Raw genomic sequence first — 72,089 nt, forward strand, 5'->3', positions numbered from 1 at the left:
AACTCCAAAAATCCAAAACTCCAAAACTCAAAAACTCCAAAACTCCAAAAATCCAAAAATCCAAAACTCAAAAATCCAAAACTTAAAAACTCGAAACTCCAAAAATCCGAAACTCAAAAATTTCAAAACTCCAAAACTCTAAAACTCTAAAACTCCAAAACTCCAACACTCCGAAACTCTGACACTCCAAAACTACAAAACTACAAAATTCCGAAACTCCAAGACCCCGAATCTCCAAAACGCCGAAACTCCAAATCTCCGAAACTCCAAAACTCCAAAAATATGAAACTCAAAAATTTCAAAACTCCAAAACTCTAAAACTCCAAAACTCCGAAAGTCCGAAACTCCAAAACTCAAAAATTCCGAAACTCCACAACCCTGAACCTCCAAAACTCTGAAACTCCAAAACTCCGAAACTCCAAAACTCCAAAACTCCACAACCCCGAATCTCCGCAACTCCGAAACTCCAAAAATCCATACCTCCAAAAATTAAAAATTCTAAAACTCGAAAACTCCAATAATTCGAAACTCCGTAACTCCGAAACTCCAAAACTCCAAAACTACGAAATTCTGGAACAAAAAAACCCTGAACCTCCAAAACTCTGAAACTCCAAATCTCCGAAACTCCAAAACTCCGAAACTGCAAAACTCCAAAACTCCGAAACTCCAAAACTCCGAAACTCCAAATCTCCAAAACTCCGAAACTCCAAAACTCCGAATCTCCAAAACTCCGAAAATCCAAAACTCCAAAAATCCAAAACTTGAAAACTCCAAAACTGTAAAAATGCGAAACACCAAAATTCCGAAACTCCACAACCCCAAATCTCCAAAACTGCGAAACTCCCAAACTCAAAAACTCTTAAACTCCGAACCTCCCAAACTCCAAAACTCCACAACCCGAATCTCCACAACTCCGAAACTCCAAAAATCCATACCTCCAAAAATTAAAAATTCTAAAACGCGAGAACTCCAATAATTCGAAACTCCGAAACTCCAAAACTCCAAAACTACAAAATTATGGAACAACAAAACCCTGAATCTCCAAAAATCCATACCTCCAAAACTCCAAAAATTCAAAACTCCGAAACTCCAAAACTCCAAAAGTGCAAAAATCCAAAACTCCAAAACTCAAAAACTCCAAAACTCCAAAAATCCAAAAATCCAAAACTCAAAAATCCAAAACTCCAAAACTCCAACACTCCGAAACTCCGACACTCCAAAACTCCAAAACTACAAAACTACAAAATTCCGAAACTCCAAGACCCCGAATCTCCAAAACGCCGAAACTCCAAATCTCCGAAACTCCAAAACTGCAAAACTCCAAAACTCCGAAACTCCAAAACTCAAAAATTCCGAAACTCCACAACCCCAAAGTCAAAAACTCCGAAACTCCAAAACTCCGAAACTCGGAAACTCCAAAACTCTAAACCTCCAAAACTCCAAAACTCCACAACTCCGAATCTCCAACACTCCGAAACTCCAAAAATCCATACCTCCAAAAATCAAAAATTCTAAAACTCCAAAACTCCAATAATTCGAAACTCCGAAACTCCAAAACTCAAAAACTTAAAAACTCAAAAACTCCAATACTTCAAAACTCCAATACTCCAAAACTCCAAAACTACAAAATTCTGGAACAAAACCCCGAATCTCCAAAAATCCATACCTCCAAAACTCCAAAAATCCAAAACTCCAAAACTCAAAAACTCCAAAACTCCAAAAATCCAAAACACCAAAACTCAGAAACTCCAAAACTCCAAAAATCCAAAACACCAAAACTCCAATGCTGCAAAAATCCGAAACTCAAAAATTTCAAAACTCCAAAACTCTAAAACTAAAATTCGAAATTTCCAACACTCCGAAACTCCGACACTCCAAAACTCCAAAACTACACAACTACAGAATTCCGAAACTCCAACACACCGAATCTCCAAAACGCCGAAACTCCAAATCTCCGAAACTCCAAAACTCCAAAAATCAGAACCTCCGAAAATTCGAAACTCCAAAACTCCAAAACTTCAAAACTCCAAAACTCAAAAATTCCGAAACTCCACAACCCTGAACCTCCAAAACTCTGGAACTCCAAATCTCCGGAACTCCAAAACTCTGAAAATTCGAAACTAAAAAACTCCAAAACTCTGAAACTCCGAAACTCCGAAACTCCAAAACTCAAAAATTCCGAAACTCCACAACCCTGAATATCCAAAACTCCGAAACTCCAAAACTGAATCTCCAAAATTCCGAAAATCCAAAAACTCCAAAAATCCAAAACTTGAAAACTCCAAAACTGTAAAAATGCGAAACACCAAAATTCCGAAACTCCACAACCCCGAATCTCCAAAACTGCGAAACTCCCAAACTCAAAAACTCTTAAACTCCGAACCTCCAAAACTCCAAAACTCCACAACCCCGAATCTCCACAACTCCGAAACTCCAAAAATCCATACCTCCAAAAATTAAAAATTCTAAAACTCGAAAACTCCAATAATTCGAAACTCCGAAACTCCGAAACTCCAAAACTAAAAATTCTGGAACAACAAAACCCTGAATCTCCAAAAATCCATACCTCCAAAACTCCAAAAATCCAAAACTCCAAAACTCAAAAACTCCAAAACTCCAAAAATCCAAAAATCCAAAACTCAAAAATCCAAAACTTAAAAACTCGAAACTCCAAAAATCCGAAACTCAAAAATTTGAAAACTCCAAAACTCTAAAACTCTAAAACTCCAAAACTCCAACACTCCGAAACTCTGACACTCCAAAACTACAAAACTACAAAATTCCGAAACTCCAAGACCCCGAATCTCCAAAACGCCGAAACTCCAAATCTCCAAAACTCCAAAACTCCAAAAATATGAAACTCAAAAATTTCAAAACTCCAAAACTCTAAAACACTAAAACTCCAAAACTCCGAAAGTCCGAAACTCCAAAACTCAAAAATTCCGAAACTCCACAACCCTGAACCTCCAAAACTCTGAAACTCCAAAACTCCGAAACTCCAAAACTCCAAAACTCCACAACCCCGAATCTCCGCAACTCCGAAACTCCAAAAATCCATACCTCCAAAAATTAAAAATTCTAAAACTCGAAAACTCCAATAATTCGAAACTCCGTAACTCCGAAACTCCAAAACTCCAAAACTACAAAATTCTGGAACAAAAAAACCCTGAACCTCCAAAACTCTGAAACTCCAAATCTCCGAAACTCCAAAACTCCGAAACTGCAAAACTCCAAAACTCCGAAACTCCAAAACTCCGAAACTCCAAATCTCCAAAACTCCGAAACTCCAAAACTCCGAATCTCCAAAACTCCGAAAATCCAAAACTCCAAAAATCCAAAACTTGAAAACTCCAAAACTGTAAAAATGCGAAACACCAAAATTCCGAAACTCCACAACCCCAAATCTCCAAAACTGCGAAACTCCCAAACTCAAAAACTCTTAAACTCCGAACCTCCCAAACTCCAAAACTCCACAACCCGAATCTCCACAACTCCGAAACTCCAAAAATCCATACCTCCAAAAATTAAAAATTCTAAAACGCGAGAACTCCAATAATTCGAAACTCCGAAACTCCAAAACTCCAAAACTACAAAATTATGGAACAACAAAACCCTGAATCTCCAAAAATCCATACCTCCAAAACTCCAAAAATTCAAAACTCCGAAACTCCAAAACTCCAAAAGTGCAAAAATCCAAAACTCCAAAACTCAAAAACTCCAAAACTCCAAAAATCCAAAAATCCAAAACTCAAAAATCCAAAACTCCAAAACTCCAACACTCCGAAACTCCGACACTCCAAAACTCCAAAACTACAAAACTACAAAATTCCGAAACTCCAAGACCCCGAATCTCCAAAACGCCGAAACTCCAAATCTCCGAAACTCCAAAACTCCAAAACTGCAAAACTCCAAAACTCCAAAACTCAAAAATTCCGAAACTCCACAACCCCAAAGTCAAAAACTCCGAAACTCCAAAACTCCGAAACTCGGAAACTCCAAAACTCTAAACCTCCAAAACTCCAAAACTCCACAACTCCGAATCTCCAACACTCCGAAACTTCAAAAATCCATACCTCCAAAAATCAAAAATTCTAAAACTCCAAAACTCCAATAATTCGAAACTCCGAAACTCCAAAACTCAAAAACTTAAAAACTCAAAAACTCCAATACTTCAAAACTCCAATACTCCAAAACTCCAAAACTACAAAATTCTGGAACAAAACCCCGAATCTCCAAAAATCCATACCTCCAAAACTCCAAAAATCCAAAACTCCGAAACTCCAAAACTCCAAAAGTGCAAAAATCCAAAACTCCAAAACTCAAAAACTCCAAAACTCCAAAAATCCAAAACACCAAAACTCAGAAACTCCAAAACTCCAAAAATCCAAAACACCAAAACTCCAATGCTGCAAAAATCCGAAACTCAAAAATTTCAAAACTCCGAAACTCCGAAACTCCAAAACTCAAAAATTCCGAGACTCCACAACCCTGAACCTCCAAAACTCCGAAACTCCAAATCTCCGAAACTCCAAAACTCCAAAAATCCGAAACTCTGAAAATTCGAAACTGCAAAACTCCAAAACTCCGAAACTCCAAATCTCCAAAACTCCGAAACTCCAAAACTCCGAATCTCCAAAACTCCGAAAATCCAAAACTTGAAATCTCCAAAACTGTAAAAATGCGAAACACCAAAATTCCGAAACTCCACAACCCCGAATCTCCAAAACTGCGAAACTCCGAAACTCAAAAACTCTTAAACTCCGAACCTCCAAAACTCCAAATCTCCACAACACCGAATCTCCACAACTCCGAAACTCCAAAAATCCATACCTCCAAAAATTAAAAATTCTAAAACTCGAAAATTCCAATAATTCGAAACTCCGAAACTCCGAAACTCCAAAACTCCAAAACTACAAAATTCTGGAACAACAAAACCCTGAATCTCCAAAAATCCATACCTCCAAAACTCCAAAACTCCGAAACTCCAAAACTCCAAAAGTGCAAAAATCCAAAACTCCAAAACTCAAAAACTCCAAAACTCCAAAAATCCAAAAATCCAAAACTTAAAAACTCCAAACTCCAAAAATCCGAAACTCAACAATTTCAAAACTCCAAAACTCTACAACTCTAAAACTCCAAAAGTCCAACACTCCGAAACTCCGACACTCCAAAACTACAAAACTACAAAATTCCGAAACTCCAAGACCCCGAATCTCAAAAACGCCGAAACTCCAAATCTCCGAAACTCCAAAACTCCAAAAATCCGAAACTCTGAAAATTCGGAACTCCAAAACTCCAAAACTGCAATACTCCAAAACTCCGAAACTCCGAAACTCCAAAACTCAAAAATTCCGAAACTCCACTACCCCGAATCTCCACAACTCCGAAACTCCAAAACTCCGAAACTCCAAATCTCCAAAACTCCGAAACTCCAAAACTCCGAATCTCCAAAACTCCGAAAATCCAAAACTCCAAAAATCCAAAACTTGAAAACTCCAAAACTGTAAAAATGTGAAACACCAAAATTCCGAAACTCCACAACCCCGAATCTCCAAAGCTGCGAAACTCCGAAACTCAAAAACTCAAACTCCGAACCTCCAAAACTCCAAAACTCCACAACCCCGAATCTCCACAACTCCGAAACTCCAAAAATCCACACCTCCAAAAATTAAAAATTCTAAAACTCGAAAACACCAATAATTCGAAACTCCGAAACTCTGAAACTCCAAAACTACAAAATTCTGGAACAACAAAACCCTGAATCTCCAAAAATCCATACCTCCAAAACTCCAAAAATCCAAAACTCCGAAACTCCAAAACTCAAAAGTGCAAAAATCCAAAACTCCAAAACTCAAAAACTCCAAAAATCCAAAAATCCAAAACATAAAAACTCCAAACTCCAAAAATCCGAAACTCAACAATTTCAAAACTCCAAAACTCTAAAACTCTAAAACTCCAAAACTCCAACACTCCGAAACTCTGACACTCCAAAACTCCAAAACTCAAAAATTCCGAAACTCCAAGACCCCGAATCTCCAAAACGCCGAAACTCCAAATCTCCGAAACTCCAAAACTCCAAAAATCAGAACCTCCGAAAATTCGAAACTCCAAAACTCCAAAACTTCAAAACTCCAAAACTCAAAAATTCCGAAACTCCACAACCCTGAACCTCCAAAACTCTGGAACTCCAAATCTCCGGAACTCCAAAACTCTGAAAATCCGAAACTAAAAAACTCCAAAACTCTGAAACTCCGAAACTCCGAAACTCCAAAACTCAAAAATTCCGAAACTCCACAACCCTGAATATCCAAAACTCCGAAACTCCAAAACTGAATCTCCAAAATTCCGAAAATCCAAAAACTCCAAAAATCCAAAACTTGAAATCTCCAAAACTGTAAAAATGCGAAACACCAAAATTCCGAAACTCCACAACCCCGAATCTCCAAAACTGCGAAACTCCCAAACTCAAAAACTCTTAAACTCCGAACCTCCAAAACTCCAAAACTCCACAACCCCGAATCTCCACAACTCCGAAACTCCAAAAATCCATACCTCCAAAAATTAAAAATTCTAAAACTCGAAAACTCCAATAATTCGAAACTCCGAAACTCCGAAACTCCAAAACTACAAAATTATGGAACAACAAAACCCTGAATCTCCAAAAATCCATACCTCCAAAACTCCAAAAATTCAAAACTCCGAAACTCCAAAACTCCAAAAGTGCAAAAATCCAAAACTCTGAAAATTCGAAACTCAAACCTCCAAAACGTCAATACTCCAAAACTCCGAAACTCCAAATCTCAAAAATTCCGAAACTCCACAACCCTGAACCTCCAAAACTCTGGAACTCCAAATCTCCGGAACTCCAAAACTCCAAAAATCCGAAACTCTGAAAATTCGAAACTCCAAAACTCCAAAACTCCAAAACTCCGAAACTGCAAAACTCAAAAATTCCAAAACTCCACAACCCTGAATCTCCAAAACTCCGAAACTCCAAAACTCTGAATCTCCAAAACTCCGAAAATCCAAAACTCCAAAAATCCAAAACTTGAAAACTCCAAAACTGTAAAAATGCGAAACACCAAAATTCCGAAACTCCACAACCCCGAATCTCCAAAACTGCGAAACTCCAAAAATCCATACCTCCAAAAATTAAATATTCTAAAACTCGAAAACTCCAATAATTCGAAACTCCGAAACTCCGAAACTCCAAAACTACAAAACTCTGGAACAACAAAACCCTGAATCTCCAAAAATCCATACCTCCAAAACTCCAAAAATCCAAAAATCCAAAACTCAAAAATCAAAAACTTAAAAACTCCAAACTCCAAAAATCCGAAACTCAAAAATTTAAAAACTCACAAACTCTAAAACTCTAAAACTCCAAAACTCCAACACTCCGAAACTCCGACACTCCAAAACTCCAAAACTACAAAACTACAAAATTCCGAAACTCCAAGACCCCGAATCTCGAAAACGCCGAAACTCCAAATCTCCGAAACTCCAAAACTCCAAAACTGCAAAACTCCAAAACTCCGAAACTCCGAAACTCCAAAACTCAAAAATTCCGAAACTCCACAACCCTGAACCTCCAAAACTCTGAAACTCCAAAACTCCGAAACTCCAAAACTCCAAAACTCCAAAAGTGCAAAAATCCAAAACTCAAAAACTCCAAAACTCCAACACTCCAAAACTCCGACACTCCAAAACTACAAAACTACAAAATTCCGAAACTCCAAGATTCCGAATCTCCAAAACACCAAAACTCCAAATCTCCGAAACTCCAAAACTCCAAAAATCCGAAACTCCGAAACTCCAAAACTCAAAAATTCCAAAACTCCACAACCCTGAACCTCGAAAACTCTGAAACTTCAAAACTCCGAAACTCCAAAACTCCAAAAATCCGAAAGTCTGAAAATTCGAAACTCCAAACCTCCAAAACTCCAAAACTGCAATACTCCAAAACTCCGAAACTCCGAAACTCCACAACCCTGAACCTCCAAAACTCTGAAACTCCAAAACTCCGAAACTCCGAAACTCCAAAACTCCAAAAGTGCAAAAATTCAAAACTCAAGAACTCAAAAACTCCAAAGCTCCAAAACTCCAACACTCCAAAACTCCGACACTCCAAAACTACAAAACTACAAAATTCCGAAACTCCAAGATACCGAATCTCCGAAACTCCAAAACTCCAAAAATCCGAAACTGAAAATTCGGAACTTCAAAACTCCAAAACTGAAATACTCCAAAACTCCGAAACACCAAAACACCAAAACTCAAAAAGTGCAAAAATCCAAAACTCAAAAACTCAAAAACTCCAAAGCTTCAAAACTCCAACACTCCAAAACTCTGACACTCCAAAACTACAAAACTACAAAATTCCGGAACTCCAAGATTCCGAATCTCCAAAACGCCAAAACTCCATATCTCCGAAACTCCAAAACTCCAAAAATCCGAAACTCTGAAAATTCGAAACTCCAAATCTCCAAAACTGGAATACTCCAAAACTCCGAAACTCCGAAACTCCAAAACTCAAAAATTCCGAAACTCCACAACCCTGAACCTCCAAAACTCTGGAACTCCAAAACTGAAAATTCGAAACTAAAAAACTCCAAAACTCTGAAACTCCGAAACTCCGAAACTCCAAAACTCAAAAATTCCGAAACTCCACAACCCTGAATATCCAAAACTCCGAAACTCCAAAACTGAATCTCCAAAATTCCGAAAATCCAAAAACTCCAAAAATCCAAAACTTGAAAACTCCAAAACTGTAAAAATGCGAAACACCAAAATTCCGAAACTCCACAACCCCGAATCTCCAAAACTGCGAAACTCCCAAACTCAAAAACTCTTAAACTCCGAACCTCCAAAACTCCACAACCCCGAATCTCCACAACTCCGAAACTCCAAAAATCCATACCTCCAAAAATTAAAAATTCTAAAACTCGAAAACTCCAATAATTCGAAACTCCGAAACTCCGAAACTCCAAAACTACAAAATTATGGAACAACAAAACCCTGAATCTCCAAAAATCCATACCTCCAAAACTCCAAAAATTCAAAACTCCGAAACTCCAAAACTCCAAAAGTGCAAAAATCCAAAACTCAAAAACTCAAAAACTCCAAAACTCCAAAAATCCAAAACTCAAAAATCCAAAACTCCAAAACTCTAAAACTCCAAAACTCCAACACTCCGAAACTCCGACACTCCAAAACTCCAAAACTACAAAACTACAAAATTCCGAAACTCCAAGACCCCGAATCTCCAAAACGCCGAAACTCCAAATCTCCGAAACTCCAAAACTCCGAAACTCCAAAACTCCAAAACTCCAAAAGTGCAAAAATCCAAAACTCAAAAACTCCAAAACTCCAACACTCCAAAACTCCGACACTCCAAAACTACAAAACTACAAAATTTCGAAACTCCAAGATTCCGAATCTCCAAAACGCCAAAACTCCAAATCTCTGGAACTCTAAAACTCCAAAAATCCGAAACTCTGAAAATTCGAAACTCCAAAACTCCAAAACTCCGAAACTGCAAAACTCAAAAATTCCAAAACTCCACAACCCTGAATCTCCAAAACTCCGAAACTCCAAAACTCTGAATCTCCAAAACTCCGAAAATCCAAAACTCCAAAAATCCAAAACTTGAAAACTCCAAAACTGTAAAAATGCGAAACACCAAAATTCCGAAACTCCACAACCCCGAATCTCCAAAACTGCGAAACTCCAAAAATCCATACCTCCAAAAATTAAATATTCTGAAACTCGAAAACTCCAATAATTCGAAACTCCGAAACTCCGAAACTCCAAAACTACAAAATTCTGGAACAACAAAACCCTGAATCTCCAAAAATCCATACCTCCAAAACTCCAAAAATCCAAAACTCCGAAACTCCAAAACTCCAAAAGTGCAAAAATCCAAAACTCAAAAACTCAAAAACTCAAAAACTCCAAAAATCCAAAAATCCATAACTCAAAAATCCAAAACTTAAAAACTCCAAACTCCAAAAATCCGAAACTCAAAAATTTCAAAACTCACAAAATCTAAAACTCTAAAACTCCAAAACTCAAACACCGAAACTCCGACACTCCAAAACTCCAAAACTACAAAACTACAAAATTCCGAAACTCCAAGACCCCGAATCTCCAAAACGCCGAAACTCCAAATCTCCGAAACTCCAAAACTCCAAAAATATGAAACTCAAAAATTTCAAAACTCCAAAACTCTAAAACTCTAAAACTCCAAAACTCCGAAACTCCGAAACTCCAAAACTCAAAAATTCCGAAACTCCACAACCCTGAACCTCCAAAACTCCGAAGCTCCAAAACTCCAAAACTCCACAACCCCGAATCTCCACAACTCCGAAACTCCAAAAATCCATACCTCCAAAAATTAAAAATTCTAAAACTCGAAAACTCCAATAATTCGAAACTCCGAAACTCCGAAACTCCAAAACTACAAAATTATGGAACAAAACCCTGAATCTCCAAAAATCCATACCTCCAAAACTCCAAAAATTCAAAACTCCGAAACTCCAAAACTCCAAAAGTGCAAAAATCCAAAACTCGAAAACTCAAAAACTCCAAAACTCCAAAAATCCAAAAATCCAAAACTCAAAAATCCAAAACTCCAAAACTCTAAAACTCTAAAACTCCAAAACTCCAACACTCCGAAACTCCGATACTCCAAAACTCCAAAACTACAAAACTACAAAATTCCGAAACTCCAAGACCCCGAATCTCCAAAACGCCGAAACTCCAAATCTCCGAAACTCCAAAACTCCAAAACTGCAAAACTCCAAAACTCCGAAACTCCGAAACTCCAAAACTCAAAAAATCCGAAACTCCACAACCCTGAACCTCCAAAACTCTGAAACTCCAAAACTCCGAAACTCCAAAACTCCAAAAGTGCAAATATCCAAAACTCAAAAACTCCAAAACTCCAACACCAAAACTCCGACACTCCAAAACTACAAAACTACAAAATTCCGAAACTCCAAGATTCCGAATCTCCAAAACGCCAAAACTCCAAATCTCCGAAACTCCAAAACTCCAAAAATCCGAAACTCCGAAACTCCAAAACTCAAAAATTCCAAAACTCCACAACCCTGAACCTCGAAAACTCTGAAACTTCAAAACTCCGAAACTCCAAAACTCCAAAAATCCGAAAGTCTGAAAATTCGAAACTCCAAACCTCCAAAACTCCAAAACTGCAATACTCCAAAACTCCGAAACTCCGAAACTCCACAACCCTGAACCTCCAAAACTCTGAAACTCCAAAACTCCGAAACTCCGAAACTCCGAAACTCCAAAACTTCAAAAGTGCAAAAATTCAAAACTCAAAAACTCAAAAACTCCAAAGCTCCAAAACTCCAACACTCCAAAACTCCGACACTCCAAAACTACAAAACTACAAAATTCCGAAACTCCAAGATACCGAATCTCCGAAACTCCAAAACTCCAAAAATCCGAAACTGAAAATTCGAAACTTCAGAACTCCAAAACTGAAATACTCCAAAACTCCGAAACTCCGAAACTCCAAAACACCAAAACTCAAAAAGTGCAAAAATCCAAAACTCAAAAACTCAAAAACTCAAAAACTCCAAAGCTTCAAAACTCCAACACTCCAAAACTCTGACACTCCAAAACTACAAAACTACAAAATTCCGGAACTCCAAGATTCCGAATCTCCAAAACGCCAAAACTCCATATCTCCGAAACTCCAAAACTCCAAAAATCCGAAACTCTGAAAATTCGAAACTCCAAATCTCCAAAACTGCAATACTCCAAAACTCCGAAACTCCGAAACTCCAAAACTCAAAAATTCCGAAACTCCACAACCCTGAACCTCCAAAACTCTGGAACTCCAAATCTCCGGAACTCCAAAACTCTGAAAATTCGAAACTAAAAAACTCCAAAACTCTGAAACTCCGAAACTCCGAAACTCCAAAACTCAAAAATTCCGAAACTCCACAACCCTGAATATCCAAAACTCCGAAACTCCAAAACTGAATCTCCAAAATTCCGAAAATCCAAAAACTCCAAAAATCCAAAACTTGAAAACTCCAAAACTGTAAAAATGCGAAACACCAAAATTCCGAAACTCGACAACCCCGAATCTCCAAAACTGCGAAACTGCCAAACTCAAAAACTCTTAAACTCCGAACCTCCAAAACTCCAAAACTCCACAACCCCGAATCTCCACAACTCCGAAACTCCAAAAATCCATACCTCCAAAAATTAAAAATTCTAAAACTCGAAAACTCCAATAATTCGAAACTCCGAAACTCCGAAACTCCAAAACTACAAAATAATGGAACAACAAAACCCTGAATCTCCAAAAATCCATACCTCCAAAACTCCAAAAATTCAAAACTCCGAAACTCCAAAACTCCAAAACTCCAAAAGTGCAAAAATCCAAAACTCAAAAACTCAAAAACTCCAAAACTCCAAAAATCCAAAACTCAAAAATCCAAAACTCCAAAACTCTAAAACTCCAAAACTCCAACACTCCGAAACTCCGACACTCCAAAACTCCAAAACTACAAAACTACAAAATTCCGAAACTCCAAGACCCCGAATCTCCAAAACGCCGAAACTCCAAATCTCCGAAACTCCAAAACTCCGAAACTCCAAAACTCCAAAACTCCAAAAGTGCAAAAATCCAAAACTCAAAAACTCCAAAACTCCAACACTCCAAAACTCCGACACTCCAAAACTACAAAACTACAAAATTTCGAAACTCCAAGATTCCGAATCTCCAAAACGCCAAAACTCCAAATCTCTGGAACTCTAAAACTCCAAAAATCCGAAACTCTGAAAATTCGAAACTCCAAAACTCCAAAACTCCGAAACTGCAAAACTCAAAAATTCCAAAACTCCACAACCCTGAATCTCCAAAACTCCGAAACTCCAAAACTCTGAATCTCCAAAACTCCGAAAATCCAAAACTCCAAAAATCCAAAACTTGAAAACTCCAAAACTGTAAAAATGCGAAACACCAAAATTCCGAAACTCCACAACCCCGAATCTCCAAAACTGCGAAACTCCAAAAATCCATACCTCCAAAAATTAAATATTCTGAAACTCGAAAACTCCAATAATTCGAAACTCCGAAACTCCGAAACTCCAAAACTACAAAATTCTGGAACAACAAAACCCTGAATCTCCAAAAATCCATACCTCCAAAACTCCAAAAATCCAAAACTCCGAAACTCCAAAACTCCAAAAGTGCAAAAATCCAAAACTCAAAAACTCAAAAACTCAAAAACTCCAAAAATCCAAAAATCCATAACTCAAAAATCCAAAACTTAAAAACTCCAAACTCCAAAAATCCGAAACTCAAAAATTTCAAAACTCACAAAATCTAAAACTCTAAAACTCCAAAACTCCAACACCGAAACTCCGACACTCCAAAACTCCAAAACTACAAAACTACAAAATTCCGAAACTCCAAGACCCCGAATCTCCAAAACGCCGAAACTCCAAATCTCCGAAACTCCAAAACTCCAAAAATATGAAACTCAAAAATTTCAAAACTCCAAAACTCTAAAACTCTAAAACTCCAAAACTCCGAAACTCCGAAACTCCAAAACTCAAAAATTCCGAAACTCCACAACCCTGAACCTCCAAAACTCCGAAGCTCCAAAACTCCAAAACTCCACAACCCCGAATCTCCACAACTCCGAAACTCCAAAAATCCATACCTCCAAAAATTAAAAATTCTAAAACTCGAAAACTCCAATAATTCGAAACTCCGAAACTCCGAAACTCCAAAACTACAAAATTATGGAACAAAACCCTGAATCTCCAAAAATCCATACCTCCAAAACTCCAAAAATTCAAAACTCCGAAACTCCAAAACTCCAAAAGTGCAAAAATCCAAAACTCGAAAACTCAAAAACTCCAAAACTCCAAAAATCCAAAAATCCAAAACTCAAAAATCCAAAACTCCAAAACTCTAAAACTCTAAAACTCCAAAACTCCAACACTCCGAAACTCCGATACTCCAAAACTCCAAAACTACAAAACTACAAAATTCCGAAACTCCAAGACCCCGAATCTCCAAAACGCCGAAACTCCAAATCTCCGAAACTCCAAAACTCCAAAACTGCAAAACTCCAAAACTCCGAAACTCCGAAACTCCAAAACTCAAAAAATCCGAAACTCCACAACCCTGAACCTCCAAAACTCTGAAACTCCAAAACTCCGAAACTCCAAAACTCCAAAAGTGCAAATATCCAAAACTCAAAAACTCCAAAACTCCAACACCAAAACTCCGACACTCCAAAACTACAAAACTACAAAATTCCGAAACTCCAAGATTCCGAATCTCCAAAACGCCAAAACTCCAAATCTCCGAAACTCCAAAACTCCAAAAATCCGAAACTCCGAAACTCCAAAACTCAAAAATTCCAAAACTCCACAACCCTGAACCTCGAAAACTCTGAAACTTCAAAACTCCGAAACTCCAAAACTCCAAAAATCCGAAAGTCTGAAAATTCGAAACTCCAAACCTCCAAAACTCCAAAACTGCAATACTCCAAAACTCCGAAACTCCGAAACTCCACAACCCTGAACCTCCAAAACTCTGAAACTCCAAAACTCCGAAACTCCGAAACTCCGAAACTCCAAAACTTCAAAAGTGCAAAAATTCAAAACTCAAAAACTCAAAAACTCCAAAGCTCCAAAACTCCAACACTCCAAAACTCCGACACTCCAAAACTACAAAACTACAAAATTCCGAAACTCCAAGATACCGAATCTCCGAAACTCCAAAACTCCAAAAATCCGAAACTGAAAATTCGAAACTTCAGAACTCCAAAACTGAAATACTCCAAAACTCCGAAACTCCGAAACTCCAAAACACCAAAACTCAAAAAGTGCAAAAATCCAAAACTCAAAAACTCAAAAACTCAAAAACTCCAAAGCTTCAAAACTCCAACACTCCAAAACTCTGACACTCCAAAACTACAAAACTACAAAATTCCGGAACTCCAAGATTCCGAATCTCCAAAACGCCAAAACTCCATATCTCCGAAACTCCAAAACTCCAAAAATCCGAAACTCTGAAAATTCGAAACTCCAAATCTCCAAAACTGCAATACTCCAAAACTCCGAAACTCCGAAACTCCAAAACTCAAAAATTCCGAAACTCCACAACCCTGAACCTCCAAAACTCTGGAACTCCAAATCTCCGGAACTCCAAAACTCTGAAAATTCGAAACTAAAAAACTCCAAAACTCTGAAACTCCGAAACTCCGAAACTCCAAAACTCAAAAATTCCGAAACTCCACAACCCTGAATATCCAAAACTCCGAAACTCCAAAACTGAATCTCCAAAATTCCGAAAATCCAAAAACTCCAAAAATCCAAAACTTGAAAACTCCAAAACTGTAAAAATGCGAAACACCAAAATTCCGAAACTCGACAACCCCGAATCTCCAAAACTGCGAAACTGCCAAACTCAAAAACTCTTAAACTCCGAACCTCCAAAACTCCAAAACTCCACAACCCCGAATCTCCACAACTCCGAAACTCCAAAAATCCATACCTCCAAAAATTAAAAATTCTAAAACTCGAAAACTCCAATAATTCGAAACTCCGAAACTCCGAAACTCCAAAACTACAAAATAATGGAACAACAAAACCCTGAATCTCCAAAAATCCATACCTCCAAAACTCCAAAAATTCAAAACTCCGAAACTCCAAAACTCCAAAAGTGCAAAAATCCAAAACTCCAAAACTCAAAAACTCCAAAACTCCAAAAATCCAAAACTCAAAAATCCAAAACTCCAAAACTCTAAAACTCCAAAACTCCAACACTCCGAAACTCCGACACTCCAAAACTCCAAAACTACAAAACTACAAAATTCCGAAACTCCAAGACCCCGAATCTCCAAAACGCCGAAACTCCAAATCTCCGAAACTCCAAAACTCCAAAACTGCAAAACTCCAAAACTCCGAAACTCCGAAACTCCAAAACTCAAAAATTCCGAAACTCCACAACCCTGAACCTCCAAAACTCTGAAACTCCAAAACTCCGAAACTCCAAAACTCCAAAACTCCAAGAGTGCAAAAATCCAAAACTCAAAAACTCCAAAACTCCAACACTCCAAAACTCCGACACTCCAAAACTACAAAACTACAAAATTTCGAAACTCCAAGATTCCGAATCTCCAAAACGCCAAAACTCCAAATCTCCGGAACTCCAAAACTCCAAAAATCCGAAACTCTGAAAATTCGAAACTCCAAAACTCCAAAACTCCGAAACTGCAAAACTCAAAAATTCCAAAACTCCACAACCCTGAATCTCCAAAACTCCGAAACTCCAAAACTCTGAATCTCCAAAACTCCGAAAATCCAAAACTCCAAAAATCCAAAACTTGAAAACTCCAAAACTGTAAAAATGCGAAACACCAAAATTCCGAAACTCCACAACCCCGAATCTCCAAAACTGCGAAACTCCAAAAATCCATACCTCCAAAAATTAAATATTCTAAAACTCGAAAACTCCAATAATTCGAAACTCCGAAACTCCGAAACTCCAAAACTAAAAATTCTGGAACAACAAAACCCTGAATCTCCAAAAATCCATACCTCCAAAACTCCAAAAATCCAAAACTCCAAAACTCAAAAACTCCAAAACTCCAAAAATCCAAAAATCCAAAACTCAAAAATCCAAAACTTAAAAACTCGAAACTCCAAAAATCCGAAACTCAAAAATTTCAAAACTCCAAAACTCTAAAACTCTAAAACTCCAAAACTCCAACACTCCGAAACTCTGACACTCCAAAACTACAAAACTACAAAATTCCGAAACTCCAAGACCCCGAATCTCCAAAACGCCGAAACTCCAAATCTCCGAAACTCCAAAACTCCAAAAATATGAAACTCAAAAATTTCAAAACTCCAAAACTCTAAAACTCTAAAACTCCAAAACTCCGAAAGTCCGAAACTCCAAAACTCAAAAATTCCGGAACTCCACAACCCTGAACCTCCAAAACTCTGAAACTCCAAAACTCCGAAACTCCAAAACTCCAAAACTCCACAACCCCGAATCTCTGCAACTCCGAAACTCCAAAAATCCATACCTCCAAAAATTAAAAATTCTAAAACTAGAAAACTCCAAAAATTCGAAACTCCGTAACTCCGAAACTCCAAAACTCCAAAACTACGAAATTCTGGAACAAAAAAACCCTGAACCTCCAAAACTCTGAAACTCCAAATCTCCGAAACTCCAAAACTCCGAAACTGCAAAACTCCAAAACTCCGAAACTCCAAAACTCCGAAACTCCAAATCTCCAAAACTCCGAAACTCCAAAACTCCGAATCTCCAAAACTCCGAAAATCCAAAACTCCAAAAATCCAAAACTTGAAAACTCCAAAACTGTAAAAATGCGAAACACCAAAATTCCGAAACTCCACAACCCCAAATCTCCAAAACTACGAAACTCCCAAACTCAAAAACTCTTAAACTCCGAACCTCCCAAACTCCAAAACTCCACAACCCGAATCTCCACAACTCCGAAACTCCAAAAATCCATACCTCCAAAAATTAAAAATTCTAAAACGCGAGAACTCCAATAATTCGAAACTCCGAAACTCCAAAACTCCAAAACTACAAAATTATGGAACAACAAAACCCTGAATCTCCAAAAATCCATACCTCCAAAACTCCAAAAATTCAAAACTCCGAAACTCCAAAACTCCAAAAGTGCAAAAATCCAAAACTCCAAAACTCAAAAACTCCAAAACTCCAAAAATCCAAAAATCCAAAACTCAAAAATCCAAAACTCCAAAACTCCAACACTCCGAAACTCCGACACTCCAAAACTCCAAAACTACAAAACTACAAAATTCCGAAACTCCAAGACCCCGAATCTCCAAAACGCCGAAACTCCAAATCTCCGAAACTCCAAAACTCCAAAACTGCAAAACTCCAAAACTCCGAAACTCCAAAACTCAAAAATTCCGAAACTCCACAACCCCAAAGTCAAAAACTCCGAAACTCCAAAACTCCGAAACTCGGAAACTCCAAAACTCTAAACCTCCAAAACTCCAAAACTCCACAACTCCGAATCTCCAACACTCCGAAACTCCAAAAATCCATACCTCCAAAAATCAAAAATTCTAAAACTCCAAAACTCCAATAATTCGAAACTCCGAAACTCCAACACCCCGAATCTCCAAAACGCCGAAACTCCAAATCTCCGAAACTCCAAAACTCCAAAAATCAGAACCTCCGAAAATTCGAAACTCCAAAACTCCAAAACTTCAAAACTCCAAAACTCAAACATTCCGAAACTCCACAATCTGAACCTCCAAAACTCTGGAACTCCAAATCTCCGGAACTCCAAAACTCTGAAAATTCGAAACTAAAAAACTCCAAAACTCTGAAACTCCGAAACTCCGAAACTCCAAAACTCAAAAATTCCGAAACTCCACAACCCTGAATATCCAAAACTCCGAAACTCCAAAACTGAATCTCCAAAATTCCGAAAATCCAAAAACTCCAAAAATCCAAAACTTGAAAACTCCAAAACTGTAAAAATGCGAAACACCAAAATTCCGAAACTCCACAACCCCGAATCTCCAAAACTGCGAAACTCCCAAACTCAAAAACTCTTAAACTCCGAACCTCCAAAACTCCAAAACTCCACAACCCCGAATCTCCACAACTCCGAAACTCCAAAAATCCATACCTCCAAAAATTAAAAATTCTAAAACTCGAAAACTCCCATAATTCGAAACTCCGAAACTCCGAAACTCCAAAACTACAAAATTATGGAACAACAAAACCCTGAATCTCCAAAAATCCATACCTCCAAAACTCCAAAAATTCAAAACTCCGAAACTCCAAAACTCCAAAAGTGCGAAAATCCAAAACTCCAAAACTCAAAAACTCCAAAACTCCAAAAATCCAAAACTCAAAAATCCAAAACTCCAAAACTCTAAAACTCCAAAACTCCAACACTCCGAAACTCCGACACTCCAAAACTCCAAAACTACAAAACTACAAAATTCCGAAACTCCAAGACCCCGAATCTCCAAAACGCCGAATCTCCAAATCTCCGAAACTCCAAAACTCCAAAACTGCAAAACTCCAAAACTCCGAAACTCCGAAACTCCAAAACTCAAAAATTCCGAAACTCCACAACCCTGAACCTCCAAAACTCTGAAACTCCAAAACTCCGACACTCCAAAACTACAAAACTACAAAATTTCGAAACTCCAAGATTCCGAATCTCCAAAACGCCAAAACTCCAAATCTCCGGAACTCCAAAACTCCAAAAATCCGAAACTCTGAAAATTCGAAACTCCAAAACTCCAAAACTCCGAAACTGCAAAACTCAAAAATTCCAAAACTCCACAACCCTGAATCTCCAAAACTCCGAAACTCCAAAACTCTGAATCTCCAAAACTCCGAAAATCCAAAACTCCAAAAATCCAAAACTTGAAAACTCCAAAACTGTAAAAATGCGAAACACCAAAATTCCGAAACTCCACAACCCCGAATCTCCAAAACTGCGAAACTCCAAAAATCCATACCTCCAAAAATTAAATATTCTGAAACTCGAAAACTCCAATAATTCGAAACTCCGAAACTCCGAAACTCCAAAACTACAAAATTCTGGAACAACAAAACCCTGAATCTCCAAAAATCCATACCTCCAAAACTCCAAAAATCCAGAACTCCGAAACTCCAAAACTCCAAAAGTGCAAAAATCCAAAACTCAAAAACTCAAAAACTCAAAAACTCCAAAAATCCAAAAATCCATAACTCAAAAATCCAAAACTTAAAAACTCCAAACTCCAAAAATCCGAAACTCAAAAATTTCAAAACTCACAAAATCTAAAACTCCAAAACTCCACAACTCCAACACTCCGAAACTCCGACACTCCAAAACTCCAAAACTACAAAACTACAAAATTCCGAAACTCCAAGACCCCGAATCTCCAAAACGCCGAAACTCCAAATCTCCGAAACTCCAAAACTCCAAAAATATGAAACTCAAAAATTTCAAAACTCCAAAACTCTAAAACTCTAAAACTCCAAAACTCCGAAACTCCGAAACTCCAAAACTCAAAAATTCCGAAACTCCACATCCCTGAACCTCCAAAACTCCGAAGCTCCAAAACTCCAAAACTCCACAACCCCGAATCTCCACAACTCCGAAACTCCAAAAATCCATACCTCCAAAAATTAAAAATTCTAAAACTCGAAAACTCCAATAATTCGAAACTCCGAAACTCCGAAACTCCACAACTACAAAATTATGGAACAAAACCCTGAATCTCCAAAAATCCATACCTCCAAAACTCCAAAAATTCAAAACTCCGAAACTCCAAAACTCCAAAAGTGCAAAAATCCAAAACTCCAAAACTCAAAAACTCCAAACTCCAAAAATCCAAAACTCAAAAATTTCAAAACTCACAAAATCTAAAACTCTAAAACTCCACAACTCCAACACTCCGAAACTCCGACACTCCAAAACTCCAAAACTACAAAACTACAAAATTCCGAAACTCCAAGACCCCGAATCTCCAAAACGCCGAAACTCCAAATCTCCGAAACTCCAAAACTCCAAAAATATGAAACTCAAAAATTTCAAAACTCCAAAACTCTAAAACTCTAAAACTCCAAAACTCCGAAACTCCGAAACTCCAAAACTCAAAAATTCCGAAACTCCACATCCCTGAACCTCCAAAACTCCGAAGCTCCAAAACTCCAAAACTCCACAACCCCGAATCTCCACAACTCCGAAACTCCAAAAATCCATACCTCCAAAAATTAAAAATTCTAAAACTCGAAAACTCCAATAATTGGAAACTCCGAAACTCCGAAACTCCACAACTACAAAATTATGGAACAAAACCCTGAATCTCCAAAAATCCATACCTCCAAAACTCCAAAAATTCAAAACTCCGAAACTCCAAAACTCCAAAAGTGCAAAAATCCAAAACTCCAAAACTCAAAAACTCCAAAACTCCAAAAATCCAAAAATCCAAAACTCAAAAATCCAAAACTCCAAAACTCTAAAACTCTAAAACTCCAAAACTCCAACACTCCGAAACTCCGACACTCCAAAACTCCAAAACTACAAAACTACAAAATTCCGAAACTCCAAGACCCCGAATCTCCAAAACGCCGAAACTCCAAATCTCCGAAACTCCAAAACTCCAAAACTGCAAAACCCCAAAACTCCGAAACTCCGAAACTCCAAAACTCAAAAATTCCGAAACTCCACAACCCTGAACCTCCAAAACTCTGAAACTCCAAAACTCCGAAACTCCAAAGCTCCAAAACTCCAAAAGTGCAAAAATCCAAAACTCAAAAACTCCAAAACTCCAACACTCCAAAACTCCGACACTCCAAAACTACAAAACTACAAAATTCCGAAACTCCAAGATTCCGAATCTCCAAAACGCCAAAACTCCAAATCTCCGAAACTCCAAAACTCCAAAAATCCGAAACTCCGAAACTCCAAAACTCAAAAATTCCAAAACTCCACAACCCTGAACCTCGAAAACTCTGAAACTTCAAAACTCCGAAACTCCAAAACTCCAAAAATCCGAAAGTCTGAAAATTCGAAACTCCAAACCTCCAAAACTCCAAAACTGCAATACTCCAAAACTCCGAAACTCCGAAACTCCACAACCCTGAACCTCCAAAACTCTGAAACTCCAAAACTCCGAAACTCCGAAACTCCAAAACTCCAAAAGTGCAAAAATTCAAAACTCAAAAACTCAAAAACTCCAAAGCTCCAAAACTCCAACACTCCAAAACTCCGACACTCCAAAACTACAAAACTACAAAATTCCGAAACTCCAAGATACCGAATCTCCGAAACTCCAAAACTCCAAAAATCCGAAACTGAAAATTCGAAACTTCAAAACTCCAAAACTGAAATACTCCAAAACTCTGAAACTCCGAAACTCCAAAACACCAAAACTCAAAAAGTGCAAAAATCCAAAACTAAAAAACTCAAAAACTCAAAAACTCCAAAGCTTCAAAACTCCAACACTCCAAAACTCTGACACTCCAAAACTACAAAACTACAAAATTCCGGAACTCCAAGATTCCGAATCTCCAAAACGCCAAAACTCCATATCTCCGAAACTCCAAAACTCCAAAAATCCGAAACTCTGAAAATTCGAAACTCCAAATCTCCAAAACTGCAATACTCCAAAACTCCGAAACTCCGAAACTCCAAAACTCAAAAATTCCGAAACTCCACAACCCTGAATCTCCAAAACTCTGGAACTCCAAATCTCCGGAACTCCAAAACTCTGAAAATTCGAAACTAAAAAACTCCAAAACTCTGAAACTCCGATACTCCGAAACTCCAAAACTCAAAAATTCCGAAACTCCCCAAGTGAAATTGGCCGACGGCCGACCATCGGTAAGCAATTGGAGAGTGCTCGGCAGCCGGTATCCTCGGCCAACCAATGGCGGCCCCTAGACGGGCCGTGGTTGGCTGCCATTGGGCTGGTTAATAGTTGGCCAAAAACGTTCAGCCAACTACCGGCAAATGATAGGGAATTAGTCGGCACCCAACGCTCGGGCAACCACACGGGGACCATCGTAGGGCCATGGTTGGCTACCCACTGGCTTGGCCAGTGATGCCAGCCGCAAGACGCACGCGCAGTAGGCGCGTGGAAATTGCGGACGAAACGCTCGATCGACGTACGTTTCATATTATCTCAATATTCTTTTTTACGAATACACTGCGCGCATCACTGCATGCATGGTGAGCCTAATTAAGTTATCAATCGGTGAAATGTAATGTGCAAGCAATATGCAGGTGCAGTGCTGCTGCATCAATTTCGTTTTAATGCTGAGCATTTAAATAACTGTCGGACGTGTGCAGTTTCATCGAGAGATAAAAAGGAAAGTCCCGTTATTCTGACATCAAACGAAACCGAAACTCAAAAGTTTCTGTTTCGATGTTTTATTGAAACTGGCAAGTAAATGTTTTTTTATGTAGACGTAGTGAAGCAGTGTAAATTTTAACTTGCATAATTTGAGAACAAAGAATAAAATAACACATTTATATTACTTTTGTTTCTTGCGAACATATTTTCGACAGCACATCTACGAAAGCGCGGTGTCAGTCACAACGACTGAATTTGCGACGAGATGCCCATCCCGCGCTTTTCACTCTCGTCGCGTCGCGTCTAAAGTTCCGTATTACGCTGTAGCGGCGTAGCTGGCAGAGTGCTTTGGATTTGAAGCATTGGTTGTTCCTGCAGTGCCGTGTCTTGGCCTTTCACCATGACAACACCGCCTGATCTAAACGTCGGAAGGTAAGACCTCATCATGGAGCGGTTCTTGAGGGCGAAACGTCGCCGAGAGCTTTATCTGGCGAAGGCGGGCAGCGTGCGGTGTTTGCAGCAAGTCACAGAAGACGCAGAGGCGGCAGCTTGCTCTGAGACATTCCCCCATTTGCAATCCGACAATCCATCACGTTTAGCAAGTGTTGGAAACGATAGATTTGCACCGCTCGGGGACAGCTTAGGACAAGCATATGCAGCAGTGAATACTTTTGAATCCTCTGTCATCGCAGCAGAGGCACAGTGTTGTTCAAGTGCAGATCAAGCTGAGTCAGATGGAAGTGACTTGCGCGGCCAAAACGCTGGTCCTGTGGAGCCTGATGAACATGACTTGGTTGATGTTCCCGATAATGCCGAGTGTCCAGAGGGGATAAGGAGCCAGTTGAGGGCTTGGGCTGTGAAGCATCATATCAGGAGAGCGGCAGTTAATTCACTGCTTGACATTCTTAGGCCGCACTTCACTGATCTTCCTAAGACACAGTCTGCTCTAGTGTCCACGCGACAAAGCGTGCCGCTTGAGAAACTCGGCAATGGTGAGTACGTTCATTTTGGCCTTCAGAGAGGCTTATTGCGTGCATTGGACATGTGGCATTCGGTTCCAAGTAATGTTCTCTCAATATCAGTCAACATCGATGGCCTGCCTCTGTTTAAGAGCAGTTGCACACAAGTATGGCCCATTCTTGTACAGGTTCACCACCCTCACAGCCAACAATCTGATATTATTTTTCCTGTGGGGATCTTTTGCGGCACATCGAAACCGGCTTGTCTGGATGAGTACCTCAAAGCGTTCATTGAAGAAATGGGCCCTCTGCTGTCAAATGGTATTCTACACAAATCCACTGCTTATAAGGTGGTACTAAGAGCCATTCTTTGTGATGCACCAGCGAAGGCCTTTGTGAAAGCCACGAAATTATTTTCTGGCTACTATGGATGTGACAAGTGCTGCACCAAGGGCGTCTATCTTGGGCGCATTACTTACCAAAACATGGACAGCCCACTGCGCACCGATCAGTCATTTGCTGATCAAACTCAGACGGAGCATCACAAAGGCATTTCCCCATTGACATCAATTGGTATCCCGATGGTAACAAGCTTTCCATTAGACTACATGCATTTGGTGTGCCTCGGTGTTGTGCGAAAGCTTATTGGTTACTGGTTGCGAGGTCCATTAAAAGTGCGGCTGGCACACTTCTCAGTTATGCAAATATCGGGGCATCTGGCTACAATGCGACAACACATAACTAGTGATTTTGCACGAAAACCCCGAGCAGTCGACATGTTTGAGCGATGGAAGGCTACAGAGTTCAGACAGTTCTTGTTGTATTCAGGTCCTGTTGTTTTGAAGAAAATTTTGCCGAGGGCTATGTACGAGCATTTTCTACAGTTACATCCCAACTGAAAAAACGACCTCGGCCCTATGTTGGGCCAAAGTCGGTAGCCGGCCTGGCCGACCTTGGCCCTAGCTTGGCAAACTAGGTTGGGCCGAGGTCGGGATTGGTGATTGGCCTCACACCGGCCGACCTTTGGCTGCCAACATAGGGCCGAGGCCGTATGCCGACCTTGCCGTCGCCAGCCAGCGCCCTGCTAGATTGCGAGCCAATGACAAATCGCGGTTACCGTACCTATATATGACGTTTGAAAACTAAATTTTGGCCATGAGGAATCCGACCTGTATGCACAGGCATCTTGAGGAGACACAAACAATGAAGACGAACTTGCAGCAGTTATTAATGGGTTCCTTTATGCAGACATCAGTATACAAGCAGTTCCACTTGCTGTAAACGCACGCGTACTGTGCAATCTTACAAAATATTGATGAACACCAAACACATTTCAGCCATATATCTTTTATTAATATTCTATTCAAAATCACTTTCAACAGGAATGCTACCGGATGACTGGAAGGTGGGGAGGGTCATATCGGTCCACAAATCAGGTGTAAAGGACACGCCATTGAATTATCACCCCATCTCCTTAACCAGTGTGCCTTGCAAAATCATGGAACATGTCATATATCCATTCCCATGTCGTAAACCTCCTAGATTCTAACAACTTTCTTCATCCGGCTCAGCACGGGTTTCGTAGGGGACTTTCCTGCGATACCCAATTGGCAATCTTCACTTTCGACCTGCTTGCTAACCTCGACCGTAACATACAGACCGATACATTATTTTTAGATTTCGCGAAGGCTTTTGACAACGTACCACACCAAAGCCTATCACTGAAACTAGCCTTTTAAAATTTGCACCCTAATATTCTAGACTGAATTAAAGAATTCCTAGCTAACCGTTCTCAGTTTGTTTCTATTAACAATCACAACTCAGGGACTCTTCCCATAACATCCGGTGTTCCGCAGGGATCTGTGCTCGGCCCGCTTTTATTCCCTATATATATTAACGATCTGGCGCCACAAGTATCGTGTAAAATTTGCATATTCGCCGATGACTGTGTAATTTATTGTACCGTTACAAACATTTCTGAACAAGTGGCTCTTCAAAATGAGCTCCACCGCATCAATGAATGGTGTGACCTCTGGCTAATGACACTAAAGGCTAAAAAATGCAAACTCGTCTCATTTCAGCGTCAACGCAACCCCCTTGTTTTTTCCTATACAATTGCCAACTCATCTATAGAAAGTGTCCAATCATTCAAGTACCTCGGTGTAACACTCTGTACCGATCTTTCTTGGCGAATACACATTACCACAATCATATCATCTGCCAATAGATCTCTAGGATTCCTAAACCATTATCTTCGTCATGCACCGCAGCAAGTGAAACTTCTAGCTTACAAAACCCTTATTAGACCTGAACTCGAGTACGCCAGTCCCATCTGGAATCCACACCAAATATACCAAACAAATGCACTCGAATCAGTTCAAAACCGCGCCATTCGCTTCGTTCATTCTGCTTATTCATATACAATCAGCGTTTCATCTCTAAAGAATACTTCCGGTCTCGAAAGCCTTGAAGCTCGCCGTCGCGTCGCCTGCATGTGTTTGCTCCACAAGATTTTCCATAGCACTCAGAATCAAACACCTTACATTTCTCATCCGGCCCGCATATCTCACCGCACCGCACACCCATTTCAGATCGCCGGCCTCTATCGCGTACTGATACTTTTTCAGTTCTTTTTTCCTCGCATCATTGTTGACTAGAATGCCCTCCCCGCCGATGTTGCCGCCATCACGTGCCCACCTTTATTCTTATCCGCTGTAACCATTTGTATCATACTTCAAAGATTGCTGAATATGATTGTTTATGATTGCCGCATATTTATGATTGTTGAATACATTAAGCCACCCCTTATGTAATACTCCCTGAAGGGGGTCTTTAAAGTGAAGAAAGTATTCTTCTGTGCCCACTGCCTCCCTTGCTCGAGTCGGCTGGCGCCTCTGGCTGCGGCCACCCTCCCGATCCTGCGCGCCAATCAGCCAGCGCTTTATAACAGCGCTGCGATTCTTCAGGGTTGCTTGTTCAGGGTAGTGTGCTCTCAGGCAGGCTACAATAAAAGAAGAGAGCAAAAACAAATGCCACCACTTCAAAAAGGCTGAAACCAGCTCAGCAGTGATATTACAACTAGGGGTGTGCGAATATCAAATTCTTCGAATACGAATCGGATACGAATACTTGGCTCCGAATATCGAATCGAATATCGAATAATCAAGGACAGACGCATTTAACCACTACAAAACATTTATTTGAGCACCGAAGAACATCACAGTTCAACTATCGATGATTAAATGAACACAAAAGGTGTGTGTGGCTGCACAAAAAGTATCAGTCTCGAACATTATTCTTAGAAGAGTGGAAATATCAGATAAGATGGCTGGTACACAGCATTGATTAAGGCTAGCTTGCCATCAGCACGAACGCGCGTTGCTGGGATGAACATAAAAGGTTGTCGTGAAGGAAAACCCTCTGCTCCACATGGTCAGGCAGAAGTAGTTCCCTTCTGGCTGAAACGACTCCTCCAGCCACAGAAAATGCCCTCTCACTTGGCACTGAACTGGCACGTATTGCGAGGTAGTAGTAGTACTGAAAACATTTATTTTTTTTTTCAGAAGGAAGAGTTAGGGAGTAGGGGGATGGGGATAGATAGATGTGGAGCTTCAGTGGTCGGTCTTCCCTAGTCCAGGATCCCGTTGGCCTCCGCCGCTGCCTTGGCCCTCGTCACCAGCATAAGCTGTGTGCTCGGGTCGGAGTCAGCCAGGAGGGCCTCCCACTGCTCTAGACTAGGGCTATTTACCTTTGGTAGTAAATGGCTTTTTTCGCAGCCCCAGGTGGCGTGGTACGTTGTGGCGTAGCCCCCACACCACACGCACTATTTCGCGTATCTGTTCGGCCACATTTTGTGATACATGGCTCTGCTTGGGTATGTGTCTGTTTGTAGTCGCCTGAGCGTGGTGGCCTGCTCTCTGTCGAGGATATCCGCCGGAGCCGAGTACTTCTTGCGCGCTTCCAACAACGCCTTCATTGCCTCCCCGGAAGATTCTGGCGTGCTGAAGGGTTCGACAGGCAAACCTGCCCTCCGGTTCGTGAACCCTCGGACAACGGTGTCTGCCATGAGATTTCCCTCAACCCCAGTGTCAGGGACCCAAATGATGGTGTGTTGAATGTTTGTATTGTTTGATCCATGTCTGTGTTGTTTTTGTTGGAAGAGAATACTCGCGGCTTTTCGGCCGATCCTTCCATCTCTGTATGCCCTTGCTGCAGCCTGAGAATCTGTGGCTATCCAGTAACTCAGTCCCTGCCGATTGGCTTCAGTCAGGGCTAGAGCTATGGCGATCTCTTCCGCTGCTTGTGTTGTCCTTGTGCGCACTGATGCACCAGTAACTATATTCCCATTGGCTTTCACTACTGCTACCGCCCTAGCGTTTTCTTTCGTTCTGTACTTGGACGCGTCAACATACAGAACCATCTGTTTCTTGTTTAGGAACCTGTTCAACTCCAATGATCTCGCCGCCCGTTTTCCTTCGTGTTTCTTCGGGTACATGTTTATGGGCTCTGGTTTAACCAAGAAAGTGCTCCTAATTTGGCTGTCAATGTCTGTCTTGTCTTCGCCCTCGTCTTCTGCCGGGTATTCTAGGTTGACCAGTAGTGCGCGGCCAGCGGCTGTTCTGTGAGAATGGCATTGTGGCCGATGTTGTCGAAGGCCCCCTTGAGGTCTACGGCCAAGATTACGCCTTCTCGAGTGCCCGATATTTGTTTCAGTACCGTGTCTCTTAACTGGAGCATCACGTCTTGCGTGGAGAGCCCCGTTCTGAACCCGAACATGGTATCCGGAAACAGACCGTTGTCCTTCGTGCACAGCTCTGACTATACCAGCTTCGCAGGTATAGCCACAAAGAAGCTCACCAGCGCAGTGAGCTACGGCATGGCCCTTGGAGGAAGGAATGCGCATTGCTCTGGGCGCCACCTTGTTGTTATGTTTCTGTCAATAGGGCTTGCGGGCCGAAAGGAACGCCGGTGCTCACAATGAATATTCGGCTAGATACGAATATATCGAGTCAGGTCGAATATTCGAGACAACACGAATACTTGGATTTCGAATCGAATTCGAATACTAAAAATATAATATTCGAATTATATTCGAAAAATTCGAATATTCGCACACCCCTAATTACAACCAAATAATCCAGCGCTTTGTAGTCCAGACTCGGATATAACAGTAGTCAGCACTATATTCTATAACCATTGCAATATTCACTTTGAACCCAAAATAACATGCAAAATGAGGGCAAAATGCAATAAACTAGAATATCTGTCCTTTGTACATAGCATCCAATATGATATATTTGTGGGCAGTCTTCAATGTCTTCACAACAGTATTATAAATGTTTTAGCTAAAATCAGGGCATTATATACTGAAAATTTTGGGATTGTGTGTACCATTATAAATAGCACTAAACAATTGCAAGCAGTATTAGAAATTCAATATTTTTACAATTGCATGAAACCTGATGTAGTATACAGTAGCAATTGTTTTAACAAGTTGCTTTAATGAGGCAATCTAAGCCAACAATAAAACAGCTACACTACCGCCAACATGCATATTTACCCTTAAATACAGGCAAATCATTTAAAACCTGCATTTAATTACGCCCACGTCATAGCAGTGCAAAATTAAGAATGAATACGAAATTGTTTCATGACAAAGTAGACTAAATAGAATAGAACCTCGAAGCACTCAAATTTTTTTTTCCTGGGAAAACATTGCGGGGTTTAATGTCCCAGAAGCAACAGATGGACTATGGGGACACCTTAATGGAGGGCTCCAGGAATTTCCACCACCTGGGACAAATGTATTGTACTGAAGAATATATGACTGATAAAATGACCAGCATGTTTAGACATCATGACAATTCTTCACCAGTGTGCTGAAGAATTTCCGGCTCCATTACTTGGAGCCGAATGCCACATGTCCAATGCACGCAATAAGCCTCTCTGAAGGCCAAAATGAACGTACTCACCACTGCCGAGTTGTTCAAGTGGCACGCTTTGTCGAGTGGACACCAGAGCATACTGTGTCTTAGGAAGATCAGTGAAGTGCGGCCTAAGAATGTCAAGCAGTGAATTAACTGCCGCTCTCCTGATATGATACTTCACAGCCCAAGCCCTCAACTGGCTCCTTATCCCCTCTGGACACTCGGCATTGTCGGGAACATCAACTAAGTCATGTTCATAAGGCTCCACGGGACCAGTGTTTTGACCGTGCAAGTCACTTCCGACTGACTCAGCTTGATCTGCACTTGAACACTGTGTCTCAGCTGCCACGACAGAGGATTCAAAAGTATTCACTGCTGCATATGCTTGCCCTAAGCTGTCCCCGAACGGTTCAAATCTATCGTTTCCAACAATTGCTAAACGTGATGGATTGTCGGATTGCAAATGGGGGAATGTCTCAGAGCATGCTGCCGCCTCTGCGTCTTCTGCGCCTTGCTGCAAACACCGAACGCTGCCCGCCTTCGCCAGATAAAGTTCTCGGCGACGTTTCGCCCTCAAGAACCGCTCCATGATGAGGTCTTACCTTCCAACGCTTAGGTCAGGTGGTGTTGTCATGGTGAAAGGCCAAGACACGGCAGTGCAGGAACAACGAATGCTTCAAATGCAAACGAAGCACTTTGCCAGCTACGCCGCTACGAGAGCATGAGTGGGAAAAGCGCGGGAAGAGCATCGCGTCGCAGATTCAGTCGTTGTGACTGACACCGCGCTTTCGTAGATGTGCTGTCAAAAATATGTTCGCAAAGAACAAAAAATAAACCAAATGTGTTGTTTTATTCATTTTTCTCAAATTATGCAAGTTAAAATTTACATTGCTTCACTACATCTTGATAAATAAACAATTGCTTGCCAACTGCAATAAAACCACGAAACCGAAACTTTTGAGTTTCGGTTTCGTTTGGTGTCAGAATTACGGGACTTTCCTTTTATCTCTCGATGAAACTGCACTCGTCCGACAATTATTTAAATGCTGAGCATTAAAACGTAATTGATGCCGCAGCACTGCACCTGCATATTGCTTACACACTACATTTCACCGATTGATAAATTGATAATAATGATTGATAATTGATTGATAATGACTGCATGCATATTAGGAGGTTTGATTTGCCGGGCTCAGGACGGCCTCGGTCCAGGTTTCTCGAGAGAGCGGGCGCACACCTTTGCAGAGCTCACGCAAATGCCCCGCTTGGACCGTCGGACTTACCCTCCTCCACACCCCTCCCTTACCCATTCCCAACAGATCCTCTGGAGACGCCTCCAGACCCGCTCTCTCTCATCCCCTCAGCTGCTATCTCTCTACTGTGGCACCTCCCCTGCATGCACCCTGTGCGGCGACCCTCACGCCACACTCTCCCACAGGCTTTTCGGCTGCCCTGCTGATCCTCCCCCGCAGGGACAGCCCGCGTTATCAAGTTGGGAGGACTGGGAGGTCGTGCTCTCGTCTCCGGACCCGCCATCGCAGCTTGCTGCGGTGCTTCGGGGTGCCGACGTCATGGACAAACACCGCATGAACGTTACGACGTAGAGTGGAACCGTGCGGTGGTCCAGGGACCCAAAGGGGGTCTAACACACTTGCCATGATAAAGTTTTTCTCTCTCTCTCTCTCAACATGCATGCAGTCATGCGCGCAGTGTATTCGTATAAAAAGAATATTGGGCTAATATGAAACGTACGTCGATCGAGCGTTTCGTCCGCAATTTCCACTCGCCTACTGCACGTGCGTCTGGCATATACGTCACCGGCCAAGCCAGTGGGTAGCCAACCATGGCCCTACAATGGTCCCCGTGTGGTTGCCCGAGCGTTGGGTGCCGACTAATTTCCTATCATTTGCCGGTAGTTGGCTGAACATTTTTGGCCAACTATTAACCAGCCCAATTGGCAGCCAACCACGGCCCGACTAGGGGCCGCCATTGGTTGGCCGTGGATACCGGCTGCCGAGCACTGTCCAATTGCTTACCGATGGTCGGCCGTCGGCCAATTTCACTTGGGATGTTGGCATTGCAATTCTTTCTTGTTCATCAATGGACTGTTTCATAGACTATGCTGATCAGTTGCTGCGCAGTTTTGTAAGCAAGTGCAAGTCAATTTATGGGAAAGAGTCCCTAATTTACAATGTACATGGTCTCATTCACTTGGCCAATGACTGCCGGCAGCTTGGCTGCCTGGATAACTTTAGTTGTTTCGCTTTTGAGAACTACTTGAAAGATCTCAAGGCTCATGTGAGGTGTGGAAAGAAGCCTTTGGAACAGCTTTACAGCAGAATCATGGAAGAACAAGCCTGTTCAGTTGTTGGAAGTGGATCCAGTGCTGAATTTTCTGCATGTGGAGTCCTTCCCTCTTCTTGTCATTCCAGTGGTCCTGCTTTGTCATACCCTACCCTGAAGCAGTACCGTAAAGTGGTCTGGAGGGGGAGCGTTATAAGAACAAAACAGCCAGACAATTGCCTCTTACTTAGTAGAAACAGGATTGTTCTTGTCAGCAATTTTCTTTTGTCTGGGTCCGAAATTCTCATTGTTGGTAAACTGTGCAAGAACGAAGGCGACTTCTACACACGACCCTGTAGGTCATCGCTACTGTCAGTCTTTAAAGTTTCTTCTCGTGGCAGCAATCTTGAAGTATTTTTATTTTCTGACGTTGTCTGCAAAGGCCTGCTTTTGCCCTTCAAGGGAAAGGATGTTTTTTTTCCACTGTTTCACCTCTTCTGACTTCTTTTCATGTTGCCCAGGCATTTCAAATATCTTTGTTGTTTGAGATCATCTGCAAAAGACAGCTTTTGCCTTTAAAAGTATTTTTCTCTGTTTTACATCTTCTGATTTTTTGCATACTCCAGTTGTAGGTGCTTTTGTGGCTTTTGAAAACCCCCGTGTTTTTACTAATGCATCATGAAGATCATGTCAGTGCACTGTGTATGTGGCTGCGAACCCAAAGCTGTTGATGTGAAGTGCTAGTGATTGTGAAGTTGGGACGTGACAATGCAAAACTGCTAATTGAAGTGTTTGCGGCTGTGACATCTGGAGTTGTCAAGATTCAGCTCCGTGTGTTTCTTCTTGCCTACGAAACACCGGCTCATTTTTCTAGAACGTAAGCACAACAATCATTTGATGCCAGCATGTTGCAGTGTTTTATATGCATGCTGTGTTGATGCATGCACGCAGAAGCTGTTCTTAGCAGCCAGATGAAGCTCTTGATTTTCTTCTAACTGCTGAACTAGAGCCAAGGGATTTTCACTTTCTAAGCCACAGTGACAGGCACTACACTGCCCTTGGGTGAATGAAGCATGCGAGTACATATAGTCTTGCTTGCATTTGATGCTGATTTCTGAATACCCCAGGATCAGGTTAATTGTGAAGTAGCTCTGTAGCTCTTAGAAGCGCATTCGGCTCCTGTGCCACACTATACTGTCCATCTCATTTGGTTTTTGTTTTATGTGCCATGTCTTGTTCACACATATTGTAATACTTCTCCCTGCAGGTTTCACATTGTGGAATTTACTGACGAAGGTAGCACGTATGTGGTGCCCGAAAGCTGGGTGAGAAGGGAAGGTGGTAGTGCAACTTGCTATTGGCCACCAACGACAGCAAAAAAGGAAGTTGACCGCATGATTTCATTAGAAGTACCTGTAGAGGACAACTGGCAAGGCTACAAGGCAAGAATTCTTGCAACTAAAAGTGAGCACCATTTTGTTTCATTTTTATAGTGATAATATAGCACAAGGCTGTCTATGTCTGGTCTTTTGTAATGGACATGCATCGCTTTAGTACTGGAACTTTTATTATTTGGTGTAAGGTTAGGAAGAATGTGTTTAGCAACAATTCTCTTTTAAAGATGATGCAACATAACAGTACTCTTTGTATGAAGTTGCCACCTACTGCACAAAAATGCTTCTGAAATATTGTTTATATGCAGTTATTAAAATTTGAAAACTTTCTCACGGGTGCTCTAAAACTGTTTCTTGACCCAGGCACATATGAGCGCGCCAAAGAGTGTCTTCCACATGCGCTTATAACTTCACATCTGGACTCGGAAGACTCAGTTTCTGAAAAGAAGCGCCGGAGAAAGCGAAAGGCAGTGCTTCTTTCGGACAGCGAAAGTGGTGACGACATTCTCGTGGTTCGGTCACCAAGCACTAGGATGAAAAGTTAGTGCTTGTTGCATTTCGCTCATTTCTTGTGACTTGTTTGTTAATTTTCTCAATTGCACTATTGCTGAATACATGATTTTTCTTCTGTGGGGCAGTTATTTTCCTTTGTTGTTATATTTCTTTCATGTAGGAAGGAAAATATCTGGCATGAGCCAGGGTGTCCAAGAACATACCGCCTTCGGAGGCAACTCTTCACAACAAGTCCACATTCAAGGTATAACACTGCTGTGTGCTGCCATATTTTTATGTGAAAGTAATTAGGCATAATCATATTGTTTAGTCTATATTGACCTTAAACTGCTTCATTGAATCAAACATTGAAGAGCATATTGCAACAAAGTATGTCTCTGAAAACTTTATAGATGGCTTCGTGGCTTCAAGGGAAAGACCTGTTCAGAGGGTGTATTCTAAGTCACCTATGACAAAAAACAGGCACATGAAAGAGCTTCCAGGAATGTCTCGCCTAGCAGAGAGATTTGCCAGACATGGTGGTATGGAGTTATTTCTATATATTTTACTGTTTCATTTTGTCTGTAGTTCATTTCAAGCTGGCTGTACGTCATTTAGTAGTGATTTTAATTACTGTCAGTAACCAACTAATTTCTCTTGCTTTCGAGGGTCTTAGATTCAGCAATGTATTGTGCTTACGACTGAAACATTTGCATCTAAAAATTATATGCTTCTGCAATGAAATTGCAGGTCTTCAGGACAAAGCCACCACACCCTCATGGGGTCACGACAGCAGCACTGACTGTGAAGCAGGTGTGATATCGGCTGCGTTTTTTAACAACCTTATCTTTCAATTTTTATTATTTATTGTGTGATCTTATGCTGCACACATACTGAAATGAGTCGAATAAGATTAAAAATTCCGAATACCATTGACTTGTGTAAACAGTACATTGCTCCATGATGGTTTCCAAAGGCAGTTGAAAGGTTCAACATCTGGCATACTACAGTGACGCTGCTGCTGCCTAGTTTAGTTTTGATAACCTTAGTTCAATGTTTGAAGCTTATGAGGCTGGACTCTGAGGATACATAGTTATCAGTAATAAAATGTGCTGTATAGAATTGGGGGCTTTTGTTTACTGGGTGCAACTTGTATCTAAAAGCCTTGCTGTGGGCTGAGTGCTTTACTTTTATTGTGTGACATTTTTTGTGTTGTGTATGTTTACTTGGTGTCATTTCACTCCCTTTATGTGTTGCGCTTCCGATGAACATGGACTTCAAAACTAAGCTGGTAAAGGCCAAACCACACCTCCAAGCCACCACATTGAGTAGCGCATTCCTTACAGTAAATAAAAAGGCATTTCATGTGGGGTCAGCTCACATTTATTCACTTAGAAGCAGGTATTCACTTGTAAATTTTCATTTTACAAATTATAGCTTGAATACATCGTGCACTGGGGTACACAAACTTGCATTTCGAAGGCATTTGAAACTGTCGAATGTTTCTGTGGTGCTCTTTCGACTGTAATGGCATTTCAACTTAATGCTCTGTAACAGCACAGCTGTTAATGCTTACAGCACGGGTATGAGATGCTCCTTATGGGAAATGTGTATAAAAATAGGTACCATATTTTTTGTTTGTTACAGCTCCTGCAAACACAAGTGTCCCGAAAGAGGCCGGTAGCCTGCCTGCATGGTTCACAGGTATGAGTGCACCTACAGCTTTTTTCTTTAGTACCAGTTTATTTGCTATCCAAACAATATATGATGCACTGTGCCTTTGACAATACTTTAGATGTTGATGTACGAGTTATTCGGGCCTGTAAAGAGGAACAGTATATAAGTTTGAAGTTCTAAATACTCGACTGTAGTGCATAGAGGGCTGATGCTCTGCTTAGTACTTAGCAGAAGTCAAATTCCCTTTTTCTGGATTTTGCCTCAAAGTTGTTCTTATTTTGCTTGTAGCCTTCGAAAAGAAAGTTTTTGACAACCAGATGAAAATAATCATCGAGCTGAAGAGTTTGAGATCACTGCTAACTGCAAGCAAAGCAACAAGAGCTTTAGTTTTGCCCCAAGATTGCCCAAAGCTACCTGCATCAACAGTGGAAGATGTCCAAGCAATTGAAGAGTATCTTTCCTCGGAAGGGAACATGGAAGTACTTGTAAGTCTAATTTTTGCTCTTTAAACTTTTCCTCGGCTTTTCTTTAATGTTTGGTATGATGTATCTGCAGACAAACTACTGCTCAAGGTTTGGCGGCACGGATTTTCAAGACACAGTGCGAATTTTGATGCGAAACTTGATGAGCAAAGCAGCATCACTGCGATTCAGCTGGAAAGGGTCTCACGGCTGCAAGCACGCGTTTGCTGAGATGAAGAACATCAATAACATGATCCTGGGTAAGTGATTGTTTACACTGGTGAAGAATTGTCATGCTGTGCTAAACATGCTGGTCATTTTACCAGCCATATATTCTTCAGTACAATACATTTGTCCCAGGTGGTGGAAATTCCTGGAGCCCTCCACTAAGGTGTCCCTCATAGTCCATGTGTTGCTTCTGGACATTAAATCCCGCAATGTTTTCCCAGGAAAAAAATAATTTTAAGTGCTTCGAGATTCTATTCTATTTAGTCTACTTTGTCATGAAAAAATTTCGTGTACATTCTTAATTTTGGCACTGCAGTGACGTGGACGTAATGAAATGCAGGTTGTAAATGATTTGCCTGTATATAAGGGTAAATATGCATGTTGGCGGCAGTGTAGCTGTTTTATTGTTGGCTTAGATTGCCTCATTAAAGCAACTTGTTAAAACAATTGCTACTGTATACTGCATCAGGTTTCATGCAATTGTAAAAATATTGAATTTATAATGCTGCTTGCAATTGTTTAGTGCTATTTACAATGGTACACACAATGCCTAATTTTTCAGTATATAAGGCCCTGATTTTAGCTAAAACATTTATAATACTGTTGTGAAGACATTGAACACTGCCCACAAATATATCATAATGGATGCTATGTACAAAGGACAGCTATTCTAGGTTATTGCATTTTGCCCTCATTGCTGCATGTTATTTTGGGTTTAAAGTGAATATTGCAATGATTATAGATTATAGTGCTGATTACTGTTATATCCGAGTCTGGACTACAAAGCACCGGATTATTTGGTTGGAATATCACTGCTGAGCTGGTTTGAGCCTTTTTGAAGTGGTGGCATTTGTTTTTGCTCTCTTCTTTTATCGTAGCCTGCCTGAGAGCACACTACCCTGAAGAAGCAACCCTGCAGAAAAGCAGCGCTGTTATAAAGCGCTGGCTGATTGGCGCGCAGGATCGGGAGGGTGGCCGCAGCCAGAGGCGCCAGCCGACTCGTGCAAGGGAGGCAGTGGGCACAGAAGAATAAGACTTCACTTCACTTCTCTTTCTTCACTTTAAAGACCCCCTTCAGGGAGTATTACATAAGGGGTTGGTTAATATATTCAACAATCATAAATGTGCGGCAATCATAAACAATCATATTGAACAATCATTGCAGTATCATACAAATGGTTACAGTGGATAAGAATGAAGGTGGGCAAGTGATGGCGGCAACATCGGCAGGGAGGGCATTCTAGTCAACAATGGTGCGGGAAAAAAAAGAACCCGAAAAAGTTGCAGTACGCGATAGAGGCCGGGCGATCTGAAATGGGTGTTACACAATACTTGTGGCGCCAGATCGTTATATATATTAGGAATAAAAGCGGACCGAGCACAGATCCCTGTGGAACACTCGATGTTATGGGGAGAGTGCCTGAGTTGTGATTGTTAATAGATCGAAACAAACTGAGAACAGTTAGCTAGGAATTCTTTAATTCAGTCTAGAATATTAGGGTGCAAATTTATAAAAGGCTAGTTTCAGTGATAGGCATTGGTGTGGTACCTTGTCAAATCCTTCGCAAAATCTAGAAATAATTAATCGGTCTGTATGTTACGGTCGAGGTTAGCATGCAGGTCGAAAGTGAAGATTGCCAATTGGGTCTCGCAGGAAAGTCCCCTACGAAACCCGTGCTGAGCCGGATGAAGAAAGTTGTTAGAATCTAGTCATCCTTCCAGTCACCCGGTAGCATTCCTGGTGAAAGTTATTCTGAATACAATAATAAAAGATATATATGGCTGAAATGAGTTTGATGTTTTTCAGTATTTTGTAAGATTTCACCGTACCCATGCGTTTACAACAAGTGGAACTGCTTGTATACTGATGTCTGCATAAAGGAACCCATTAATAATTGCTGCAAGTTCGTCTTCATTGTTTGTGTCTCCTCAAGATGCCTGTGCATACAGGTCAGATTCCTCATGGCCAAAATTTAGTTTTCAAACGTCATATATAGATAAGGTAACCATGATTTGTCATTGATTCACAATCTAGCAGGGCACTGGCTGGCGACGGCAAGGTCGGCATACGGCCTCGGCCCTATGTTGGCAGCCAAAGGTCGGCCGGTGTGAGGCCAATAACCAATCCCGACCTCGGCCCAACCTAGTTTGCCAAGCTAGGGCCAAGGTCGGCCAGGCCGGCTACCGACTTTGGCCCAACATAGGGCCGAGGTCGTTTTTTCAGTTTGGGTCCACAACCCTGAATATCCAAAACTCCGAAACTCCAAAACTGAATCTCCAAAATTCCGAAAATCCAAAAACTCCAAAAATCCAAAACTTGAAAACTCCAAAACTGTAAAAATGCGAAACACCAAAATTCCGAAACTCCACAACCCCGAATCTCCAAAACTGCGAAACTCCCAAACTCAAAAACTCTTAAACTCCGAACCTCCAAAACTCCAAAACTCCACAACCCCGAATCTCCACAACTCCGAAACTCCAAAAATCCATACCTCCAAAAATTAAAAATTCTAAAACTCGAAAACTCCAATAATTCGAAACTCCGAAACTCCGAAACTCCAAAACTACAAAATTATGGAACAACAAAACCCTGAATCTCCAAAAATCCATACCTCCAAAACTCCAAAAATTCAAAACTCCGAAACTCCAAAACTCCAAAAGTGCAAAAATCCAAAACTCCAAAACTCAAAAACTCCAAAACTCCAAAAATCCAAAACTCAAAAATCCAAAACTCCAAAACTCTAAAACTCCGAAACTCCGACACTCCGAAACTCCGACACTCCAAAACTCCAAAACTACAAAACTACAAAATTCCGAAACTCCAAGACCCCGAATCTCCAAAACGCCGAAACTCCAAATCTCCGAAACTCCAAAACTCCAAAACTGCAAAACTCCAAAACTCCGAAACTCCGAAACTCCAAAACTCAAAAATTCCGAAACTCCACAACCCTGAACCTCCAAAACTCTGAAACTCCAAAACTCCGAAACTCCAAAACTCCAAAACTCCGAAAGTGCAAAAATCCAAAACTCAAAAACTCCAAAACTCCAACACTCCAAAACTCCGACACTCCAAAACTACAAAACTACAAAATTTTGAAACTCCAAGATTCCGAATCTCCAAAACGCCAAAACTCCAAATCTCCGGAACTCCAAAACTCCAAAAATCCGAAACTCTGAAAATTCGAAACTCCAAAACTCCAAAACTCCGAAACTGCAAAACTCAAAAATTCCAAAACTCCACAACCCTGAATCTCCAAAACTCCGAAACTCCAAAACTCTGAATCTCCAAAACTCCGAAAATCCAAAACTCCAAAAATCCAAAACTTGAAAACTCCAAAACTGTAAAAATGCGAAACACCAAAATTCCGAAACTCCACAACCCCGAATCTCCAAAACTGCGAAACTCCAAAAATCCATACCTCCAAAAATTAAATATTCTAAAACTCGAAAACTCCAATAATTCGAAACTCCGAAACGCCGAAACTCCAAAACTAAAAATTCTGGAACAACAAAACCCTGAATCTCCAAAAATCCATACCTCCAAAACTCCAAAAATCCAAAACTCCAAAACTCAAAAACTCCAAAACTCCAAAAATCCAAAAATCCAAAACTCAAAAATCCAAAACTTAAAAACTCCAAACTCCAAAAATCCGAAACTCAAAAATTTCAAAACTCCAAAACTCTAAAACTAAAACTCCAAAACTCCAACACTCCGAAACTCTGACACTCCAAAACTACAAAACTACAAAATTCCGAAACTCCAAGACCCCGAATCTCCAAAACGCCGAAACTCCAAATCTCCGAAACTCCAAAACTCCAAAAATATGAAACTCAAAAATTTCAAAACTACAAAACTCTAAAACTCTAAAACTCCAAAACTCCGAAAGTCCGAAACTCCAAAACTCAAAAATTCCGAAACTCCACAACCCTGAACCTCCAAAACTCTGAAACTCCAAAACTCCGAAACTCCAAAACTCCAAAACTCCACAACCCCGAATCTCCACAACTCCGAAACTCCAAAAATCCATACCTCCAAAAATTAAAAATTCTAAAACTCGAAAACTCCAATAATTCGAAACTCCGAAACTCCGAAACTCCAAAACTACAAAATTATGGAACAACAAAACCCTGAATCTCCAAAAATCCATACCTCCAAAACTCCAAAAATTCAAAACTCCGAAACTCCAAAACTCCAAAAGTGCAAAAATCCAAAACTCCAAAACTCAAAAACTCCAAAACTCCAAAAATCCAAAACTCAAAAATCCAAAACTCCAAAACTCTAAAACTCCAAAACTCCAACACTCCGAAACTCTGACACTCCAAAACTCCAAAACTACAAAACTACAAAATTCCGAAACTCCAAGACCCCGAATCTCCAAAACGCCGAATCTCCAAATCTCCGAAACTCCAAAACTCCAAAACTGCAAAACTCCAAAACTCCGAAACTCCGAAACTCCAAAACTCAAAAATTCCGAAACTCCACAACCCTGAACCTCCAAAACTCTGAAACTCCAAAACTCCGAAACTCCAAAACTCCAAAACTCCAAAAGTGCAAAAATCCAAAACTCAAAAACTCCAAAACTCCAACACTCCAAAACTCCGACACTCCAAAACTACAAAACTACAAAATTTCGAAACTCCAAGATTCCGAATCCCCAAAACGCCAAAACTCCAAATCTCCGGAACTCCAAAACTCCAAAAATCCGAAACTCTGAAAATTCGAAACTCCAAAACTCCAAAACTCCGAAACTTCAAAACTCAAAAATTCCAAAACTCCACAACCCTGAATCTCCAAAACTCCGAAACTCCAAAACTCTGAATCTCCAAAACTCCGAAAATCCAAAACTCCAAAAATCCAAAACTTGAAAACTCCAAAACTGTAAAAATGCGAAACACCAAAATTCCGAAACTCCACAACCCCGAATCTCCAAAACTGCGAAACTCCAAAAATCCATACCTCAAAAAATTAAATATTCTAAAACTCGAAAACTCCAATAATTCGAAACTCCGAAACTCCGAAACTCCAAAACTACAAAATTCTGGAACAACAAAACCCTGAATCTCCAAAAATCCATACCTCCAAAACTCCAAAAATCCAAAACTCCGAAACTCCAAAACTCCAAAAGTGCAAAAATCCAAAACTCAAAAACTCAAAAACTCAAAAACTCCAAAAATCCAAAAATCCATAACTCAAAAATCCAAAACTTAAAAACTCCAAACTCCAAAAATCCGAAACTCAAAAATTTCAAAACTCACAAAATCTAAAACTCTAAAACTCCACAACTCCAACACTCCGAAACTCCGACACTCCAAAACTCCAAAACTACAAAACTACAAAATTCCGAAACTCCAAGACCCCGAATCTCCAAAACGCCGAAACTCCAAATCTCCGAAACTCCAAAACTCCAAAAATATGAAACTCAAAAATTTCAAAACTCCAAAACTCTAAAACTCTAAAACTCCAAAACTCCGAAACTCCGAAACTCCAAAACTCAAAAATTCCGAAACTCCACATCCCTGAACCTCCAAAACTCCGAAGCTCCAAAACTCCAAAACTCCACAACCCCGAATCTCCACAACTCCGAAACTCCAAAAATCCATACCTCCAAAAATTAAAAATTCTAAAACTCGAAAACTCCAATAATTCGAAACTCCAAAACTCCGAAACTCCACAACTACAAAATTATGGAACAAAACCCTGAATCTCCAAAAATCCATACCTCCAAAACTCCAAAAATTCAAAACTCTGAAACTCCAAAACTCCAAAAGTGCAAAAATCCAAAACTCCAAAACTCAAAAACTCCAAAACTCCAAAAATCCAAAAATCCAAAACTCAAAAATCCAAAACTCCAAAACTCCAAAACTCTAAAACTCTAAAACTCCAAAACTCCAACACTCCGAAACTCCGACACTCCAAAACTCCAAAACTACAAAACTACAAAATTCCGAAACTCCAAGACCCCGAATCTCCAAAACGCCGAAACTCCAAATCTCCGAAACTCCAAAACTCCAAAACTGCAAAACTCCAAAACTCCGAAACTCCGAAACTCCAAAACTCAAAAATTCCGAAACTCCACAACCCTGAACCTCCAAAACTCTGAAACTCCAAAACTCCGAAACTCCAAAGCTCCAAAACTCCAAAAGTGCAAAAATCCAAAACTCAAAAACTCCAAAACTCCAACACTCCAAAACTCCGACACTCCAAAACTACAAAACTACAAAATTCCGAAACTCCAAGATTCCGAATCTCCAAAACGCCAAAACTCCAAATCTCCGAAACTCCAAAACTCCAAAAATCCGAAACTCTGAAAATTCGAAACTCCAAATCTCCAAAACTGCAATACTCCAAAACTCCGAAACTCCGAAACTCCAAAACTCAAAAATTCCGAAACTCCACAACCCTGAACCTCCAAAACTCTGGAACTCCAAATCTCCGGAACTCCAAAACTCTGAAAATTCGAAACTAAAAAACTCCAAAACTCTGAAACTCCGAAACTCCGAAACTCCAAAACTCAAAAATTCCGAAACTCCACAACCCTGAATATCCAAAACTCCGAAACTCCAAAACTGAATCTCCAAAATTCCGAAAATCCAAAAACTCCAAAAATCCAAAACTTGAAAACTCCAAAACTGTAAAAATGCGAAACACCAAAATTCCGAAACTCCACAACCCCGAAACTCCACAACCCTGAACCTCCAAAACTCTGAAACTCCAAAACTCCGAAACTCCAAAACTCCAAAACTCCACAACCCCGAATCTCCACAACTCCGAAACTCCAAAAATCCATACCTCCAAAAATTAAAAATTCTAAAACTCGAAAACTCCAATAATTCGAAACTCCGAAACTCCGAAACTCCAAAACTACAAAATTATGGAACAACAAAACCCTGAATCTCCAAAAATCCATACCTCCAAAACTCCAAAAATTCAAAACTCCGAAACTCCAAAACTCCAAAAGTGCAAAAATCCAAAACTCCAAAACTCAAAAACTCCAAAACTCCAAAAATCCAAAACTCAAAAATCCAAAACTCCAAAACTCTAAAACTCCAAAACTCCAACACTCCGAAACTCCGACACTCCAAAACTCCAAAACTACAAAACTCCAAAACTCCGAAACTCCGAAACTCCAAAACTCAAAAATTCCGAAACTCCACAACCCTGAACCTCCAAAACTCTGAAACTCCAAAACTCCGAAACTCCAAAACTCCAAAACTCCAAAACTCCAAAAGTGCAAAAATCCAAAACTCAAAAACTCCAAAACTCCAACACTCCAACACTCCAAAACTCCGACACTCCAAAACTACAAAACTACAAAATTTCGAAACTCCAAGATTCCGAATCTCCAAAACGCCAAAACTCCAAATCTCCGGAACTCCAAAACTCCAAAAATCCGAAACTCTGAAAATTCGAAACTCCAAAACTCCAAAACTCCGAAACTGCAAAACTCAAAAATTCCAAAACTCCACAACCCTGAATCTCCAAAACTCCGAAACTCCAAAACTCTGAATCTCCAAAACTCCGAAAATCCAAAACTCCAAAAATCCAAAACTTGAAAACTCCAAAACTGTAAAAATGCGAAACACCAAAATTCCGAAACTCCACAACCCCGAATCTCCAAAACTGCGAAACTCCAAAAATCCATACCTCAAAAAATTAAATATTCTAAAACTCGAAAACTCCAATAATTCGAAACTCCGAAACTCCGAAACTCCAAAACTACAAAATTCTGGAACAACAAAACCCTGAATCTCCAAAAATCCATACCTCCAAAACTCCAAAAATCCAAAACTCCGAAACTCCAAAACTCCAAAAGTGCAAAAATCCAAAACTCAAAAACTCAAAAACTCAAAAACTCCAAAAATCCAAAAATCCATAACTCAAAAATCCAAAACTTAAAAACTCCAAACTCCAAAAATCCGAAACTCAAAAATTTCAAAACTCACAAAATCTAAAACTCTAAAACTCCACAACTCCAACACTCCGAAACTCCGACACTCCAAAACTCCAAAACTACAAAACTACAAAATTCCGAAACTCCAAGACCCCGAATCTCCAAAACGCCGAAACTCCAAATCTCCGAAACTCCAAAACTCCAAAAATATGAAACTCAAAAATTTCAAAACTCCAAAACTCTAAAACTCTAAAACTCCAAAACTCCGAAACTCCAAAACTCAAAAATTCCGAAACTCCACATCCCTGAACCTCCAAAACTCCGAAGCTCCAAAACTCCAAAACTCCACAACCCCGAATCTCCACAACTCCGAAACTCCAAAAATCCATACCTCCAAAAATTAAAAATTCTAAAACTCGAAAACTCCAATAATTCGAAACTCCGAAACTCCGAAACTCCACAACTACAAAATTATGGAACAAAACCCTGAATCTCCAAAAATCCATACCTCCAAAACTCCAAAAATTCAAAACTCCGAAACTCCAAAACTCCAAAAGTGCAAAAATCCAAAACTCCAAAACTCAAAAACTCCAAAACTCCAAAAATCCAAAAATCCAAAACTCAAAAATCCAAAACTCCAAAACTCTAAAACTCTAAAACTCCAAAACTCCAACACTCCGAAACTCCGACACTCCAAAACTCCAAAACTACAAAACTACAAAATTCCGAAACTCCAAGACCCCGAATCTCCAAAACGCCGAAACTCCAAATCTCCTAAACTCCAAAACTCCAAAACTGTAAAACTCCAAAACTCCGAAACTCCGAAACTCCAAAACTCAAAAATTCCGAAACTCCACAACCCTGAACCTCCAAAACTCTGAAACTCCAAAACTCCGAAACTCCAAAGCTCCAAAACTCCAAAAGTGCAAAAATCCAAAACTCAAAAACTCCAAAACTCCAACACTCCAAAACTCCGACACTCCAAAACTACAAAACTACAAAATTCCGAAACTCCAAGATTCCGAATCTCCAAAACGCCAAAACTCCAAATCTCCGAAACTCCAAAACTCCAAAAATCCGAAACTCCGAAACTCCAAAACTCAAAAATTCCAAAACTCCACAACCCTGAACCTCGAAAACTCTGAAACTTCAAAACTCCGAAACTCCAAAACTCCAAAAATCCGAAAGTCTGAAAATTCGAAACTCCAAACCTCCAAAACTCCAAAACTGCAATACTCCAAAACTCCGAAACTCCGAAACTCCACAACCCTGAACCTCCAAAACTCTGAAACTCCAAAACTCCGAAACTCCGAAACTCCGAAACTCCAAAACTCCAAAAGTGCAAAAATTCAAAACTCAAAAACTCAAAAACTCCAAAGCTCCAAAACTCCAACACTCCAAAACTCCGACACTCCAAAACTACAAAACTACAAAATTCCGAAACTCCAAGATACCGAATCTCCGAAACTCCAAAACTCCAAAAATCCGAAACTGAAAATTCGAAACTTCAAAACTCCAAAACTGAAATACTCCAAAACTCCGAAACTCCGAAACTCCAAAACACCAAAACTCAAAAAGTGCAAAAATCCAAAACTCAAAAACTCAAAAACTCAAAAACTCAAAAACTCCAAAGCTTCAAAACTCCAACACTCCAAAACTCTGACGCTCCAAAACTACAAAACTACAAAATTCCGGAACTCCAAGATTCCGAATCTCCAAAACGCCAAAACTCCATATCTCCGAAACTCCAAAACTCCAAAAATCCGAAACTCTGAAAATTCGAAACTCCAAATCTCCAAAACTGCAATACTCCAAAACTCCGAAACTCCGAAACTCCAAAACTCAAAAATTCCGAAACTCCACAACCCTGAACCTCCAAAACTCTGGAACTCCAAATCTCCGGAACTCCAAAACTCTGAAAATTCGAAACTAAAAAACTCCAAAACTCTGAAACTCCGAAACTCCGAAACTCCAAAACTCAAAAATTCCGAAACTCCACAACCCTGAATATCCAAAACTCCGAAACTCCAAAACTGAATCTCCAAAATTCCGAAAATCCAAAAACTCCAAAAATCCAAAACTTGAAAACTCCAAAACTGTAAAAATGCGAAACACCAAAATTCCGAAACTCCACAACCCCGAAACTCCACAACCCTGAACCTCCAAAACTCTGAAACTCCAAAACTCCGAAACTCCAAAACTCCAAAACTCCACAACCCCGAATCTCCAGAACTCCGAAACTCCAAAAATCCATACCTCCAAAAATTAAAAATTCTAAAACTCGAAAACTCCAATAATTCGAAACTCCGAAACTCCGAAACTCCAAAACTACAAAATTATGGAACAACAAAACCCTGAATCTCCAAAAATCCATACCTCCAAAACTCCAAAAATTCAAAACTCCGAAACTCCAAAACTCCAAAAGTGCAAAAATCCAAAACTCCAAAACTCAAAAACTCCAAAACTCCAAAAATCCAAAACTCAAAAATCCAAAACTCCAAAACTCTAAAACTCCAAAACTCCAACACTCCGAAACTCCGACACTCCAAAACTCCAAAACTACAAAACTACAAAATTCCGAAACTCCAAGACCCCGAATCTCCAAAACGCCGAATCTCCAAATCTCCGAAACTCCAAAACTCCAAAACTGCAAAACTCCAAAACTCCGAAACTCCGAAACTCCAAAACTCAAAAATTCCGAAACTCCACAACCCTGAACCTCCAAAACTCTGAAACTCCAAAACTCCGAAACTCCAAAACTCCAAAACTCCAAAAGTGCAAAAATCCAAAACTCAAAAACTCCAAAACTCCAACACTCCAAAACTCCGACACTCCAAAACTACAAAACTACAAAATTTCGAAACTCCAAGATTCCGAATCTCCAAAACGCCAAAACTCCAAATCTCCGGAACTCCAAAACTCCAAAAATCCGAAACTCTGAAAATTCGAAACTCCAAAACTCCAAAACTCCGAAACTGCAAAACTCAAAAATTCCAAAACTCCACAACCCTGAATCTCCAAAACTCCGAAACTCCAAAACTCTGAATCTCCAAAACTCCGAAAATCCAAAACTCCAAAAATCCAAAACTTGAAAACTCCAAAACTGTAAAAATGCGAAACACCAAAATTCCGAAACTCCACAACCCCGAATCTCCAAAACTGCGAAACTCCAAAAATCCATACCTCAAAAAATTAAATATTCTAAAACTCGAAAACTCCAATAATTCGAAACTCCGAAACTCCGAAACTCCAAAACTACAAAATTCTGGAACAACAAAACCCTGAATCTCCAAAAATCCATACCTCCAAAACTCCAAAAATCCAAAACTCCGAAACTCCAAAACTCCAAAAGTGCAAAAATCCAAAACTCAAAAACTCAAAAACTCAAAAACTCCAAAAATCCAAAAATCCATAACTCAAAAATCCAAAACTTAAAAACTCCAAACTCCAAAAATCCGAAACTCAAAAATTTCAAAACTCACAAAATCTAAAACTCTAAAACTCCACAACTCCAACACTCCGAAACTCCGACACTCCAAAACTCCAAAACTACAAAACTACAAAATTCCGAAACTCCAAGACCCCGAATCTCCAAAACGCCGAAACTCCAAATCTCCGAAACTCCAAAACTCCAAAAATATGAAACTCAAAAATTTCAAAACTCCAAAACTCTAAAACTCTAAAACTCCAAAACTCCGAAACTCCGAAACTCCAAAACTCAAAAATTCCGAAACTCCACATCCCTGAACCTCCAAAACTCCGAAGCTCCAAAACTCCAAAACTCCACAACCCCGAATCTCCACAACTCCGAAACTCCAAAAATCCATACCTCCAAAAATTAAAAATTCTAAAACTCGAAAACTCCAATAATTCGAAACTCCGAAACTCCGAAACTCCACAACTACAAAATTATGGAACAAAACCCTGAATCTCCAAAAATCCATACCTCCAAAACTCCAAAAATTCAAAACTCTGAAACTCCAAAACTCCAAAAGTGCAAAAATCCAAAACTCCAAAACTCAAAAACTCCAAAACTCCAAAAATCCAAAAATCCAAAACTCAAAAATCCAAAACTCCAAAACTCCAAAACTCTAAAACTCTAAAACTCCAAAACTCCAACACTCCGAAACTCCGACACTCCAAAACTCCAAAACTACAAAACTACAAAATTCCGAAACTCCAAGACCCCGAATCTCCAAAACGCCGAAACTCCAAATCTCCGAAACTCCAAAACTCCAAAACTGCAAAACTCCAAAACTCCGAAACTCCGAAACTCCAAAACTCAAAAATTCCGAAACTCCACAACCCTGAACCTCCAAAACTCTGAAACTCCAAAACTCCGAAACTCCAAAGCTCCAAAACTCCAAAAGTGCAAAAATCCAAAACTCAAAAACTCCAAAACTCCAACACTCCAAAACTCCGACACTCCAAAACTACAAAACTACAAAATTCCGAAACTCCAAGATTCCGAATCTCCAAAACGCCAAAACTCCAAATCTCCGAAACTCCAAAACTCCAAAAATCCGAAACTCTGAAAATTCGAAACTCCAAATCTCCAAAACTGCAATACTCCAAAACTCCGAAACTCCGAAACTCCAAAACTCAAAAATTCCGAAACTCCACAACCCTGAACCTCCAAAACTCTGGAACTCCAAATCTCCGGAACTCCAAAACTCTGAAAATTCGAAACTAAAAAACTCCAAAACTCTGAAACTCCGAAACTCCGAAACTCCAAAACTCAAAAATTCCGAAACTCCACAACCCTGAATATCCAAAACTCCGAAACTCCAAAACTGAATCTCCAAAATTCCGAAAATCCAAAAACTCCAAAAATCCAAAACTTGAAAACTCCAAAACTGTAAAAATGCGAAACACCAAAATTCCGAAACTCCACAACCCCGAAACTCCACAACCCTGAACCTCCAAAACTCTGAAACTCCAAAACTCCGAAACTCCAAAACTCCAAAACTCCACAACCCCGAATCTCCACAACTCCGAAACTCCAAAAATCCATACCTCCAAAAATTAAAAATTCTAAAACTCGAAAACTCCAATAATTCGAAACTCCGAAACTCCGAAACTCCAAAACTACAAAATTATGGAACAACAAAACCCTGAATCTCCAAAAATCCATACCTCCAAAACTCCAAAAACTCAAAACTCCGAAACTCCAAAACTCCAAAAGTGCAAAAATCCAAAACTCCAAAACTCAAAAACTCCAAAACTCCAAAAATCCAAAACTCAAAAATCCAAAACTCCAAAACTCTAAAACTCCAAAACTCCAACACTCCGAAACTCCGACACTCCAAAACTCCAAAACTACAAAACTACAAAATTCCGAAACTCCAAGACCCCGAATCTCCAAAACGCCGAATCTCCAAATCTCCGAAACTCCAAAACTCCAAAACTGCAAAACTCCAAAACTCCGAAACTCCGAAACTCCAAAACTCAAAAATTCCGAAACTCCACAACCCTGAACCTCCAAAACTCTGAAACTCCAAAACTCCGAAACTCCAAAACTCCAAAACTCCAAAACTCCAAAAGTGCAAAAATCCAAAACTCAAAAACTCCAAAACTCCAACACTCCAAAACTCCGACACTCCAAAACTACAAAACTACAAAATTTCGAAACTCCAAGATTCCGAATCTCCAAAACGCCAAAACTCCAAATCTCCGGAACTCCAAAACTCCAAAAATCCGAAACTCTGAAAATTCGAAACTCCAAAACTCCAAAACTCCGAAACTGCAAAACTCAAAAATTCCAAAACTCCACAACCCTGAATCTCCAAAACTCCGAAACTCCAAAACTCTGAATCTCCAAAACTCCGAAAATCCAAAACTCCAAAAATCCAAAACTTGAAAACTCCAAAACTGTAAAAATGCGAAACACCAAAATTCCGAAACTCCACAACCCCGAATCTCCAAAACTGCGAAACTCCAAAAATCCATACCTCAAAAAATTAAATATTCTAAAACTCGAAAACTCCAATAATTCGAAACTCCGAAACTCCGAAACTCCAAAACTACAAAATTCTGGAACAACAAAACCCTGAATCTCCAAAAATCCATACCTCCAAAACTCCAAAAATCCAAAACTCCGAAACTCCAAAACTCCAAAAGTGCAAAAATCCAAAACTCAAAAACTCAAAAACTCAAAAACTCCAAAAATCCAAAAATCCATAACTCAAAAATCCAAAACTTAAAAACTCCAAACTCCAAAAATCCGAAACTCAAAAATTTCAAAACTCACAAAATCTAAAACTCTAAAACTCCACAAATCCAACACTCCGAAACTCCGACACTCCAAAACTCCAAAACTACAAAACTACAAAATTCCGAAACTCCAAGACCCCGAATCTCCAAAACGCCGAAACTCCAAATCTCCGAAACTCCAAAACTCCAAAAATATGAAACTCAAAAATTTCAAAACTCCAAAACTCTAAAACTCTAAAACTCCAAAACTCCGAAACTCCGAAACTCCAAAACTCAAAAATTCCGAAACTCCACATCCCTGAACCTCCAAAACTCCGAAGCTCCAAAACTCCAAAACTCCACAACCCCGAATCTCCACAACTCCGAAACTCCAAAAATCCATACCTCCAAAAATTAAAAATTCTAAAACTCGAAAACTCCAATAATTCGAAACTCCGAAACTCCGAAACTCCACAACTACAAAATTATGGAACAAAACCCTGAATCTCCAAAAATCCATACCTCCAAAACTCCAAAAATTCAAAACTCCGAAACTCCAAAACTCCAAAAGTGCAAAAATCCAAAACTCCAAAACTCAAAAACTCCAAAACTCCAAAAATCCAAAAATCCAAAACTCAAAAATCCAAAACTCCAAAACTCTAAAACTCTAAAACTCCAAAACTCCAACACTCCGAAACTCCGACACTCCAAAACTCCAAAACTACAAAACTACAAAATTCCGAAACTCCAAGACCCCGAATCTCCAAAACGCCGAAACTCCAAATCTCCGAAACTCCAAAACTCCAAAACTGCAAAACTCCAAAACTCCGAAACTCCGAAACTCCAAAACTCAAAAATTCCGAAACTCCACAACCCTGAACCTCCAAAACTCTGAAACTCCAAAACTCCGAAACTCCAAAGCTCCAAAACTCCAAAAGTGCAAAAATCCAAAACTCAAAAACTCCAAAACTCCAACACTCCAAAACTCCGACACTCCAAAACTACAAAACTACAAAATTCCGAAACTCCAAGATTCCGAATCTCCAAAACGCCAAAACTCCAAATCTCCGAAACTCCAAAACTCCAAAAATCCGAAACTCCGAAACTCCAAAACTCAAAAATTCCAAAACTCCACAACCCTGAACCTCGAAAACTCTGAAACTTCAAAACTCCGAAACTCCAAAACTCCAAAAATCCGAAAGTCTGAAAATTCGAAACTCCAAACCTCCAAAACTCCAAAACTGCAATACTCCAAAACTCCGAAACTCCGAAACTCCACAACCCTGAACCTCCAAAACTCTGAAACTCCAAAACTCCGAAACTCCGAAACTCCGAAACTCCAAAACTCCAAAAGTGCAAAAATTCAAAACTCAAAAACTCAAAAACTCCAAAGCTCCAAAACTCCAACACTCCAAAACTCCGACACTCCAAAACTACAAAACTACAAAATTCCGAAACTCCAAGATACCGAATCTCCGAAACTCCAAAACTCCAAAAATCCGAAACTGAAAATTCGAAACTTCAAAACTCCAAAACTGAAATACTCCAAAACTCCGAAACTCCGAAACTCCAAAACACCAAAACTCAAAAAGTGCAAAAATCCAAAACTCAAAAACTCAAAAACTCAAAAACTCCAAAGCTTCAAAACTCCAACACTCCAAAACTCTGACGCTCCAAAACTACAAAACTACAAAATTCCGGAACTCCAAGATTCCGAATCTCCAAAACGCCAAAACTCCATATCTCCGAAACTCCAAAACTCCAAAAATCCGAAACTCTGAAAATTCGAAACTCCAAATCTCCAAAACTGCAATACTCCAAAACTCCGAAACTCCGAAACTCCAAAACTCAAAAATTCCGAAACTCCACAACCCTGAACCTCCAAAACTCTGGAACTCCAAATCTCCGGAACTCCAAAACTCTGAAAATTCGAAACTAAAAAACTCCAAAACTCTGAAACTCCGAAACTCCGAAACTCCAAAACTCAAAAATTCCGAAACTCCACAACCCTGAATATCCAAAACTCCGAAACTCCAAAACTGAATCTCCAAAATTCCGAAAATCCAAAAACTCCAAAAATCCAAAACTTGAAAACTCCAAAACTGTAAAAATGCGAAACACCAAAATTCCGAAACTCCACAACCCCGAAACTCCACAACCCTGAACCTCCAAAACTCTGAAACTCCAAAACTCCGAAACTCCAAAACTCCAAAACTCCACAACCCCGAATCTCCAGAACTCCGAAACTCCAAAAATCCATACCTCCAAAAATTAAAAATTCTAAAACTCGAAAACTCCAATAATTCGAAACTCCGAAACTCCGAAACTCCAAAACTACAAAATTATGGAACAACAAAACCCTGAATCTCCAAAAATCCATACCTCCAAAACTCCAAAAATTCAAAACTCCGAAACTCCAAAACTCCAAAAGTGCAAAAATCCAAAACTCCAAAACTCAAAAACTCCAAAACTCCAAAAATCCAAAACTCAAAAATCCAAAACTCCAAAACTCTAAAACTCCAAAACTCCAACACTCCGAAACTCCGACACTCCAAAACTCCAAAACTACAAAACTACAAAATTCCGAAACTCCAAGACCCCGAATCTCCAAAACGCCGAATCTCCAAATCTCCGAAACTCCAAAACTCCAAAACTGCAAAACTCCAAAACTCCGAAACTCCGAAACTCCAAAACTCAAAAATTCCGAAACTCCACAACCCTGAACCTCCAAAACTCTGAAACTCCAAAACTCCGAAACTCCAAAACTCCAAAACTCCAAAAGTGCAAAAATCCAAAACTCAAAAACTCCAAAACTCCAACACTCCAAAACTCCGACACTCCAAAACTACAAAACTACAAAATTTCGAAACTCCAAGATTCCGAATCTCCAAAACGCCAAAACTCCAAATCTCCGGAACTCCAAAACTCCAAAAATCCGAAACTCTGAAAATTCGAAACTCCAAAACTCCAAAACTCCGAAACTGCAAAAGTCAAAAATTCCAAAACTCCACAACCCTGAATCTCCAAAACTCCGAAACTCCAAAACTCTGAATCTCCAAAACTCCGAAAATCCAAAACTCCAAAAATCCAAAACTTGAAAACTCCAAAACTGTAAAAATGCGAAACACCAAAATTCCGAAACTCCACAACCCCGAATCTCCAAAACTGCGAAACTCCAAAAATCCATACCTCAAAAAATTAAATATTCTAAAACTCGAAAACTCCAATAATTCGAAACTCCGAAACTCCGAAACTCCAAAACTACAAAATTCTGGAACAACAAAACCCTGAATCTCCAAAAATCCATACCTCCAAAACTCCAAAAATCCAAAACTCCGAAACTCCAAAACTCCAAAAGTGCAAAAATCCAAAACTCAAAAACTCAAAAACTCAAAAACTCCAAAAATCTAAAAATCCATAACTCAAAAATCCAAAACTTAAAAACTCCAAACTCCAAAAATCCGAAACTCAAAAATTTCAAAACTCACAAAATCTAAAACTCTAAAACTCCACAACTCCAACACTCCGAAACTCCGACACTTCAAAACTCCAAAACTACAAAACTACAAAATTCCGAAACTCCAAGACCCCGAATCTCCAAAACGCCGAAACTCCAAATCTCCGAAACTCCAAAACTCCAAAAATATGAAACTCAAAAATTTCAAAACTCCAAAACTCTAAAACTCTAAAACTCCAAAACTCCGAAACTCCGAAACTCCAAAACTCAAAAATTCCGAAACTCCACATCCCTGAACCTCCAAAACTCCGAAGCTCCAAAACTCCAAAACTCCACAACCCCGAATCTCCACAACTCCGAAACTCCAAAAATCCATACCTCCAAAAATTAAAAATTCTAAAAGTCTAAAACTCCAATAATTCGAAACTCCGAAACTCCGAAACTCCACAACTACAAAATTATGGAACAAAACCCTGAATCTCCAAAAATCCATACCTCCAAAACTCCAAAAATTCAAAACTCCGAAACTCCAAAACTCCAAAAGTGCAAAAATCCAAAACTCCAAAACTCAAAAACTCCAAAACTCCAAAAATCCAAAAATCCAAAACTCAAAAATCCAAAACTCCAAAACTCTAAAACTCTAAAACTCCAAAACTCCAACACTCCGAAACTCCGACACTCCAAAACTCCAAAACTACAAAACTACAAAATTCCGAAACTCCAAGACCCCGAATCTCCAAAACGCCGAAACTCCAAATCTCCGAAGCTCCAAAACTCCAAAACTGCAAAACTCCAAAACTCCGAAACTCCGAAACTCCAAAACTCAAAAATTCCGAAACTCCACAACCCTGAACCTCCAAAACTCTGAAACTCCAAAACTCCGAAACTCCAAAGCTCCAAAACTCCAAAAGTGCAAAAATCCAAAACTCAAAAACTCCAAAACTCCAACACTCCAAAACTCCGACACTCCAAAACTACAAAACTACAAAATTCCGAAACTCCAAGATTCCGAATCTCCAAAACGCCAAAACTCCAAATCTCCGAAACTCCAAAACTCCAAAAATCCGAAAGTCCGAAACTCCAAAACTCCAAAAGTGCAAAAATCCAAAACTCCAAAACTCAAAAACTCCAAAACTCCAAAAATCCAAAAATCCAAAACTCAAAAATCCAAAACTCCAAAACTCTAAAACTCTAAAACTCCAAAACTCCAACACTCCGAAACTCCGACACTCCAAAACTCCAAAACTACAAAACTACAAAATTCCGAAACTCCAAGACCCCGAATCTCCAAAACGCCGAAACTCCAAATCTCCGAAACTCCAAAACTCCAAAACTGCAAAACTCCAAAACTCCGAAACTCCGAAACTCCAAAACTCAAAAATTCCGAAACTCCACAACCCTGAACCTCCAAAACTCTGAAACTCCAAAACTCCGAAACTCCAAAGCTCCAAAACTCCAAAAGTGCAAAAATCCAAAACTCAAAAACTCCAAAACTCCAACACTCCAAAACTCCGACACTCCAAAACTACAAAACTACAAAATTCCGAAACTCCAAGATTCCGAATCTCCAAAACGCCAAAACTCCAAATCTCCGAAACTCCAAAACTCCAAAAATCCGAAACTCCGAAACTCCAAAACTCAAAAATTCCAAAACTCCACAACCCTGAACCTCGAAAACTCTGAAACTTCAAAACTCCGAAACTCCAAAACTCCAAAAATCCGAAAGTCTGAAAATTCGAAACTCCAAACCTCCAAAACTCCAAAACTGCAATACTCCAAAACTCCGAAACTCCGAAACTCCACAACCCTGAACCTCCAAAACTCTGAAACTCCAAAACTCCGAAACTCCGAAACTCCGAAACTCCAAAACTCCAAAAGTGCAAAAATTCAAAACTCAAAAACTCAAAAACTCCAAAGCTCCAAAACTCCAACACTCCAAAACTCCGACACTCCAAAACTACAAAACTACAAAATTCCGAAACTCCAAGATACCGAATCTCCGAAACTCCAAAACTCCAAAAATCCGAAACTGAAAATTCGAAACTTCAAAACTCCAAAACTGAAATACTCCAAAACTCCGAAACTCCGAAACTCCAAAACACCAAAACTCAAAAAGTGCAAAAATCCAAAACTCAAAAACTCAAAAACTCAAAAACTCAAAAACTCCAAAGCTTCAAAACTCCAACACTCCAAAACTCTGACGCTCCAAAACTACAAAACTACCAAATTCCGGAACTCCAAGATTCCGAATCTCCAAAACGCCAAAACTCCATATCTCCGAAACTCCAAAACTCCAAAAATCCGAAACTCTGAAAATTCGAAACTCCAAATCTCCAAAACTGCAATACTCCAAAACTCCGAAACTCCGAAACTCCAAAACTCAAAAATTCCGAAACTCCACAACCCTGAACCTCCAAAACTCTGGAACTCCAAATCTCCGGAACTCCAAAACTCTGAAAATTCGAAACTAAAAAACTCCAAAACTCTGAAACTCCGAAACTCCGAAACTCCAAAACTCAAAAATTCCGAAACTCCACAACCCTGAATATCCAAAACTCCGAAACTCCAAAACTGAATCTCCAAAATTCCGAAAATCCAAAAACTCCAAAAATCCAAAACTTGAAAACTCCAAAACTGTAAAAATGCGAAACACCAAAATTCCGAAACTCCACAACCCCGAAACTCCACAACCCTGAACCTCCAAAACTCTGAAACTCCAAAACTCCAAAACTCCAAAACTCCAAAACTCCACAACCCCGAATCTCCACAACTCCGAAACTCCAAAAATCCATACCTCCAAAAATTAAAAATTCTAAAACTCGAAAACTCCAATAATTCGAAACTCCGAAACTCCGAAACTCCAAAACTACAAAATTATGGAACAACAAAACCCTGAATCTCCAAAAATCCATACCTCCAAAACTCCAAAAATTCAAAACTCCGAAACTCCAAAACTCCAAAAGTGCAAAAATCCAAAACTCCAAAACTCAAAAACTCCAAAACTCCAAAAATCCAAAACTCAAAAATCCAAAACTCCAAAACTCTAAAACTCCAAAACTCCAACACTCCGAAACTCCGACACTCCAAAACTCCAAAACTACAAAACTACAAAATTCCGAAACTCCAAGACCCCGAATCTCTAAAACGCCGAATCTCCAAATCTCCGAAACTCCAAAACTCCAAAACTGCAAAACTCCAAAACTCCGAAACTCCGAAACTCCAAAACTCAAAAATTCCGAAACTCCACAACCCTGAACCTCCAAAACTCTGAAACTCCAAAACTCCGAAACTCCAAAACTCCAAAACTCCAAAAGTGCAAAAATCCAAAACTCAAAAACTCCAAAACTCCAACACTCCAAAACTCCGACACTCCAAAACTACAAAACTACAAAATTTCGAAACTCCAAGATTCCGAATCTCCAAAACGCCAAAACTCCAAATCTCCGGAACTCCAAAACTCCAAAAATCCGAAACTCTGAAAATTCGAAACTCCAAAACTCCAAAACTCCGAAACTGCAAAACTCAAAAATTCCAAAACTCCACAACCCTGAATCTCCAAAACTCCGAAACTCCAAAACTCTGAATCTCCAAAACTCCGAAAATCCAAAACTCCAAAAATCCAAAACTTGAAAACTCCAAAACTGTAAAAATGCGAAACACCAAAATTCCGAAACTCCACAACCCCGAATCTCCAAAACTGCGAAACTCCAAAAATCCATACCTCAAAAAATTAAATATTCTAAAACTCGAAAACTCCAATAATTCGAAACTCCGAAACTCCGAAACTCCAAAACTACAAAATTCTGGAACAACAAAACCCTGAATCTCCAAAAATCCATACCTCCAAAACTCCAAAAATCCAAAACTCCGAAACTCCAAAACTCCAAAAGTGCAAAAATCCAAAACTCAAAAACTCAAAAACTCAAAAACTCCAAAAATCCAAAAATCCATAACTCAAAAATCCAAAACTTAAAAACTCCAAACTCCAAAAATCCGAAACTCAAAAATTTCAAAACTCACAAAATCTAAAACTCTAAAACTCCACAACTCCAACACTCCGAAACTCCGACACTCCAAAACTCCAAAACTACAAAACTACAAAATTCCGAAACTCCAAGACCCCGAATCTCCAAAACGCCGAAACTCCAAATCTCCGAAACTCCAAAACTCCAAAAATATGAAACTCAAAAATTTCAAAACTCCAAAACTCTAAAACTCTAAAACTCCAAAACTCCGAAACTCCGAAACTCCAAAACTCAAAAATTCCGAAACTCCACATCCCTGAACCTAAAAAAAACTCCGAAGCTCCAAAACTCCAAAACTCCACAACCCCGAATCTCCACAACTCCGAAACTCCAAAAATCCATACCTCCAAAAATTAAAAATTCTAAAACTCGAAAACTCCAATAATTCGAAACTCCGAAACTCCGAAACTCCACAACTACAAAATTATGGAACAAAACCCTGAATCTCCAAAAATCCATACCTCCAAAACTCCAAAAATTCAAAACTCCGAAACTCCAAAACTCCAAAAGTGCAAAAATCCAAAACTCCAAAACTCAAAAACTCCAAAACTCCAAAAATCCAAAAATCCAAAACTCAAAAATCCAAAACTCCAAAACTCTAAAACTCTAAAACTCCAAAACTCCAACACTCCGAAACTCCGACACTCCAAAACTCCAAAACTACAAAACTACAAAATTCCGAAACTCCAAGACCCCGAATCTCCAAAACGCCGAAACTCCAAATCTCCGAAACTCCAAAACTCCAAAACTGCAAAACTCCAAAACTCCGAAACTCCGAAACTCCAAAACTCAAAAATTCCGAAACTCCACAACCCTGAACCTCCAAAACTCTGAAACTCCAAAACTCCGAAACTCCAAAGCTCCAAAACTCCAAAAGTGCAAAAATCCAAAACTCAAAAACTCCAAAACTCCAACACTCCAAAACTCCGACACTCCAAAACTACAAAACTACAAAATTCCGAAACTCCAAGATTCCGAATCTCCAAAACGCCAAAACTCCAAATCTCCGAAACTCCAAAACTCCAAAAATCCGAAACTCCGAAACTCCAAAACTCAAAAATTCCAAAACTCCACAACCCTGAACCTCGAAAACTCTGAAACTTCAAAACTCCGAAACTCCAAAACTCCAAAAATCCGAAAGTCTGAAAATTCGAAACTCCAAACCTCCAAAACTCCAAAACTGCAATACTCCAAAACTCCGAAACTACGAAACTCCACAACCCTGAACCTCCAAAACTCTGAAACTCCAAAACTCCGAAACTCCGAAACTCCGAAACTCCAAAACTCCAAAAGTGCAAAAATTCAAAACTCAAAAACTCAAAAACTCCAAAGCTCCAAAACTCCAACACTCCAAAACTCCGACACTCCAAAACTACAAAACTACAAAATTCCGAAACTCCAAGATACCGAATCTCCGAAACTCCAAAACTCCAAAAATCCGAAACTGAAAATTCGAAACTTCAAAACTCCAAAACTGAAATACTCCAAAACTCCGAAACTCCGAAACTCCAAAACACCAAAACTCAAAAAGTGCAAAAATCCAAAACTCAAAAACTCAAAAACTCAAAAACTCAAAAACTCCAAAGCTTCAAAACTCCAACACTCCAAAACTCTGACGCTCCAAAACTACAAAACTACAAAATTCCGGAACTCCAAGATTCCGAATCTCCAAAACGCCAAAACTCCATATCTCCGAAACTCCAAAACTCCAAAAATCCGAAACTCTGAAAATTCGAAACTCCAAATCTCCAAAACTGCAATACTCCAAAACTCCGAAACTCCGAAACTCCAAAACTCAAAAATTCCGAAACTCCACAACCCTGAACCTCCAAAACTCTGGAACTCCAAATCTCCGGAACTCCAAAACTCTGAAAATTCGAAACTAAAAAACTCCAAAACTCTGAAACTCCGAAACTCCGAAACTCCAAAACTCAAAAATTCCGAAACTCCACAACCCTGAATATCCAAAACTCCGAAACTCCAAAACTGAATCTCCAAAATTCCGAAAATCCAAAAACTCCAAAAATCCAAAACTTGAAAACTCCAAAACTGTAAAAATGCGAAACACCAAAATTCCGAAACTCCACAACCCCGAATCTCCAAAACTGCGAAACTCCCAAACTCAAAAACTCTTAAACTCCGAACCTCCAAAACTCCAAAACTCCACAACCCCGAATCTCCACAACTCCGAAACTCCAAAAATCCATACCTCCAAAAATTAAAAATTCTAAAACTCGAAAACTCCAATAATTCGAAACTCCGAAACTCCGAAACTCCAAAACTACAAAATTATGGAACAACAAAACCCTGAATCTCCAAAAATCCATACCTCCAAAACTCCAAAAATTCAAAACTCCGAAACTCCAAAACTCCAAAAGTGCAAAAATCCAAAACTCCAAAACTCAAAAACTCCAAAACTCCAAAAATCCAAAACTCAAAAATCCAAAACTCCAAAACTCTAAAACTCCAAAACTCCGACACTCCGAAACTCCGACACTCCAAAACTCCAAAACTACAAAACTACAAAATTCCGAAACTCCAAGACCCCGAATCTCCAAAACGCCGAAACTCCAAATCTCCGAAACTCCAAAACTCCAAAACTGCAAAACTCCAAAACTCCGAAACTCCGAAACTCCAAAACTCAAAAATTCCGAAACTCCACAACCCTGAACCTCCAAAACTCTGAAACTCCAAAACTCCGAAACTCCAAAACTCCAAAACTCCAAAAGTGCAAAAATCCAAAACTCAAAAACTCCAAAACTCCAACACTCCAAAACTCCGACACTCCAAAACTACAAAACTACAAAATTTCGAAACTCCAAGATTCCGAATCTCCAAAACGCCAAAACTCCAAATCTCCGGAACTCCAAAACTCCAAAAATCCGAAACTCTGAAAATTCGGAACTCCAAAACTCCAAAACTCCGAAACTGCAAAACTCAAAAATTCCAAAACTCCACAACCCTGAATCTCCAAAACTCCGAAACTCCAAAACTCTGAATCTCCAAAACTCCGAAAATCCAAAACTCCAAAAATCCAAAACTTGAAAACTCCAAAACTGTAAAAATGCGAAACACCAAAATTCCGAAACTCCACAACCCCGAATCTCCAAAACTGCGAAACTCCAAAAATCCATACCTCCAAAAATTAAATATTCTAAAACTCGAAAACTCCAATAATTCGAAACTCCGAAACTCCGAAACTCCAAAACTAAAAATTCTGGAACAACAAAACCCTGAATCTCCAAAAATCCATACCTCCAAAACTCCAAAAATCCAAAACTCCAAAACTCAAAAACTCCAAAACTCCAAAACTCCAAAAATCCGAAACTGAAAATTCGAAACTTCAAAACTCCAAAACTGAAATACTCCAAAACTCTGAAACTCCGAAACTCCAAAACACCAAAACTCAAAAAGTGCAAAAATCCAAAACTCAAAACCTCAAAAACTCAAAAACTCCAAAGCTTCAAAACTCCAACACTCCAAAACTCTGACACTCCAAAACTACAAAACTACAAAATTCCGGAACTCCAAGATTCCGAATCTCCAAAACGCCAAAACTCCATATCTCCGAAACTCCAAAACTCTAAAAATCCGAAACTCTGAAAATTCGAAACTCCAAATCTCCAAAACTGCAATACTCCAAAACTCCGAAACTCCGAAACTCCAAAACTCAAAAATTCCGAAACTCCACAACCCTGAACCTCCAAAACTCTGGAACTCCAAATCTCCGGAACTCCAAAACTCTGAAAATTCGAAACTAAAAAACTCCAAAACTCTGAAACTCCGATACTCCGAAACTCCAAAACTCAAAAATTCCGAAACTCCACAACCCTGAATATCCAAAACTCCGAAACTCCAAAACTGAATCTCCAAAATTCCGAAAATCCAAAAACTCCAAAAATCCAAACCTTGAAAACTCCAAAACTGTAAAAATGCGAAACACCAAAATTCCGAAACTCCACAACCCCGAATCTCCAAAACTGCGAAACTCCCAAACTCAAAAACTCTTAAACTCCGAACCTCCAAAACTCCAAAACTCCACAACCCCGAATCTCCACAACTCCGAAACTCCAAAAATCCATACCTCCAAAAATTAAAAATTCTAAAACTCGAAAACTCCAATAATTCGAAACTCCGAAACTCCAAAACTACAAAATTATGGAACAACAAAACCCTGAATCTCCAAAAATCCATACCTCCAAAACTCCAAAAATTCAAAACTCCGAAACTCCAAAACTCCAAAAGTGCAAAAATCCAAAACTCCAAAACTCAAAAACTCCAAAACTCCAAAAATCCAAAACTCAAAAATCCAAAACTCCAAAACTCTAAAACTCCAAAACTCCGACACTCCGAAACTCCGACACTCCAAAACTCCAAAACTACAAAACTACAAAATTCCGAAACTCCAAGACCCCGAATCTCCAAAACGCCGAAACTCCAAATCTCCGAAACTCCAAAACTCCAAAACTGCAAAACTCCAAAACTCCGAAACTCCGAAACTCCAAAACTCAAAAATTCCGAAACTCCACAACCCTGAACCTCCAAAACTCTGAAACTCCAAAACTCCGAAACTCCAAAACTCCAAAACTCCAAAAGTGCAAAAATCCAAAACTCAAAAACTCCAAAACTCCAACACTCCAAAACTCCGACACTCCAAAACTACAAAACTACAAAATTTCGAAACTCCAAGATTCCGAATCTCCAAAACGCCAAAACTCCAAATCTCCGGAACTCCAAAACTCCAAAAATCCGAAACTCTGAAAATTCGAAACTCCAAAACTCCAAAACTCCGAAACTGCAAAACTCAAAAATTCCAAAACTCCACAACCCTGAATCTCCAAAACTCCGAAACTCCAAAACTCTGAATCTCCAAAACTCCGAAAATCCAAAACTCCAAAAATCCAAAACTTGAAAACTCCAAAACTGTAAAAATGCGAAACACCAAAATTCCGAAACTCCACAACCCCGAATCTCCAAAACTGCGAAACTCCAAAAATCCATACCTCCAAAAATTAAATATTCTAAAACTCGAAAACTCCAATAATTCGAAACTCCGAAACTCCAAAACTAAAAATTCTGGAACAACAAAACCCTGAATCTCCAAAAATCCATACCTCCAAAACTCCAAAAATCCAAAACTCCAAAACTCAAAAACTCCAAAACTCCAAAAATCCAAAAATCCAAAACTCAAAAATCCAAAACTTAAAAACTCCAAACTCCAAAAATCCGAAACTCAAAAATTTCAAAACTCCAAAACTCTAAAACTAAAACTCCAAAACTCCAACACTCCGAAACTCTGACACTCCAAAACTACAAAACTACAAAATTCCGAAACTCCAAGACCCCGAATCTCCAAAACGCCGAAACTCCAAATCTCCGAAACTCCAAAACTCCAAAAATATGAAACTCAAAAATTTCAAAACTCCAAAACTCTAAAACTCTAAAACTCCAAAACTCCGAAAGTCCGAAACTCCAAAACTCAAAAATTCCGAAACTCCACAACCCTGAACCTCCAAAACTCTGAAACTCCAAAACTCCGAAACTCCAAAACTCCAAAACTCCACAACCCCGAATCTCCGCAACTCCGAAACTCCAAAAATCCATACCTCCAAAAATTAAAAATTCTAAAACTCGAAAACTCCAATAATTCGAAACTCCGTAACTCCGAAACTCCAAAACTCCAAAACTACAAAATTCTGGAACAAAAAAACCCTGAACCTCCAAAACTCTGAAACTCCAAATCTCCGAAACTCCAAAACTCCGAAACTGCAAAACTCCAAAACTCCGAAACTCCAAAACTCCGAAACTCCAAATCTCCAAAACTCCGAAACTCCAAAACTCCGAATCTCCAAAACTCCGAAAATCCAAAACTCCAAAAATCCAAAACTTGAAAACTCCAAAACTGTAAAAATGCGAAACAACAAAATTCCGAAACTCCACAACCCCAAATCTCCAAAACTGCGAAACTCCCAAACTCAAAAACTCTTAAACTCCGAACCTCCCAAACTCCAAAACTCCCCAACCCGAATCTCCACAACTCCGAAACTCCAAAAATCCATACCTCCAAAAATTAAAAATTCTAAAACGCGAGAACTCCAATAATTCGAAACTCCGAAACTCCAAAACTCCAAAACTACAAAATTATGGAACAACAAAACCCTGAATCTCCAAAAATCCATACCTCCAAAACTCCAAAAATTCAAAACTCCGAAACTCCAAAACTCCAAAAGTGCAAAAATCCAAAACTCCAAAACTCAAAAACTCCAAAACTCCAAAAATCCAAAAATCCAAAACTCAAAAATCCAAAACTCCAAAACTCCAACACTCCGAAACTCCGACACTCCAAAACTCCAAAACTACAAAACTACAAAATTCCGAAACTCCAAGACCCCGAATCTCCAAAACGCCGAAACTCCAAATCTCCGAAACTCCAAAACTCCAAAAATCAGAACCTCCGAAAATTCGAAACTCCAAAACTCCAAAACTTCAAAACTCCAAAACTCAAAAATTCCGAAACTCCACAACCCTGAACATCCAAAACTCCGAAAGTCCGGAACTCCGAAACTCCAAAACTCCAAAGCTCTATAACTCCAAAACTGCAAAAATCCGAAACTCCGAAATTCCGGAACTACAAAATTCTGGAACTCCAAAACTCCGAATCTCCAAACATCCATACCTCCAAAACTCCAAAAATCCAAAACTCCGAAACTCCAAAAATCCAAAACTCCAAAAATCTAAAACTCCAAAAATCGAAAACTTAAAAACTCCAAAACTGCAAAAATCCGAAACTCCAGCATTCCGAAAGTCGGAAACTCCAAAACTCGGAAACTCGGAAACTCCGAAGCTCCAAAACTCCAATACTCCACAACCCCGAATCTCCACAACTCCGAAACTCCAAAAATCCATACCTCCAAAAATTAAAAATTCTAAAACTCGAAAACTCCAATAATTCGAAACTCCGAAACTCCGAAACTCCAAAACTCCAAAAGTGCAAAAATCCAAAACTCAAAAACTCCAAAACTCCAAAACTCCGACACTCCAAAACTACAAAACTACAAAATTTCGAAACTCCAAGATTCCGAATCTCCAAAACGCCAAAACTCCAAATCTCCGGAACTCCAAAACTCCAAAAATCCGAAACTCTGAAAATTCGAAACTCCAAAACTCCAAAACTCCGAAACTGCAAAACTCAAAAATTCCAAAACTCCACAACCCTGAATCTCCAAAACTCCGAAACTCCAAAACTCTGAATCTCCAAAACTCCGAAAATCCAAAACTCCAAAAATCCAAAACTTGAAAACTCCAAAACTGTAAAAATGCGAAACACCAAAATTCCGAAACTCCACAACCCCGAATCTCCAAAACTGCGAAACTCCAAAAATCCATACCTCCAAAAATTAAATATTCTAAAACTCGAAAACTCCAATAATTCGAAACTCCGAAACTCCGAAACTCCAAAACTAAAAATTCTGGAACAACAAAACCCTGAATCTCCAAAAATCCATACCTCCAAAACTCAAAAAATCCAAAACTCCAAAACTCAAAAACTCCAAAACTCCAAAAATCCAAAAATCCAAAACTCAAAAATCCAAAACTTAAAAACTCCAAACTCCAAAAATCCGAAACTCAAAAATTTCAAAACTCCAAAACTCTAAAACTAAAACTCCAAAACTCCAACACTCCGAAACTCTGACACTCCAAAACTACAAAACTACAAAATTCCGAAACTCCAAGACCCCGAATCTCCAAAACGCCGAAACTCCAAATCTCCGAAACTCCAAAACTCCAAAAATATGAAACTCAAAAATTTCAAAACTCCAAAACTCTAAAACTCTAAAACTCCAAAACTCCGAAAGTCCGAAACTCCAAAACTCAAAAATTCCGAAACTCCACAACCCTGAACCTCCAAAACTCTGAAACTCCAAAACTCCGAAACTCCAAAACTCCAAAACTCCAAAACTCCACAACCCCGAATCTCCGCAACTCCGAAACTCCAAAAATCCATACCTCCAAAAATTAAAAATTCTAAAACTCGAAAACTCCAATAAGTTGCGTTAACACGTTTTGGCGGGCTAGTTGGTTAAGCATCTTGAATAAACAGCGCGAACGAAGACGAGCACAAAAGACAAGAAAATGGACGACACAGCGCTGACTAACAACTGAGGGTTTATTGCTGATCACACAAGTATAAATACATAGATGTCGGCAGAGAGGGAAAGGTATACAAAGTGCAAAACAAAAAACAAACCATAAATGTGACAACAGCAACAGAAGCGCGCTAGAAATCAGCGGAGATTATCAGCCCCCAGGAGTGACAGCTCTTTTTCCAGTAGTGTTAGCGAAGGAGCGCTTATACATGCATTTCCCTGCTTGAATATGTTGAAGGCCTCGATAATTTCCCTCGCGGTTTTTTCCTGATTTTTGGCAATGACCTTGGTTTCATGATATAGCGGTACGCACTGTTTCTTCTCTGTCTTTGCCCATTCACAATCCCGGCAATGAATGCCGAGGTGACCGGAAACTACTTTTGACAATAAATACTTTTTTCAATAAAAGGCTGAGCGAACACAGCTATAAAGTGTCAAAAGTAGTTTCCGGTCACCTCGGCATTCATTGCCGGGATTGTGAATGGGCAAAGACAGAGAAGAAACAGTGCGTACCGCTATATCATGAAACCAAGGTCATTGCCAAAAATCAGGAAAAAACCGCGAGGGAAATTATCGAGGCCTTCAACATATTCAAGCAGGGAAATGCATGTATAAGCGCTCCTTCGCTAACACTACTGGAAAAAGAGCTGTCACTCCTGGGGGCTGATAATCTCCGCTGATTTCTAGCGCGCTTCTGTTGCTGTTGTCACATTTATGGTTTGTTTTTTGTTTTGCACTTTGTATACCTTTCCCTCTCTGCCGACATCTATGTATTTATACTTGTGTGATCAGCAATAAACCCTCAGTTGTTAGTCAGCGCTGTGTCGTCCATTTTCTTGTCTTTTGTGCTCGTCTTCTTTCGCGCTGTTTATTCAAGAAACTCCAATAATTCGAAACTCCGTAACTCCGAAACTCCAAAACTCCAAAACTACAGAATTCTGGAACAAAAAAACCCTGAACCTCCAAAACTCTGAAACTCCAAATCTCCGAAACTCCAAAACTCCGAAACTGCAAAACTCCAAAACTCCGAAACTCCAAAACTCCGAAACTCCAAATCTCCAAAACTCCGAAACTCCAAAACTCCGAATCTCCAAAACTCCGAAAATCCAAAACTCCAAAAATCCAAAACTTGAAAACTCCAAAACTGTAAAAATGCGAAACAACAAAATTCCGAAACTCCACAACCCCAAATCTCCAAAACTGCGAAACTCCCAAACTCAAAAACTCTTAAACTCCGAACCTCCCAAACTCCAAAACTCCCCAACCCGAATCTCCACAACTCCGAAACTCCAAAAATCCATACCTCCAAAAATTAAAAATTCTAAAACGCGAGAACTCCAATAATTCGAAACTCCGAAACTCAGAAAACTCCAAAAATACAAAATTATGGAACAACAAAACCCTGAATCTCCAAAAATCCATACCTCCAAAACTCCAAAAATTCAAAACTCCGAAACTCCAAAACTCCAAAAGTGCAAAAATCCAAAACTCCAAAACTCAAAAACTCCAAAACTCCAAAAATCCAAAAATCCAAAACTCAAAAATCCAAAACTCCAAAACTCCAACACTCTGAAACTCCGACACTCCAAAACTCCAAAACTACAAAACTACAAAATTCCGAAACTCCAAGACCCCGAATCTCCAAAACGCCGAAACTCCAAATCTCCGAAACTCCAAAACTCCAAAAATCAGAACCTCCGAAAATTCGAAACTCCAAAACTCCAAAACTTCAAAACTCCAAAACTCAAAAATTCCGAAACTCCACAACCCTGAACATCCAAAACTCCGAAAGTCCGGAACTCCGAAACTCCAAAACTCCAAAGCTCTATAACTCCAAAACTGCAAAAATCCGAAACTCCGAAATTCCGGAACTACAAAATTCTGGAACTCCAAAACTCCGAATCTCCAAACATCCATACCTCCAAAACTCCAAAAATCCAAAACTCCGAAACTCCAAAAATCCAAAACTCCAAAAATCTAAAACTCCAAAAATCGAAAACTTAAAAACTCCAAAACTGCAAAAATCCGAAACTCCAGCATTCCGAAAGTCGGAAACTCCAAAACTCGGAAACTCGGAAACTCCGAAGCTCCAAAACTCCAATACTCCACAACCCCGAATCTCCACAACTCCGAAACTCCAAAAATCCATACCTCCAAAAATTAAAAATTCTAAAACTCGAAAACTCCAATAATTCGAAACTCCGAAACTCCGAAACTCCAAAACTCCAAAACTCCAAAATTCTGGAACAAAAAAACCCTGAACCTCCAAAACTCTGAAACTCCAAATCTCCGAAACTCCAAAACTCCAAAAATCCGAAACTCTGAAAATTCGAAACTCCAAAACTCCAAAACTCCGACACTCCGAAACTCCAAAACTCAAAAATTCCGAAACTCCACAACCATGAACCTCGAAAACTCTGAAACTCCAAAACTCCGAAACTCCAAAACTCCAAAACTCCGAAACTGCAAAACTCCAAAAATCCGAAAGTCTGAAAATTCGAAACTCCAAAACTCCAAAACTCCAAAACTGCAATACTCCAAAACTCCGAAACTCCGAAACTCCAAAAGTCAAAAATTCCGAAACACCACAACCCTGAACCTCCAACACTCTGAAACTCCAAAACTCCGAAACTCCAAAACTCCAAAAATCCGAAACTGAAAATTCGAAACTCAAACCTCCAAAACTGCAATACTCCAAAACTCCGAAACTCCAAAACTCAAAAATTCCGAAACTCCACAACCCTGAACCTCCAAAACTGGAACTCCAAATCTCCGGAACTCCAAAACCCCCAAAAACCGAAACTCTGAAAATTCGAAACTCCAAATCCAAAACTCCAAAACTCCGAAACTGCAAAACTCAAAAATTCCAAAACTCCACAACCCTGAATCTCCAAAACTCCGAAACTCCAAAACTCTGAATCTCCAAAACTCCGAAAATCCAAAACTCCAAAAATCCAAAACTTGAAAACTCCAAAACTAAAAATGCGAAACACCAAAATTCCGAAACTCCACAACCCCGAATCTCCAAAACTGCGAAACTCCAAAAATCCATACCTCCAAAAATTAAATATTCTAAAACTCGAAAACTCCAATAATTCGAAACTCCGAAACTCCAAAACTCCAAAACTACAAAATTATGGAACAACAAAACCCTGAATCTCCAAAAATGCATACCTCCAAAACTCCAAAAATTCAAAACTCCGAAACTCCAAAACTCCAAAAGTGCAAAAATCCAAAACTCCAAAACTCAAAAACTCCAAAACTCCAAAAATCCAAAAATCCAAAACTCCAAAAATCCAAAACTCCAAAACTCAAAAACTCCAAAACTCCAAAAATCCAAAAATCCAAAACTCAAAAATCCAAAACTTAAAAACTCGAAACTCCAAAAATCCGAAACTCAAAAATTTCAAAACTCCAAAACTCTAAAACTCCAAAACTCCAACACTCCGAAACTCTGACACTCCAAAACTACAAAACTACAAAATTCCGAAACTCCAAGACCCCGAATCTCCAAAACGCCGAAACTCCAAATCTCCGAAACTCCAAAACTCCAAAAATATGAAACTCAAGAATTTCAAAACTCCAAAACTCTAAAACTCCAAAACTCCAAAACTCCGAAAGTCCGAAACTCCAAAACTCAAAAATTCCGAAACTCCACAACCCTGAACCTCCAAAACTCTGAAACTCCAAAACTCCGAAACTCCAAAACTCCAAAACTCCACAACCCCGAATCTCCGCAACTCCGAAACTCCAAAAATCCATACCTCCAAAAATTAAAAATTCTAAAACTCGAAAACTCCAATAATTCGAAACTCCGTAACTCCGAAACTCCAAAACTCCAAAACTACAAAATTCTGGAACAAAAAAACCCTGAACCTCCAAAACTCTGAAACTCCAAATCTCCGAAACTCCAAAACTCCGAAACTGCAAAACTCCAAAACTCCGAAACTCCAAAACTCCGAAACTCCGAATCTCCAAAACTCCGAAACTCCAAAACTCCGAATCTCCAAAACTCCGAAAATCCAAAACTCCAAAAATCCAAAACTTGAAAACTCCAAAACTGTAAAAATGCGAAACACCAAAATTCCGAAACTCCACAACCCCGAATCTCCAAAACTGCGAAACTCCCAAACTCAAAAACTCTTAAACTCCGAACCTCCCAAACTCCAAAACTCCACAACCCGAATCTCCACAACTCCGAAACTCCAAAAATCCATACCTCCAAAAATTAAAAATTCTAAAACGCGAGAACTCCAATAATTCGAAACTCCGAAACTCCAAAACTCCAAAACTACAAAATTATGGAACAACAAAACCCTGAATCTCCAAAAATCCATACCTTCAAAACTCCAAAAATTCAAAACTCCGAAACTCCAAAACTCCAAAAGTGCAAAAATCCAAAACTCCAAAACTCAAAAACTCAAAAACTCCAAAAATCCAAAAATCCAAAACTCAAAAATCCAAAACTCCAAATCTCCAACACTCCGAAACTCCGACACTCCAAAACTCCAAAACTACAAAACTACAAAATTCCGAAACTCCAAGACCCCGAATCTCCAAAACGCCGAAACTCCAAATCTCCGAAACTCCAAAACTCCAAAACTGCAAAACTCCAAAACTCCGAAACTCCAAAACTCAAAAATTCCGAAACTCCACAACCCCAAAGTCAAAAACTCCGAAACTCCAAAACTCCGAAACTCGGAAACTCCAAAACTCTAAACCTCCAAAACTCCAAAACTCCACAACTCCGAATCTCCAACACTCCGATACTCCAAAAATCCATACCTCCAAAAATCAAAAATTCTAAAACTCCAAAACTCCAATAATTCGAAACTCCGAAACTCCGAAACTCAAAAACTTAAAAACTCAAAAACTCCAATACTTCAAAACTCCAATACTCCAAAACTCCAAAACTACAAAATTCTGGAACAAAACCCCGAATCTCCAAAAATCCATACCTCCAAAACTCCAAAAATCCAAAACTCCGAAACTCCAAAACTCCAAAAGTGCAAAAATCCAAAACTCCAAAACTCAAAAACTCCAAAACTCCAAAAATCCAAAAACCAAAACTCAGAAACTCCAAAACTCCAAAAATCCAAAACACCAAAACTCCAATGCTGCAAAAATCCGAAACTCAAAAATTTCAAAACTCCAAAACTCTAAAACTAAAATTCGAAATTTCCAACACTCCGAAACTCCGACACTCCAAAACTCCAAAACTACACAACTACAGAATTCCGAAACTCCAACACCCCGAATCTCCAAAACGCCGAAACTCCAAATCTCCGAAACTCCAAAACTCCAAAAATCAGAACCTCCGAAAATTCGAAACTCCAAAACTCCAAAACTTAAAAACTCTAAAACTCAAAAATTCCGAAACTCCACAACCCTGAACATCCAAAACTCCGAAACTCCGGAACTCCGAAACTCCGGAACTCCGAAACTCCAAAACTCCAAAGCTCTATAACTCCAAAACTGCAAAAATCCGAAACTCCGAAATTCCGGAACTACAAAATTATGGAACTCCAAAACTCCGAATCTCCAAACATCCATACCTCCAAAACTCCGAAAATCCAAAACTCCGAAACTCCAAAAATCCAAAACTCCAAAAATCCAAAACTCCAAAAATCGAAAACTTAAAAACTCCAAAACTGCAAAAATCCGAAACTCCAGCATTCCGAAAGTCGGAAACTCCAAAACTCGGAAACTCGGAAACTCCGAAGCTCCAAAACTCCAATACTCCACAACCCCGAATCTCCACAACTCCGAAACTCCAAAAATCCATACCTCCAAAAATCAAAAACTCCAATAATTCGAAACTCCGAAACTCCGAAACTCCAAAACTCCAAAACTCTAAAACTCCACAACTCCAAAACTCCGAAACTCTAAAACTCCAAAACTCCAACACTCCGAAGCTCCGAAACTCCAAAACTACAAAATTACAAAATTCTGAAACTCGAAGACCCTGAATCTCCAAAACGCCGAAACTCCAAATCTTCGAAACTCCAAAACTCCAAAAATCTGAAACTGAAAATCCGAAACTCTAAAACTTCGAAACTCCAAAACTCCGAAAC

The 72,089-nt window shown here is 39.6% G+C and overlaps 2 protein-coding genes across 2 annotated transcripts; both read left to right on the plus strand.

Annotated features, from left to right (window-relative positions):
* The first annotated feature begins 23,197 nt into the window (after nucleotides 1-23,197).
* On the plus strand, nucleotides 23,198-37,835 carry LOC149367521 (uncharacterized). The gene is made up of 10 exons (XM_089555903.1): nucleotides 23,198-23,313; nucleotides 33,318-33,514; nucleotides 33,808-33,984; nucleotides 34,118-34,201; nucleotides 34,350-34,478; nucleotides 34,687-34,749; nucleotides 35,584-35,640; nucleotides 35,902-36,098; nucleotides 36,169-36,334; nucleotides 37,181-37,835. Exons 1-10 carry the CDS (start codon nucleotides 23,282-23,284, stop codon nucleotides 37,333-37,335), a joined length of 1,257 nt encoding a protein of 418 aa, XP_089412029.1. The 5' UTR covers nucleotides 23,198-23,281; the 3' UTR covers nucleotides 37,336-37,835.
* Nucleotides 23,327-32,912, plus strand: LOC149367522 (uncharacterized). The gene is made up of 2 exons (XM_089573995.1): nucleotides 23,327-24,728; nucleotides 31,836-32,912. The coding sequence occupies exons 1-2, from the start codon at nucleotides 23,327-23,329 to the stop codon at nucleotides 32,549-32,551; spliced, it is 2,118 nt and encodes a 705-aa protein (XP_089430121.1). The 3' UTR covers nucleotides 32,552-32,912.
* Nucleotides 37,836-72,089: the final 34,254 nt, after the last annotated feature.

Source organism: Amblyomma mixtum, chromosome 1 (genome assembly GCF_055824585.1).
Source record: "Amblyomma mixtum isolate Tamu chromosome 1, ASM5582458v1, whole genome shotgun sequence".
NCBI classification, from domain to species: domain Eukaryota; kingdom Metazoa; phylum Arthropoda; class Arachnida; order Ixodida; family Ixodidae; genus Amblyomma; species Amblyomma mixtum.

Excerpts from the sequence above, each read along its gene's own strand:
- LOC149367521 (XM_089555903.1), top strand. The coding sequence starts at position 23,282 with ATGACAACACCGCCTGATCTAAACGTCGGAAG. Across the intron at positions 34,479-34,686 it reads GAGATTTGCCAGACATGGTG|GTCTTCAGGACAAAGCCACC; the intron begins GTATGGAGTTAT and ends ATGAAATTGCAG. Across the intron at positions 36,099-36,168 it reads AAGGGAACATGGAAGTACTT|ACAAACTACTGCTCAAGGTT; the intron begins GTAAGTCTAATT and ends ATGTATCTGCAG.
- LOC149367522 (XM_089573995.1), top strand. The coding sequence starts at position 23,327 with ATGGAGCGGTTCTTGAGGGCGAAACGTCGCCGAGAGCTTTATCTGGCG. Across the intron at positions 24,729-31,835 it reads CGAGCATTTTCTACAGTTAC|ATGTTGGCATTGCAATTCTT; the intron begins ATCCCAACTGAA and ends ATTTCACTTGGG.